General features: G+C 38.7%; 4 protein-coding genes, 1 non-coding gene and 3 pseudogenes across 5 annotated transcripts in view; 2 read left to right on the plus strand and 6 right to left on the minus strand.

Moving 5' to 3' along the window:
• LOC110718001 overlaps positions 1–2,070 on the minus strand; it is a 2,196-nt gene extending 126 nt beyond the window's left edge. The window contains exons 1-4 of the mRNA XM_021896802.1: positions 1,752–2,070; positions 687–1,237; positions 122–641; positions 1–26 (exon numbers count right to left, since the gene is read on the minus strand). The exon at positions 1–26 is cut by the window's left edge and continues 126 nt beyond it. Coding sequence (XP_021752494.1) covers positions 1–26; positions 122–641; positions 687–1,237; positions 1,752–2,070 — 1,416 coding nt within the window. The remainder of the gene's footprint in view (positions 27–121; positions 642–686; positions 1,238–1,751) is intronic.
• A 12,733-nt stretch (positions 2,071–14,803) lies between these two features.
• Positions 14,804–15,782, plus strand: LOC110718002 (serine/threonine-protein phosphatase 7 long form homolog). The gene is made up of 3 exons (XM_021896803.1): positions 14,804–15,130; positions 15,215–15,461; positions 15,736–15,782. The coding sequence occupies exons 1-3, from the start codon at positions 14,804–14,806 to the stop codon at positions 15,780–15,782; spliced, it is 621 nt and encodes a 206-aa protein (XP_021752495.1).
• Positions 15,783–18,064: 2,282 nt separating this feature from the next.
• Positions 18,065–22,486, plus strand: LOC110717425 (formin-like protein 2). Its single transcript, XM_021896120.1, has 4 exons — positions 18,065–19,441; positions 20,129–20,328; positions 21,098–21,345; positions 21,433–22,486. The coding sequence occupies exons 1-4, from the start codon at positions 18,249–18,251 to the stop codon at positions 22,258–22,260; spliced, it is 2,469 nt and encodes an 822-aa protein (XP_021751812.1). The 5' UTR covers positions 18,065–18,248; the 3' UTR covers positions 22,261–22,486.
• Positions 22,487–25,901: 3,415 nt separating this feature from the next.
• LOC110717782 lies at positions 25,902–29,990 on the minus strand (annotated as a pseudogene).
• LOC110717781 lies at positions 29,960–31,562 on the minus strand (annotated as a pseudogene).
• TRNAY-GUA lies at positions 31,283–31,367 on the minus strand. Its single transcript is given in 2 exon segments — positions 31,283–31,318; positions 31,331–31,367. It is a non-coding gene; the product is annotated as a tRNA-Tyr (tRNA).
• Positions 31,563–33,580: 2,018 nt separating the features above from the next.
• On the minus strand, positions 33,581–38,301 carry LOC110717746 (acyl-coenzyme A thioesterase 9, mitochondrial-like). Its single transcript, XM_021896509.1, has 6 exons — positions 37,665–38,301; positions 36,014–36,191; positions 35,004–35,470; positions 34,219–34,347; positions 33,927–34,077; positions 33,581–33,842 (listed from the first exon to the last, which is right to left on the minus strand). The coding sequence occupies exons 1-5, from the start codon at positions 38,157–38,159 to the stop codon at positions 33,931–33,933; spliced, it is 1,416 nt and encodes a 471-aa protein (XP_021752201.1). The 5' UTR covers positions 38,160–38,301; the 3' UTR covers positions 33,581–33,842; positions 33,927–33,930.
• Positions 38,302–38,892: 591 nt separating this feature from the next.
• On the minus strand, positions 38,893–42,565 carry LOC110717791 (annotated as a pseudogene).
• Between the last annotated feature and the right edge of the window lie 29,524 nt (positions 42,566–72,089).

Here is a 72,089-nt window from a genome sequence, read left to right on the forward strand (position 1 = left end):
ACCACTCTTCCCATCTATAATTACCCCTACAATATGAAGGAATGGTCTACCCAAAATAATCTGAATTTGCAAATCTTCCTCCATATCAAGGACAACAAAATCAACAGTATATAAAATTTACCTACTCTAACAGGAACATCTTCTAAAACACCTATAGGATATTTAAGAGAACGATCAGCCATTTGTAGAGTAATATTGGTAGCTTTTAAATTACTCATATTCAATTTAGTCACAAATAATGGCATAACACTTACACTAGCACCCAAATCACATAAAGCTTTATCAATCATCAGATTGCCAATGTGACAAGGAATAGAAAAAATACCCGGATCTTTTAGTTTAGGTGGAGATTTATTCTGTAATATAGCACTACATTCTTCAGTAAAAGCAATTGTCTCTACCTCACTAATAGATCTCTTTATGGTCAAGATTTCTTTCATAAATTTAGAATATGCAGGAACTTGAGTAATTGATTCTGTGAAAGGAATCGTTACCTGCAAATTCTTGACAACCTCCAGAAACTTACCGAACTGCTTATCTAGCTTACTCTTAAGATGTCTATTAGGAAATAGTAGTTTGATAACTGGTTTCTGTACATCTCCACTCTTGTCTTGATTTTTATCCTTCTTTGGAGTTATATCCTGCAATGTATCTTCAAAAAGGTTAGTTTTACCCTAGAGCCCTACAGGGCTAGTAACAACAATATTTGGTATAACAGAATCAGGATTAGGAATATTTGTAATGATAGGTTCATTATCTTTGGGCATAGAAGGCCCATCGAATTTTGAACAACTTCTCAGGGTAATTGCATTCACGTGATCTATAGGTTGTACTGGCTGCGATGGTAGGGCTCCCTGCTGGCGAGTTTGTAGAGCAGAGGAAAGTTGCGCAATTTGATTGTCCATGATTTTATTATGAGTTAGAATCGAATCAATTTGCGCATCCCTACTCTGCATCTGTTTCTGCATATCAATTAACATCGTTCTGATTTCTGATAAGCCAGAATCAGAAGGAGGAGCAATAGTCTGTTGTGGTATTTGATGTGGAGGTTGATAGTACCTCTGCTGTGGTTGTTGTGCCTGTGGTGGGGGGTTAGGCGCATTCATACTATTGTACGACATATTTTGGTTATTTCTGAACCCTGCATTGTAGATGTTAGAGTATGGACTAGTTTGTTTATAGGCTTGAAAAACATTAATCTTCTCAAGCGAACTAGTGCATTCTTGAGCCCAATGACCTACAAGACCACAATTTTCACAATATATTGCAGACTTAGTACCAATAGCAGAAACATTAGCAACGGAAGATGAATTAGAATTATTAATATTGTCTAGTTTCTGGCTAATAGCAGCCAATTGTGCTTGCAAAAAGGATAGAATCGACTTGGTGTTTTCCTTTATTTTCAAATCCTCTGGGATTCCCATATTGGGAATTATGAATAGCCATCTCTTCAACAACATTGCTCGCTATATTAACATCCAAATTCATAAATCTTCCGTTAGCTGCAGAGTCCAAAATTATTCTTGAATTATATCCAACCCCGTTTTAGAAGGCTTGGATTATCTGCCATTGTGCTAGCCCACGATAAGGGCACTCTCTCTGCAAATCCTTAAATCGTTCCCAAGCTTCATATAAAGATTCATCTACTTCTTGGGAAAAATTTAGGATCTTACTCCTTAACAAAGTTGTTCTCTCTGCAGGGTAATATTTGTTATAGAAATTCAAAACAAGAGTTTCCCAGTCAGTAATACCAAGTGCAGTTCTATTCAGTCCATTGTACCATAATTTATCTTTACCACATAAATAAAAGGGAAAAAGAATCTCCCTGATTTGGTCCTGCGTGACCCCAGCTCGTCTAATGGTGTTGTAATATTGGCAAAAGTCCAAGATGTGAAGATTTGGATCTTCACCCTTAGCTCCGCTAAATTGCTTCCTTTCGATCATAGTGATAAACTGGGGTTTAATCTCGAATTGTACTCCCTCGAGAGTTGGTGCAAGGGCAAGGTGTGGAAAATCTTCCGGGGACGGCTGCGAATAATTGCTGAGCTTACGAGGTGGTTGAGCCGTCATCTCTGATTCTAGTTCTAAAGAAACTTCTGTATCACTAGAATCAGATGGGGGTTCCAAAGGTGTAATACCCTCGGAAGTAGCTCGTACCTGTCTAAAAAGATTCTTCTGCTTATGAAAAGAATGTTCGAATTCAGGATCGAATGGGATGTAACCTGATCTAGAACTCTTGAGCATAAACAAAGAACTAAACAAACAAGTATGAGAAACTGTCCCAAAGAACTTGCGTTCTCTGAGACTAAAGAAAATAATCTAGACTACAAAAATAATCAGAAATAAAAATAAAGTCGTTTCCCCGGCAACGACGCCAAATTTTGACAGGCTAAAGTCGTATCACCTAATCAAAAGTAATTCCTAAAACCACTAACTAATATAGATAGGGAAGTAGGGTCGAATCCACAGAGAAACAGGTCTTTCTATTCCTAATTAATTAACATAATCTAAATTATCAAGTAACCAAATTGTTTTTGTGAGAATTAAACTAATAACTAAACTGAAGCAAATTAAATAAGGGAGGAAAACAATAATAAAAGGCCTAGGGTATAGGTTAACCAATAAATAATATTACAAGGTAAAACATAATAATCAATCATCAATGCATAGATTAATCAGATCATAAAGGGCTTTCACTACGTATTACGATCACAGAATTAATCTACTGGTATTAAATCGCATCTCTCGAATCTTGACTTAACCATTTATAAATTAATCTGCCTATTGAAACTAAGCCTAAACATTAATTCTCATCTCTCGAATCTCGAATCAATATTGCATAACTCATACAATTTAACCTGCGCAAATCTAATTACATTGCATTAAATCAATCAATAGGAAATCAACCAAAACATTGACAATCAACAATAATAAAGAAACCCCGTCATATTAATTATGGATCCCCACAACCCTAGAAATAAAACTGCTCGCACATATTTAAATCTAAACTAAGCAAGGCAATTAAAGAAAGCATAATTAAATCAAAGCAATTAAATTACTGAAAGTAAAGAGGGAAGAAATCGTTACCAAAGTAGACAGAAGTAAAGAATTGCATAAACTAAAAGTGTCGAGAGGGATCAAGAGTATTAACTAAAAGCTTAAAACTAAAAACTAAGATATTAAACTAATGAGAAAAGTAGAGAGAGAGGGAGAGAAAAGAAGGTCCCTAACTCGCTTAACAAAAGCGTATTTATATTAAACTAAGAAAACCTAAGCTAAAAGAAGATTAAAAGTGCTAAACGAACTCAGAAACACGCGCTCGGTTAGGCGCCATCTCGCCCTGCTGGGCGCGCCTTCGGGCGAGCAACTACTCTCTTCCTTCTTCCTCGCCCTGCCGGGCGCGCCTTCGGGCGAGGGCTTGCCTTGCCGGGCGAGCTCCCGAGCAAACTTGGACTTCTTCAATTGGGTCGTTTCTTAGCCCAATTCGCATTTCCTCTTTGGGTTTTGAATATATAGTCCATTGCCCCAGACTCTTCTTCTTCGCCGAGCCCTTAATCACCGATTTTTGTGTTACGGGCACATTTTACAGATACTCTTATTAAGACTATTCGTCTTGATAATGCTGGTGAATTTACTCCTCAAGTTTTTAATGATTATTGCATATCCATTGGGATAAATGTTGAATATCCTGTAGCACATGTTCATACACAAAACGGTCTGGCGGCAGAGTAATTAATTAATTGTCTTCAATTAATTGCCAGACCATTACTTATGAAATCTAACCTCCCAATTTATGCTTGTGGACATCCTATATTACTTGCAGCAGCACTAATTCGCATTAGGCCAACAAGTTATCACAAGTTATCCCCATTACAATTGATTCATGGTCAAGAACCAAATATTTCCCATCTTAGAATTTTTGGATGTGATATTTATGTCCTAATAGCTCCACCACAACGCTCTAAGATGGGTCCTCAAAGGAGCTTGGGAATATATGTTGGATTTGAATCCCCATCAATAATTAAATATCTTGAGCCTACAACAGGGGATTTATTTACGGCTCGTTTTGCAGATTGTCATTTTAACGAGTCACTTTTCCCAACATTAGGGGGAGAAAAAAGAGAGCTGGAAAATAAAATTAAATGGAATGAATTATCACTATCTTATCTTGATCCTCGAACTAAACAATGTGAACTGAAATTTTAAAAGATAATTCATTTACAAAGTTTAGCAAATCAATTGTCGGACTCGTTTGCTGACCCAAAAAGAGTGACTAAGTCACATATTCCAGCTGTAAATGCTCCATTTAAAATAGATGTCCCGGAAGGACAAAATAAATTTGTTAATGAGTCTAAACCACTTCTTAAATGTGGAAGACCAATAGGTTCCAAAGATAAGAATCCTCGGAAAAGAAAAGGAGCAATGCTTGATGGATGATGGTCAAATTGAAAAAGCAATTTCCGAAGGATCTCCAAAAGAGACTTTAGACATGATACAAGAAGAAATTCAGGTACCTGGATAATGAAGAAATTTCAACAAATTATATCATGTCTGGAATTACATGGAACCGAAATCTAATCGACGTCAATGATGTTTTTGCATGCAATATGGCATTAGATGTTATGGATAATAATAAGGATCATGAACCAAAATCCATTGAAGAATGTAGACAAATAAATGATTGGCCAAAATGGAAAGAAGCAATTGAATTAGAATTAAAATCTCTTGGAAAAAGAGAAGTATTCGGACCTGTAGTCCGTACACCTGAAGGTGTAAAGCCAGTGGGATATAAATGGGTCTTTGTGCGAAAGAGAAATGAAAATGGTGAAGTTGTAAGATATAAGGCACGATTAGTTGCACAAGGATTCTCACAAAGACCTGGTATTGAATATGAGGAGACATACTCTCCTGTGGTGGCTGCAACTACTTTTAGATTTTTGATTAGTTTGGCAATAAGAGAAGGACTTAACTTACATTTGATGGATGTAGTCACAACTTATTTATATGGCCCACTGGATAATGACATTTACATGAAACTCCTAGAAGGATTTAAGCTGCCAGATGCCCGAAAGCAGCAAAATCTATCTAGTTCTCGAGAACATTTTCAGTATTAAATTGAACAAATCTCTTTATGGATTGAAACAATCTGGACGCATGTGGTATGACCGTCTAAGTGAGTATTTGTTAAAAGAAGGTTATAAGAATGATCCTATTGCCCCATGTATTTTTATAAAGAAATTTGGATCAGGATTTGTTATAATTGCAGTGTATGTTGTTGATTTGAATATCATTGGAACCCCTGAAGAGATTTCGATGACTGTCGATTGCTTAAAGAAAGAGTTTGAAATGAAAGATCTTGGAAAGACAAAAATTTTCTTGGGGTTACAGATAGAGGATCACCTAGAGAATGGAATCCTTGTGCATCAATCAACATACACAGAAAAAGTCCTTAAAAGATTTTCTATGGATACATTACATCCATTGAGCAGCCCTATGGTTGTAAGATCACTTGATGTAGAGAAGGATCCTTTCCGATCCCGAAAAATGATAGGATGAAGACATTCTCGGTCTTGAAGTGTCATACCTAAGTGCAATTGGAGCACAAATATACCTTGCAAGTCATACACGACCCAACATATCATTTTTCAGTTAATTTATTAGCAAGGTTTAGTTCATGTCCAACCCGAAGGCATTGGAATGAGATTAAACATATACTTCGTTGACTTCAAGGTACGAAGGATATGGGTTTATTCTTTCCTAAATTGTCCAAAGAAAGTTTGATTGGTTTTGCAAATGCAGGTTATTTATCTGATCCACATAATGCTCGATCACAAACTGGTTAAGTGTTCACATATGGTGGTACTGCCATTTCTTGACGATCCAAGAAACAAACCATTGTAGCTACTTCTTCCAATCATTCTAAAATTTTAGCAATTCACGAGGTTGGTCGTGAATGTGTATGGTTAAGGTCGTTGATTCAACATATATAAGAAGTTTGTGGTTAATCATCCGGGAAAGAAGCGTCGACGACTCTATATGAGGATAATTCAGCTTGTATTGCTCGACTTAAGGAAGGATACATCAAAGGTGATAGAACAAAGCACATCTCACGCAAATTTTTCTTTACTCGTGATCTTCTGAAGAATGGAGGTATAAAAGTTATGCAGATTTGTTCAAGCGAGAACTTAGTTAACTTATATACTAAGGCTCTTCCAACTGCAACATTTAAAAAGCTAGTTCGTCGTATTGGATTGTGTCATCTTAAAGATCTTCAGTGATATAATTATGAGGGGGAGAAACTTCGCGCTGCACTCTTTTTCCCTTATCCATGGTTTTTTTCCCACGGGGTTTTCCTGAAAAGATTTTTAATGAGGCAGCATATATGCGCATTAAATCTATCTTTGATAATGGGCATCCAAGGGGGAGTGTTACAAAAATAATAATTGTGTATGCCCATTATGACTTGTAACTCCCTCAATATTATGACTCTTTTATAACCTCCTTGTAACCCCCATATACCTTTATTACTCCACATTGTAACCCCCACATGAATGGACTCTTTATTGTCCATATAGGTTATATAATATTCATCATGTATATATATGACATGGACTAATGAAATGGAAGAACAACACATTACAATCTATATCTTTCTCCAATATTCTCTCTTCCTTTATTCCTTATTTTATAACATTGTTGTGTTTATGAGACTTGTAACATCTTTTTTAAGGTAACAAGTAGTCTATATAAAACCAATTTTCATGGTTGGTATGGAGATACATTACATCATGTTGTGTTCTTCTTCTTGATTATTGAGCAAAACCTTGTGTGACTCCAATCCCTCACCCTTAAGTACATGAGTGTGTGGGAGTGATTTTAACCTTGGGGAACGAGCCGCCGGCCATAACGTTTTGTACCTTGGACGGGCCAAATCTCGTTTTCAAGGCAGTGGTTTTTCCACGACATCACATACCCAAAATCTTCAAATCATACTTATAGTTTATCCCCCCCTACTTTATTCATCTCCACTCTCTTCATTTGTAGTCTTGATATAGCCTTTATTTTCTACAGACTGTGTAAGATATGCTGGGACAGAGGGTGTAGTAAAGAATAAGTACTACTACCTCTACTCCTAAATTTTTGTCCCATTTCAAATATTTAGGTCAAATTTTAAAATCGTTGACTGTACAATACTCTTAAAATATAAGAGATAATATCATTATATATATGGAATCTTGTTGGATTTGTCTCATTATATATTTTATTAATATCTAGTTTTTAGAATTTTTACACGTATGAAAATGGAAATAAAACCATAATAAGATGCGTCTTGGAGACCACGAAAAGTCAAATGGGACAATAAATCCGTAGTAAACTAATTTCCTCAAAAAAAATAAAAAAAAATAAAAAAATAAAAAAAAGAGTAAACTACTCCATCTGAACGGTATCATGCATATTGACTTTACACTACATATTTGATTTGATATTTTTACTAATATACTTATATATAAAAAAAAAAAAAAATTTGTTACTTCGTATTATGTAAATTTTTATTAGATTATTTACAATTGTATGCTAATAAGTGAAACTATTACAAAATTAAAGATATGAGTAGTCAAAGTTGTGTATTGACACATACATCGATTAAAGTGATGCACTTAATTAGATACGGAGAGAGTATAATACATTCTTTACTTCTTATTGTTTGCACTATTTGACTTTTTGCAGTTCTCAAGATATGTTTTGAAACATGTAAAATTTATAAAATTTTGATATATTTTTTTTGACAACTAAATGAGACGAATCCAACAAATTGCACGTACATAACTACATTACTGTATCTCTTATGGGGAATTTATGGTCAAAGTTTTAAAATTTTGACACAAATATTTACAATGGGGTAAATAATTAGGGATGAAATCATAAAGGGAGTACGCATTTCATATTACACAAAAATGAATCTAAGTTGATTTCCTTGCACTTTTGACAAATTAAATTGATTTAACACCAGTATTATATTTTAAGCACATGAAATCATTAACTATATACTAAAAGCAAAACCAAAAATGACACATGTCATCTTTTGGTTAAAAATTTTCCCGCTATTTTTACTTTTCTTTCCCTTTTTTTTTTTTTTTTTGCTAAATCTTCATGAAAATAAATTTATGTCCTATAATATTTTACTTTTAATTTGGCAATTATATATATATATATATATATATATATATATATATATATATATATATATATATATATATATATATCACACGAAGTACGGTGTATATTTTATACGCATTCAACAAAAATATTTTAACATAAACTTTTCATATATTTTATACTAGGTATTTTTCTACAAAAATAACAAACATATATAAAGTACGTTACGTATAAGGTAATATATTAGAATAACATACCATCATTCTACTTCGTATTTATTTTTTTGAAAGTTTTTTTTTGCTCCAACAAGGATTGACACTTAGCTTTTAGTAAATATTTATTTTGATTTATTTATAATATTTACACTACTATTTAATAACTATAGAATATAAAAAAAATTGATTATAAACTATCACAAAAAAAAGTCATTTAAATTTGTATAAAACATTGTACCGGTTGAAGTATGCCGATAAAATAAAGACGGATAGGGTATTTTAGTACATTGCACACCATAATTAACATAAATTTTTATTTTAAATAAAACACCTATTGTCATTAAATTTCTTTTATTTTTAAAAATTTGTTTAATGATTAATAACTTTTGACATCAATATACATATAAAATTCAAGTTATTTTTTTGAAAAGAATTTTAAGTTATTTTGCATTGTTTCAATTAAATATATAGATAATTTTTTCAAATTATTGTTATTAATATTGTAATTCATAATAAGGTTAAGTAAAACTGTGCATTGCACGGGACTTAAGCTAACATATTCATTATGAATAAAACATAGTTATTTCATTTGGTGGGGTATTTTAATGGGATTTGTTAAACATCGCCCACAAATCTCTACATAAAGCCCGCAATTATTTTTACTTTGACGCTTTTGCCCTTTTTCTAATTTTTACCCAAAACGTAATTCTCTCTCACGAAAAATGTGGAGCAGGACTGGATCGTCGAGGGACACCGGAGAGTTGTCATCGTCGCCGGAAAGCGAGGTATTTTGCGATAAAAAATTACGAATTTTGGCCGGCGTATGGCCTGACCGCCGCCACCTTGGTGGTGGCGCCTAGGCGGGACACCGCCACCATGGTAGTGGCGTCTGGCTCGAGCGTCACAGCCACGGTGGCGGCGTCCTGACTAGGCGCCACGAATTTTTTTTTTAGAGAGAGGTGATGAGAGTAGAGAGTAAAGAGAAGATGAGAGTGTGTGAGAGTTTTTTTTTTTTTTAGCATATAAGGGAAAAAGTGTCAATTCACCTAAAATTTGTGGGCTTTTATGTAGAGATTTGCGGGCGATGTTTAGCAATCTATATTTTAATAGATATATATTTCCAAAGACGGATCTAGGATTATTTCATAAGATGGGCCGTAACCTATAAGTTTTTTATTAAATAAAAGAAGACCAAATAAAAATGTTGCCAGCAAGAATCGAACTTGACACCCACTAGTTTTAGTAGAGTGTTTAGCAAAATAGTAAAAATCAACTTAGTCAACACAAGTATGTATGATAGTTATATGCAGCAATAAAGATTTTATATTAAAAAAAAAATTGTTTTTGGGGCGGGCCATGGCCCGGGTAGGCCCGCCTCTACATCCGTGACATAAGCTTAAGATTCCCAAATATGGTGCAATTTATTATGACACAATCACACAAGCACACTGTCGTCCACCTCTTGTGCTATTTTTACTGTATACTTTGATTGTTGTATGTACACCTCCTTTCATACCCATTATTGACTTTATGTGTTACTCTTACTCATGGACGTTTTTCCAAAGTGAGCCAATTTTGGCAAATATTAACCAAAATGGTTGCGTGGCAAAAGTATTTACCAAACTAAGCTTCCAGGCTAAAACGCTGTCTCGGTCAGCGTTTTATGCCTGGGTGATTTTTAAAAAAAAAATCAAACTAAAAACGCTGTCTGGGACAGCGTCTTTGTTGTTGACCTTTTTTTAAAAAATTTTTGTAATTGCCTTTTATTTATAAAAATGTTTTTTTAAAAAAAAAACAGTTATACCAAAGATGCTGTCCCAGACAGCGTTTAACTCTGGAACTATAAACGCTGTCTCAGACAGCGTTTAAGGTTATTAATGAAATGCTGTCTGAGACAGCGTTTCTGTCGTTTTTTTTTCCCTCCAACAGCGTATTTCATTTCATTTCCTCCTCCTTCATTCTCAAACCCCTTCTTTCCCAAACTCTAACTTAATCCCCCTCTCTCTCATACTTGTGCTCCTCCGTGTAGATCGCCGCCGGCGCCGCCACCTCCACCGTCGCCCTCCGTGTAGCCCACTATACACTCCCCTCACCATGAAATAGGTATTCATTCAACTTTCTTTGTGTTTTAAATTCTAGGGTTTATGTTGGTGATTTCTAATTTTTTTGGAATTGGGTTAAAATGTTGATGAGGTTGAGTTGTTAGTGTTAAAAATGTTGAATTGTTAGTGTTGGTATTGTTGAATTATTAGTGTTGGTAATTGTTGAATTGTTAGTGTTGATAATGGTAGTGTTGATATTGTTAGTGTTGATAATAGTTTGGATAATGTTGAATTGTTGTTGTTGGTTTTGTTGAAAATTGTTGACAATGGTTGATAATTATTAGGTTTTAAACAATTGTAATTACCTACATTGTTGTGTAATAATGGTGATTTAGGGGTTCTTAGTAGTTAATTTGTAGAGTATGTAAAATTTTTTTGTTTGATTGTGGTGATTTAGGGATGATTTAACGGCTTTACGTAAAATGTGTTTTGGTTATTATGTAGAATATGGCTGGACAAAATGTAGCGTTGTTATGTCGATGGGAAGGTGAAATTTTGTGTAATGGATCAAATGTGGAGTACAGTGGAGGGAATATGGACCTTATAACACTTGAACCGAACATGACTGTGACTGATCTGATGAATGAGGTTCACAGTTGTATTGGTTCAAACCCTATGACTATTGAACTGAACCTTAAAATGAGGTGTGATACTGGTCATGGGGTGCAAGTGTTACCTGTCTCTACGAACAGGCATTTGAAAGGTTTGAGGAGCATGGTAGGAATGAAGGGTTTTCCCAATGAGATATATGTAGAAACAGTTCCTATATGTACCCAACAAAGTACTCGGGCATAACAACAAGCTACATATGTCTCTGATTACAACACCGCGTCCTTCCAAGAGCCCGCAAACCACATTCCATCGAATGCATATGGGATGGGTTCTTTCACTCGAATGATGCAGGACGACCAATTTCAATTGCCTTTTAGTTCTCATATAGCTTCACCAGTACATGCGGGGGGACGCGTGACAGTGTTCGGCCAGCCTGCTCCGTCGTCATCGAACACCGTGGCATCTTCGCCGATGCAATTGCATAGCTACTCTCCTATGCAAGGTGATGATGGTTCACCGTTTCGAGAAGAGCCAAATCATTTTGATGATGTTGTGAATAATGAATTGTCGGTGTATGATGTGTATGCGGAAATGGATGATGAGGACGAGAACGGAGAGGGGGATGATGAACCTACACAGGTGGAAGATGGTCAGCCGTTGGTTAGAACTCCCATACCTTGGTTCAGTGAGGTACCCGAGAACTATGAAGTTGATCAGTATTGGGCCGAATCGGGTAGCCACACCTCTTTTGTTCCCGGGGGAGAATTTGAGAAGGGAATGTATTTTGAGAGCAAGAAACTGCTTCAAGAAATGGTGAAGATGTATTCTATTCAGAGGAATCAATTCTACACCACAGTGACCTCGAATGATGGTGTCCTACATCTGCGATGCAAGAAGAAATGTGGTTGGATGCTACAGGGTACCAAATCGAGTGAGCACTCACGTGGTTTTACCATAGTCACGTACAAAGGCCCGCATCGGGAGACATGTATCACTGAATTACTATCTAATGATCACCCACACTTGGATTCGTCCGTAATAGCCGAGTATGTGAAGTCCTTTGTGCGGAAAGATCCTTCGTTGAAAGTGGAATTCATACAGGAACTGATCTCGAAGCAATTTTATTTCGATGTCCCGTATCGACGAGCGTGGTACGCCAAAGAGAAAGCTATAGCTGAGATATTTGGGGATTGGGAGAGTTCATATGGCAGACTTCCCCACTTCATGCAAGCACTCCTACGGTCGAACCCGGGAACATGTGTCGTATGGAAACACAAAGCTTTAGTGGATGGTGTATACTACAGCAACATGGAAGTGTTTGAACGAGTGTTTTGGACCTTTGGTCCTTGTATCGATGGCTTTAAACATTGTATGCCTGTTATCTGTATCGATGGGACGCACTTGTACGGGAAGTATAAAGGAACACTGTTGGTTGCTACGAGTGTTGATGCAAGCTTCCAAGTATTTCCTATTGCATTTGCGGTGGTTGAAGGGGAAAACACTTCCAGCTGGTCTTGGTTCCTAGGTTGTATTCGAGATCGTGTCACGCAACGGGATGGCCTTTGTGTTATTTCTGATCGGCATCCTGGGATCATTGCAGCAATGAATGATCCTAATGTTGGATTCACCCAGCCCCGAGCGTATCACAGGTTTTGTGTCCGCCACATAGCCTCTAACTTGAAGACTCACGTGCGAAGTAACGACATGAGAGACATGTTCAAGGCCGCTGCGTACCAAAGGCAAGAAAGAAAACTTCAAGCTGATCTGTGTTTCATTGGTGAGGCCTGTCCCAAGGCCATTGAGTACATTGCTCAAGTCCCGTTCCCTATGTGGTCTCTGTTTCACGACAGTGGTCCCAGGTATGGTATATGTACTACTAACTTCTCGGATACATTCAACAATGTGCTGAAAGGAGCTCGGTTTCTACCGATTATGTCCCTTGTCGAGTTAACCTTCCACAGAGTTAACAAGTATTTCACTTTGAGAAGGGAGTCTTCTGAGGCTAGGTCTGATAAGGGACTTCCATACCCCCCAAAGGTCACTGCCATCCTCGAGAAGAACACCGCTAAAGCCAGATATCATAGAGTGGATGCCTATAACCGGCGATTGCATATTTACCAAGTGACAACAGAGAGGGGAGAGGGAGTTGGTAATATAGGAGGCCACAAGCATACGGTGAACTGGCAGTTGAGAACGTGTACGTGCAACAAACCGAAGATATTCCACCTCCCATGTTCTCATGTGCTAGCAGTCTGTGCTACATACTCACTATCAGAACGGCCTTGGGTGGACCCTCTGTTGCAGTCGGCCGCCTACATGAACACCTATGCACCACAGTTCTGGCCGATCCCCTGCGAGCCTGGGCACAGTGGGCACAGTACGTAGGCCCTAAACTCATTCCGGACGGCACAATGATACGTGGAAAAGGTCGTCCAAAGTCGAAGCGCATACGCAATGAGATGGATGACAGCAACCGGCCCCCAACCAAATGCAGCCGTTGTCACCAGCAAGGTCACAACCGCACTACTTGTCCATCTAGACCAACATAGGACCTAAGTGTATATGTGTTATTTGATATAGTAGTATGTAGTGGTGTTATTTTGATGAAACAATTATAATTTTCTACATTATGTGTTATTGTGTTCAATTCGATGAATTTTATTTTGTACGTTGGATGTTCGAGATTTCCTGTTTATGCCTTTCAATCGAAATTAGTATTCAATATATTGTGTTAGTGTTTGGTGTGTAACGTTTTCAATGAACAAATATCATGGACGTACGGGATAGGACACCCGGACCTGTTGACCCTTCTGTCCTGACACTACAGGACACCCATCGGAGCGTCGACGTATGGAACCTGACAGTAATGATTCATCTTTAACGTTTTTGGATTCTTTGATGTACTATCTTTTGTTACTTATAAATGCTCCTGTGTTTTCAGGGTGACGTAGCAAAGCCACTACAGTGCAGGCACTACAGGACCCCCTGGGTTGTCCATGATCGCTGCCTTGAGTACGTGACGTACGCTGGCTTTGGCGGTGTACATTGCTTGGGATTCAGGGAGATCGACCGACACCTTGTCACGGCGTTAGTGGAGAGATGGAGGCAGGAGACGCACTCCTTCCACCTACCAGTTGGGGAGGCGACTGTGACATTGCGGGACGTGGCAATACTGACGCGCCTTCCAGTACAGGGGACTGCGGTGACAGGATCATTTCTAGTCGATCCCGTTGGATTAGTTGTGCGGGTTCTCGGGGTGCAGCCGGGTCCCAACGATGTTAGGGGCTCCGCCTTGAGGACGGTCTGGTTACGAGATACTTTCCAGGGCTGTACATCGTCCGGGGCAGCAGGACCAGGATGACCAGTATGAGCCGTACATCGCTCCGCCTCGCCCTGCAGCTGATGAGGCTTACGGTTGCAGGTTTGTAACAATTGTCATTTTTTTTCCCATATACGATTTCATTTTGTAAACATACTTACCAAATTTGTTGCCCTAGGTGGATGGTCCCCAAACTCACACAGGCACATGCGGCGACGGGTCTCCCATACTACCGAGACGCCCTTGATCGACTCACTGAGGATCAGGTACAAACTCTGAAGACATTTGTAATCATTTAGGTACTGTGTATACTGATTGTGGACTAACTTATTTAGGATGTGTTATTGCAGATCACATGGGATCCGTATGTACCGGAGTTGGTAGATGTCATGCCTGCACATCTACTGGAGCATCAGGGAGAGTGGCGTGCCCGGGTCCCCCTGATCTGTTTCAAGGTTATGGAGAGTCACCTACCTGACCTCGTCATGCGACAGTTCGGACTGCAGCAGCCTATTCCCCAGAACTGTGACACTGTTGTGCGCCTTCACGACATTGACCGTCGGGGAAAGACGGAGACAAACTGGGCACTGGAGCATTGGCAGTATCTTCAGCTATGGGAGCAGCGGTTGGGTCATGTCGTTCAGGGTTATCCCATGCAGGGCGTTATGGATCATGACGATCCGTACATGGTGTGGTACAGGCTTATCACACGCCGTTTCATCAACCCCAGCTACACACCACCGTCCACCCATTACCACCCGGCACATGACGTCATTAGCGGATATGTGAGTTTCTTTTACTATACTTATCATCCTCATTTTTTAACTTTTTTAAATATCATGTACTTGACTGATCGATGATTACTACAGGCGGCGGATATGGTGGCGATGTATGATGCACTGTCCCTCGCCCTTACAGACGGACCCACCAGAGCCCAGGTCCAGCGGATGCGAGATATGTCCGCGACTTCCTTACGCAGACATGGTCACGGTCATCTCATCCAACAGCGGGACGGTGATGATGGTCACTCCATCCATTCGCGGTTCGACCCCGGCCACAGTAGCAGTGGAGGTGATCCTACGTCGCACACAGAGGCAGAGGAGTACATCTTCCACAGTTATGCACCCTTTAGAACCCAGGAGGACGCATCGTCCAGCCAGCTCACTCCCCCCCCCCCCCGCGCCGGAACCCATTCACCACCATTCACCATTACACTCGGCGTCGTCTAAGACGAAGGGACGACAGTGAGGCTAGGGAAGGGTTACACCAAATTGATGAGTAGTGAACGTATTGTATCATTGTTTTGTCCTTTTTCCTGGAATGCTATATATAACGATTGCATTATCAATATAAGACATGCTGGTTGAATGAATCTGTTTGTGTTTTGAAGTTTTGTTTGCTTATTTATCCAAATCGGATTTATGTCAGTCAAAATAGATCCTTCAGGGCTAATGTACATTAAACAACGGACATTTGGAATCCATAGTCGAAAATGGGGAAGAAAGGATGGCCCGTGGTGGTTAATGTGGTTGTTCATGGTGGTTTTAGTGTTGTTGGTTGTGGTGGGTGGTTATCGACAGTTGTTGAATGGTTGGGGTTGGTGGTGGAGCTGGTTGAAGTGTTGTTGGAGGTCAAAAGTGGTGGCAGATGGTGGTCGATGGTGGGGGTTGTTGGTGGATTGTGGTGGCAAGAATCATGGCAGGGGGTGGTGGGTGGGGGCAGAAGAAAGTGGCAGATCAGTGGCAAAAGGCTGATTCTGCTGCTGTTTTGCACACCAGCAGAGAAACGCTGTCCCAGACAGCGTTTTAGGTTGAAAATAAGACGCTGTCTGAGACAGCGTCTTTGGTATAACTGTTTTTGTTTTTTAAAAATATTTTTATAAATAAAAGGCAATTACAAAAATTTTTTAAAAAAAAGGTCAACAATAAAGACGCTGTCCCAGACAGCGTTTTTAGGTTGATTTTTTTTAAAAAAAAACCCAGGCATAAAACGCTGACCGAGACAACGTTTTAGCCTGAAAGCTTAGTTTGGTAAATACTTTTACCACGCAACCATTTTGGTTAATATTTACCAAAATTGACTCACTTTAGAAAAAGGTCTCTTACTCATCATCCAAATAATACAAACAACTTACCATTAAAATTTAAACGAACCCCAATAACATAGAAAGAGACAATATGTTTGTCTTTCTTTTTGTCAGTCCTTTCCCCCCTTATTTTCTGCTTCCTTTATTTGTTTACTTTACTTTACTTTACTTGAACCCTTTCTTACACATTACCCCTTTTTCTTCATAATTTGGGTTTGGGTTTTTACCATTGGGCTTCTTTAACGTAATTGAATGGCTTTTTAACCATCTTACTTCCTACGACTCTACAGTATATTCTTAACACTTTCAACTTCCAAGGTAAGGTGTTTACGTACTTCCTCTGTTTTTTTAATATTGCACCACTTATTTTTTAAGGAACTTTCACAATTACTGCACATTTGTACCATATCCATTTAAGAAAAAGAAATATATATGTTCACACTATAAATACCTAATATGCCCTTATTTTTCAACACTTAACCTTTTATTTTATGTCTACAATCACAAGGGCAATTTTGTATATCTACCTTTCTCTCTCATCCTTTTTCCACTACTAAAATAATTTGTGTTCAACTCTTATGGTGCAATAAAAAAAGAACGGAGGTATTGTTTTGGGTGAAAACTTATGGTTATGGAGTAAGTGTGTACTCGTACTTTTATAAAGGACATCGTAAACTATGGAGTTGGGTGTATATGAAACTTTTTATAGACACCCTATTATACCGTGCACCCAATTAATTTAAGATTAGGTTTTGCTTTTCATTTGATGATCAAATTTTTTAAAAAAAAATAATCATCAAAATAAGGACAAATACTCATGGATGCACCCAAGTATATGTAACAATCTCTCAAATGTATATACGAATATCATAATATTAAGCTGATATTTTGCATAATTTTAACACCTAATTAAAAAATAAGTTAAGATAATTTTATGGAAAACATTTTTAATATTCCGTAAGGGTTAATTAATTTTAAATTACAATTAAAATAATTCTATTAAAGTCTAATAAAATAAGATAAGTTTAGAAACCATAATTCAAGTAAAACCTTTCTAATTCGTATACCCTTAAGATTATGCTATGCTATACACACTTTCTATAGCTAGTGGCATCGAGGCAAATATTGGCCATAAAGGGTTTAATGATTTGCTCTGTGGATTTCATCAGTGTTTGTACCAAAAGATATTCTCCCTTCTTCCCTTTGCTCTTAAAAGATTGTTACATTCTTTTATTAGTAAATTGTTCCACTTGTAACCTCACTTGCTCTCTCTATCTTACTCAATTACTATTCACACGCATATACACAAATTTACACTTGTTTCTTAAAAAAAAACTAAGGTTTAAGACAATCTTTTAGAACAAATGAAGTAATAAATTAGTAGTGAAACCTTAATAAAATATCAAAGTTTTCAAACTATTTTAGGACCAATGAAATGTTCAAATTATTCTAAAACAAGTGAAGTAATATTATTAAAATCTACTCTATGTTCTTTAAAACTATTCTTAGAAAATCAAAATACCACAAGTGTATTAAAAATCTGATAATTGAAAAACATATGGCAAAAAAAATCCTTTTTTACAAAGGGAGAGAAGGCTATAGCTTTATAAGCTTATAGAGTTATAGGATTATAGTCAATAGGTAAGAGGACTATGAGCCTATGATAATTTGATTAAATAAAGTCCACTAAAACACTAAAGCTTTGCACTTGCCTTTAATCTCATTAGTCATTACTACTCTCTCTCCTACCTCCTCCCTCCCACACTCTCTCTCCGTATCATAATTCCCTAATCACCACTTTCACTCTCACACTAAAAATGCTACTACCTTCATACCTCCTCCTCCTCCTCCTACACCACTCCTCCGCCTTCTCCACCACCCACCACCGGCGACTGCTCCACCACCCTTTCATCCCTTCCACCGCCACTCCCTCTCTCCCCCCTTCTCCTTCCCCTTCCCCTTCTACTCACCTCACTCACCCTTTCTCCACCTCCCTCCCTTCCCCTTCTGAAAACAACAACAATAACCCCTTCTTCCCTTCCTACACCACCCCACCACCGCCCTCACAACCACCACCTTCCACCACCACAGCACTCCCAACCTTCCCCGCCAACATCTCCTCCCTCGCTCTCCCTTCCTCTTCCTCCTCCCCCCATCACTCCCACTTCTCCCCTAAACTCACCCTCTTCATCCTCCTCCTCTCTCTCCTCACTCTCTCCCTCTTCATCTCCCTCTCTCTCCTCCTCCTCCGCCGCCGCCGCCGCCGCCATCACCACCCCTCCAAACCCCACTCTCCTCTCTCTCCTCCTCCTCCTCTCCCGCCCTTGAAAATCCCCGCTACCAACCGACATACACACACTCCATCCCACACTAGCACCGACTTTCTCTACGTCGGTAACGCCTTAACCAACTCCCGCGACTTCCAAACCTCCTCCTCTTCCGCCCCCATTCAAGTACTCCCTTCCTCAACCTCCGAAATCTACCTTAAGCTTTGCGGGGATTCCCCTGAACTCCGCCCTCTTCCCCCTCTTCCCAAACAAAACTCCCAACAACAACATTATGAACCCAACATTCGAGGAGGTGGAGCTGAGGATGAAGAATTCTACTCCTCGAGAACTGACGAAGAGGATAATAACTATTACAATAACTACGGCTTGAATTCCTCTCCTGCAAGAACTTACTCTGACTCGCTAGCGTCGGACTCTGATGTTTCTGTTGAGATACAGACTTTAGCGGCGAGAACTTCGCATTTTCCGGCAACTGGGAGGATGGGCCCACCTGCTGCGCCGCCGCCACCTCCGCCTCCTGGGGTGGGACCGGGACCGCCGCCGCTAGTGCCGCCTTCTGGGCCGGTGGTGTTTAAGAGTAGCGGGAATTTAGGAGAGAGAAAGAGTGGAGAGAGAAAGGAGGAAAATGGGAAGCCTAAATTGAAGGCATTACATTGGGATAAAGTTAGGGCTACTTCTGATCGTGTTATGGTGTGGGATCAGCTTAAACCTGGCTCTTTTCAGTAAGATTTTTCATTAATTTCTTAAGATTTATGCTACTTTAATTAATTATATTAATTAGTCTGATGACATTATGCTAAATTATTCTTTCTTCATTTTTGTAGTTTGCTATTGTTGGTTAGCTTGGTTTCGATTCAGGTTTAATTTCCAGTTTCCATTAATAAAATATTCGGACCAAATCCCGTCTTTATCATTGCCTGTACACCCAACAGATAAAGTTTGGAAGTAATTTGTTTGGTTTCGGGTCGGTTCTCGGGCTAAGTAAACTATTTGGTTGCATAGAGATAATCTGGGTGTTCGAGGTTGGATATTATTTGGTTTTTAGGCATGAATTTGTGTTCAAATACCAAGTTATTCGGATTGGTTTGGAATTATGTAGGGAATAAGTCAATTTGTCAGTCACTGTCTTGCTTTAATTTAAGCTATACTAATACTAATACTAATATTGTGAGTATTTTATATGAGTGATACTCTTTGAGCATTGAATTGCCAAAAATTTCATATTCCAAGATATTGGACAAAGATTTTCATGAGGATGTATGTGTTCAGTTCATATTTAAACCCGTTTGTGAAATTAAGCTTAAAGGTTTACAGAGCGATTAAACCGTAACCAATTACCAGCAAGGTTAATTTCGACTTGTGCATATCTCGATTGAACGAAGAAATGAACTAGTTTTTGTGTGTTATAGATTGAACGAAGAAATGATAGAGACATTGTTTAAAGCAAATGGTCCTGGTATAGCTGCAAAAGATGGCCCACGTAGATCAATACCGCCTTTGATGGATGAAGAGTATCGAGTACTTGATCCTAAGAAATCTCAAAACATAGCCATTCTATTGAAGGCTCTCAATGTGACAGAAGGGGAGGTTTGTGAAGCACTTTTGGAAGGTATAGTAATTAGCTTTCCCATTAGATATTAATAAAACACAGTGTTTCGGATTAGTCTTAAAATATAATTGTATATGCATGTTGGCTTATCTATTTTTCTTAGTGCAATATTATTATAGCATGTTGTTTTGATTTCTGTAATCTAAGTGCGTTGCTTTTTGACTTGCCAATAAAACATTTATCCCCACAATCCGCTTGAGCAACTTTGTCTCTCTAATAGCATTTAAATTATTAGCAACTTGTGTCCGCGAGGTGGCTGATTTTTCTATTGCTTGTCTAGGGTTTGTACTGTCCTGTTATTTTGTAGTGCATTCTGTTCATAAATGACAATGAAAAACAATTTGTAGTAGGCTGTTAACGTACTATCTTGATGAAATGATTTTAAATTGTTGTTAACGTACCCATGTGAATTAAAGAAACAAATACGGAGTATGTTCTGTACAATATTTAATCCCTTCAGGTGAGCTTACTTTTGGATGACTCGGTTTTGTTACAACCGTATTGTCATATATGCTTAGCTACACGATATGTTTGTCTCTTTTGCTTTATGCCCTCTCTCTGTATAACTTTGGGATATATGGGCAGTATAATTTCCTAGTAAATGTAAGGTATAGGTACTTGTGATGAATAATAAAAATTCTGATAGTCAATGTATGTTATGAAGCACCCTTTTACAGTTTCCCTTTGATTGATATACTACCAAGCAGCGAAATTCGATTTTCTGAGTGTATTTTATCTAATCTCTGTATTTTTCTTTTCCTCTGTTCAGGTAATGCAGATGGCCTTGGGTCAGAGCTTCTTGAAAGTTTACTTAAAATGGCTCCTACCCACGAAGAAGAACGGAAACTCAGGGAGTACAATGATAGATCTCCTTTGAAGCTTGGTCCGGCAGAGAAGTTTCTCAAGGCAGTACTTGATCATGTACCTTCTGCATTTAAGAGAGTCGATGCTATGCTTTACATAGCTACTTTTGATTCTGAAATTGAATATCTTAGGAAGTCATTTGAAACATTGGAGGTAACCTAATAATATGTTTGTTTTATGCCTCTGAGGTTTTGAATGCATATCTGAAAATCATTAACAAGGAAATTTATCTTATTATAGGCAGCATGTGCTGAACTTAGAAACAGCCGAATGTTCTTGAAACTTCTAGAAGCAGTCCTCAAGACAGGAAACCGAATGAATGTTGGAACCAATCGTGGTGATGCGCAAGCAATTAAGCTCGACACACTCCTCAAGCTCATTGATGTCAAGGGAACTGATGGGAAAACCACCCTTTTGCACTTTGTTGTGCAGGAGATCACAAGATCTGAAGGTTCTCGTCTTTCCAGTACCAAAAACAATCCAATGACTGAGAAACCAAGTGACCAACCATTTTTGCACAATGACATTGAGTTGAGAAAGAGAGGGTTAGAAGTCATTTCTGGCTTAGGAGGGGAGTTGACAAATGTCAAGAAGGCAGCTGCCATGGATTTCAATTCCCTTAGCATGGATGTGGCAAAGTTAACTCAGGGAATCATAAAAGTAAACGAAGTTCTTCAGCTAAATGAAAACTTCGTAATTGTTGGGACTCACAATAGGTTTTCAGAGTCTATGAATGGCTTCTTAAAGAAGGCTGAGGTAGAAATCGTAAGGATTCAAGCTCAGGAGAGCTGTGCTCTATCTAGGGTTAAGGAGCTAACTGAGTATTTCCACGGTAATTTGGCTCACGAAGAGGCTCATCCATTGAGAATATTTATGGTGGTGAGGGATTTCCTTGGTGTGCTTGATCAAGTATGCAAGGAAGTTGGAAAAATAAATGAGCGGACGGTTATAAGCTCAGCTCGTGCTATTTCTGTACCAGTAAATCCATCAACGCCACCACCTTTCCCGGAGTTCAGTGTGACGCATGGAGATAGTTCCTCAGACGGTGATAGTATCACTGAGAAGTAGCACTTTCAATGACAGATTGTGTTGATTCTTTTTGCTCTATCTTCATGACTCGTGAAGATACCCACAATCTGTATGCAATTACATATAATTATATTATATACTATATAGTATTTAATGTACAAATATCCTTGCAGAAGGCTCATTAGTATTAGATCATTTGTATGATTGCTGAAACTTCTGAATATGATTTTGCACATTATGTAAAAAGTATTTCTAGTATAGCTCATATATTGCATGGAGCACCAATAGTCCGTTAAAGTAAAATACACTATCAATGTGACAATTAATTTTCAACAAGATAATAGCAAAAAGAAATATCAATTTCTAATTTGTTTTTGCAAATTTATGAAAGTAGGGCCACCTAAGGTGAATAGTTGGACCATAATAGCCAAAATAAGGAGTACATTGAGACTTTGAGAGATTTAAAAATGGAATTAAAAAAAAAAAATAAAAAAAACAATGGGGGGTTACCAAAGCATATGATATGAATATATGGTTATATACTTATATATGGAGATGAGTCATAAGGCAGGCCATGCATATGGGTGGGGTATTAGGGCTGAAAACCCGTGATAAGAGTACAGTATACTATACATGTACTACAGTATTTAATGTCAACTCAATATTACAGGTATTTACTTCATCAAAAGAAAGGAAAAAAAAAAAAAAAAAAAAACTAAAAACTGAATTTTGATACTTCATTTGTTTTAGTGAAATCGCAACACTGGCTAATTTGGGTTACATGTTACTCTGTAGAACTTTTTTTTTTGTTTAAATTTTATTTTATTTAGTCTTGGATACCAGTTATCCAATTTGAATTCAAGTGTTTGACATCTCCATTCCAACCTTTTTGTTTAATCTACACTAATTTAAAGTAGTATAAATACAATTAGATTTGTGAGTGCTTTAATTGTAGGAAAACCTAACAATAGAAACGTGGCTTGTTATTTTGGTATTAACTAAATTCAATTGTAGCTTAGGTTTGTTTATGGTGGTTTGATAACAAGCTAACAAACAAGCCAGAATGTAATTTTGAATTTGATGTATAAGAGCATGTCTTACATAAGTGCAATATTTCAACTCCAGATCATATGAAAGAGGCCTTTTCCATTTCTACTTTCAAACCATTTCATTTTAAAAATAATACCCTACTTTTAAAACCTATTGGTCCAATCATAAATTGTATTATGATCATACAAATGATCGACGAATAAATAACAATTTTAATAATTTATTTATTTTATTTTATTACTTGCAACAAAATAGGAAAAGAAAAAACGTCTTTTTTGTGCGGTTGACTACATTGTGTGGCCACCTGCAAAAAAGGAGTAATCATATTATATTGATAGAGTCCCCCCTACAATACTACGTACTCCCCTTTTTTTTTTTTTTTTTTTTTTTTTTTTTTTTTAAGGTAGAGTTGGATTTGCACATTTGCACATTTGCAAATACACAATTATGACCAACAATAACTTTATTTAAAGGTTAGTAAAAATTATGAAAAAAAAATTAATTTATAAAAGTAGACATTATGACAAATCCAACAATATATTATATGATCATATTTATATATATATTGGTAAAAAAATTAAGTCAATGATGACATATAAATAGTGGAAAATCCCAACTCTACCTAAAAAAAAAAAGACTAATAAAATAACTCCTATTATACTGACAAAGTAAACTTTACAACACAGAAAGAGTAACCCCAATATTATTAACTAAGTAACCCCTATAATACTAAATAAGCTTTATAACAAAGAGTAATCATGAAAGCTGGCCACACAATATAACCAGCCACATATAATAATTTGTGAAAAAAAACCAATTTATCTTTCGTGACCGAACAAAACATCAATGACGGACTTCCACAACAAGGGCTTTATAAGAGTACAACACCACCATTCCACCAGCGTGACATGTAATAGACTAACACTAAATCAATAATAGCCTTTGTTTTAAAATAGTACTTAGGTTCAATTGTATAGAGATAATGATTGATGAGGTATAGCTGATTTATCATTATATTTATTATATACTCACTTTGTTCTTGTTTTAAATATTCAATTTTATTTCAAAATCATCTTTTGTATAATTAAGTGGCTTAATAATAAGGTTAATGCACTTGAAAAGCCGAAGCTATATATATTTTGCATGGTGGGTAGTTGGATACTCTTCAAATCATATAAACGATGTGACCAAAAATGATTAGACTTTATTATGCCAAGATATTCAAACCAATGAAAGTGATACCTAAATAGTTAATGATTGGAGTATATAATAATAGGTGACTCATAATATTGGCGGGAAAAAAGGTTTACTTCTTCAACTTTTTTGGTGTTTTATTTTTGGAAAAGCACTAGTAAGTAGATTAATGGGGACGAAGTGTTGCAAAAAGCCAATAAAATAGGGAGGAATCCAAATTACTAATTGCTTATCTTACGTGCATGAAAAGTGGGAAATTTTTGTGTGGTGCTACCAATAAAGGAGCACAAAACCTTTGATAAATACAATTTTGGTGATGATGATGGTCAAATTGTATTTTTTTCATGAAATGGGGTTCACTGTCTTAGTCATAGCCTTCATTTTTGTCAAAAAGGTAAAGGAGCCTTGTTGTGTCCAATATTAGGTGCTGGCTAGCTGGGCCGTATACAATAGTCCTTAGTTCGACTTCTTTTTCATATTAACTTATTGTTGCTTTTGTGTTTTGAAATCGAGTTTTAACTGTAAAAGTTTCTGGTATTTAGATAGGAGTACATGTATGTTTTAAAATACAAATCCATTTTTAATGTTTATATGGATTTTATCAAAATTTAACGAGTGACACAATTTGTTCTTTTTCAAATTGAAAAATTGACCATTAATATGAACCGAAAGAATTACTAATTACTTTTATTTTATTTTATTTATATTTTTTGGAAAAGTCACCATAATACCATAACTTTATTAAGTATAAATCAGATTTTTTTTTTTAAACAAGTATAAATCAGTTTTAATTCGGTAAAATTAAGTTAAATAGTATAATTAGCTTTATTCAATTATCAAAAAAAAAAAAAAAGTTTAATTAGTCAAAATCATTAAATTCATAACAAAAATTTTTGAGTAAAAAAATAATCCATTTTAACTCATATACATAAGTTTTAATGTGGATGTCATATCAGCTAGTTTAAATAGTTAAAGTTTTGGGGGTGGGTACTTAAGACTTAAGATAAAATCACATCTATATCATTTATCCTTCATTTCTTTGCAGGGGAAAAATGAAGTAATTAGTCCAATGTCCCGTGTGAAATTCTTCTAGAGATGGTGTAAACATGAATTTCGACGTTCATTGATACAGATGGTAGGATTAATTCTTTACGCGTTCATCTTGTATAGATGACTACACTTCTACTGGTGACAAAGCTTTTTCTGTTCATTCGTAATCTGCATGAAGAGGCTTCTCTTCTGCTGATGACTAGTTGACTACAACAAACATCAAGTAGACGATAGGAAATGGGAATTCTGTGTAACTGTAACAAAGTAAGTAGTTTCAATCTTGGTAACTTTATATTTTCCTAATTACTGTATTTGCGTTATATTTTGATAAATTATAAATTGAATTTGGACTTGTGTTAGTCTTATACTCTTATTACACAGGTTGCTTTCATAATTTTAATCATTGCCCTCTCTGCCATCAGAAGCCGGGACAGAGAAGAGAAAGAATCTACTGAGCATTACAGACAATGTATACTACAAATACTGTACAATCTTATCAAAACAGATGACCTTACTTGCACTAATCTCTCCAGTCAGAGCTCATTACCACTTATATATTCAGCAACAGCAGAAGTATTAAGCTTTCCATCTAGGTATTTCACTTAAGTCACTAACATCGCTAATTGTCGTGTTGGTGTTCTGCATCCATACGCTCAATCACCCTCCTTGCTTCCTCATCTGTCTAAGAAAAAACTTCTTATCTTCAGTCCATTTGTTCTGGCCTCTGGACGGACAGTGAAGGTAAAGTAGAATTTATTTGAAACCTGTTGGAAATAGGGGGAATAAAAAGTATCAAAAAACTACTTCCCTGAGTTTTGACTGACAATAATTAAACTAATGTGTTGCAAATGAATCTAGTTGACATATGATTTTAGGGAGTTTTGTGTCAACAAATAAATAAATACTGACCTCACTGATTCTAAGCTCAGGACATGTAACATGAGCAACAACTTCCACATTGATAAGTGGCCGAGCTGGGTTCAGAAGTTCGGTATAGAGAATACAGGAGTACAGGACTTCATACGAAGAAAGTTACCAACATCCACCTGCAAAGAGAAAGCCACAATCTAATATGATGACTATAACGTTTTAGATGCAAAAATACAGTCTTGGTAGTCATGTGATGCTGATCTCACACGCAAGATTTGGACACTTGAGAGACTGATGGGATGTATTTACCAAGCGGAGGGCAATGCAACGACTGATGTATATTTGATGGAAGTTTCGGAAAGTTGTCATAAAAAAATGCTAATCTTTCTTAACACAAACCCCTCAGCTCACTCAGAGTTCTAGCAAAGCAGCAAAAAATGTATTAAACCTTCCTAAGGTTTCTTCATATCATACCTGATAAATTTATTAATTATGACCAAATTGTTCGATGAATCAACTTATAATTTGTATTAGAACCTAGTATCAATCTTCCAATTTCTAAAATCAACTCCAAACTAACCTCTCTATACTTCACTTCAGCCACAGATAGTAGAACAAAACTTCCAGACGGAACCAATAACCAAACTGAATATTTGTCTATTCATTTCATCTCTAAACGATGAGAGCAACAAGCAACCCTTACTCCAAATTAGCCATGATAGGATATCAAGGAAATAGAAATAATGTGTAATGGACTAATAGTCATCACTTACCGGTTTCACAAAGTAAACATGATCAACTTCTACAAAACGAGGTGAGGCTCCATCAAAGGTATATGCTGTTGAAAAGGCAAGCTCAGATGCTTTGCGCATTAGATAACCACCAAAGATACGACCATGAACGTTTTGTTGCTGTGGCTGACAAATCATGGAGCTCTGTTGGCAAGTATCTCTTATGAGGATGCTGTCCATATCAGCTAGAGCTGGCAAATCAACAAATTCTTGTCCTTCAGCCAACAGCTTATCAATCCTGCTCACAACCTTCTTGTTTTTTTCTTTATTCTGTTCAGCTCTCTTCAATCTGCGCATCTTGTTCCTTGCTTCTGCTTGCTCCCACAGCAATTTTTCTTGTGTTGTTTCTGGTGAGATGTGATTAATTGGAGATGATTTTCCAGTCTCACCATCCCTCGCAACAAATGTGAAATTAGCTACAAGAGCCACTGAATTTGACATTTGGGAACCATCTACAAAAGAGGAAATTAATGTTGGGAGAGAGCGGAGAGAGATCGAAACGATTCTTCATACTTCATAGCCCGGTTATTCAGTCAAAAAGGTGGTTAGTTTACGATAAATACAACAATTAACAATTTCTTGTTTCTATTACTAAGATTGATGACTACATCTGACTATTTTCTTTAATGGTATATCAGAAACCGCCTTCTTGGTTTAATATAGATCTTTAATGGTGCATCAACAGTTTTGTTTGCCTTGATTTACATGTACTCTCACCAATTTTCTTCTCATCAAATCCATCCACCCATAAATAGATACATAGCATATAAAATAACACAGTCTATAAAAGGCAAACAAAAGGGACAGAGGAAGAACATCACTGGAGAAATATTTCTGATGATCAACTTTACTAGCTGTTGTGTAATACTTTAGTTATACCAGCCTCTAATATGAAGATAATTTATTCATAATCACACAAGATGTCAAGCCTACTGAAATCATAGCTAACAAATTACCTTGTGGTGGTTGCAACACTTCAAGCTGCATCTCCAAGGATGACCTCCCAACCCATGTACAGCACCAACTAGACTCAGATCTGCATCAATGCGAATTGGCTTTTTGAGAAGAATCTTATCTACAGAAGCAGTCACCAAAAGTATTGGCCTTGTCATTCCATCAGGGTTGGAGCAGTGCTGGAAAACATCAAACAGAAACTATGATACTGTTACTCAGCCAGCAATGAAAATATATAATCCTCAGAACAGGTTAGTCTAAAATAATGTTTGAAGAGTAATGCTTTATACTGAGTATAAGTTAGTCTATCGACAAATAACATAAAACAATATGAAGTGTGGTATTACTCCATATAATATGATCTAGTATGTTCTCCAGAAAGAAGAATACACACAACAGATGCTCATAAACATCAGTTCTTAATTTAAATGCTGGAAATAAAATAGGTGTACAGCACTGATGCACTAGAGACATAGTTATTACTTAACGTGACCAGTTTGTCCATCATAGGCCTGGCTCAGGCAATACTTGTTAACTACAACGATATAGAGTTTTATAGCCAAAATTAGACAAGTATTTTTCCTACAAAATCAACCAGTAATACAGTTGACGGTATCTTTAGCTAACTAATGAATAAGGGGCAGTACTGCTCGTTCAACCAGCTTCCTTCTAGACATTTGGAAAGGAACAAAAGACTTTGTATGAGTTTGCATTAACTTAACAAGTTTCTCAATAATGAAACATATCTTATAACTTATACATCATTTGAAACACTGCATGCTTTTATAGATCTTTGTAATATATAAGATCTGCATCTGCTGCACACAAAGAGCCAAGGTGAGCAAGTTAACAATCTAGGCCACAAGACACCACTATTACCCTAGCAACTCCAATTTGGCTGCTGCTTAAGGCTGGAAAAGGGGGTGACATGCACAAATGTACAAATTATTACCCCCTATGATTGCCGAACCACTTTTTATATGCACAAATGTACAAATTATTACCCCCTATGATTGCTTGTTCAGTATCACAATCAGCTTTCAATATTAAGATTTAGAAATTTATATGATGTTAATTGTGTATACATCATCTAGCTTTAATCAGTCATACTTATATAGTTATATTCATGTTTATTATGAAAACTGACAACAGAAAATTGGAAACTATGTTATTTTTAAGTTTCAAAAAACCGAAAGCAATAACAAATAGACCTTCATGGGATTAAAGCTCTTTGAAATTTTATCTATAATTTCTTTCCCAAAACCCCACTTATGGGATTAAGGCTTTGATTGATTGATTGAATTTTTTTTCCCAAAACAAGCATGCTCCTGCTGTGACCTTAAATGCTAAATAAGGCCACAAACTTTCTGCAGGTTAGAGATACACCATCGTATATAGCCTTACTATACAAAAGATACAATGTCGTTAACTGTATTTTCTCCCTTTCACTTTATATACAAAGATAGCATCAGGGTGAAACAGCCTAGGCAAATATAGCTCTATCCCAAATTCCTAGACAATAGCAAGAAAATCAAACTTTTCCAATACTCTCATTGTAATAGACAACTTTCAGGCAACAATCTACTAAATTTACAAACAAGCTAAAGAATTAAGATTTCGACAAATGAGCATGACCATGATCAATCAATTAATATTTCAAAAATAATCAATTACAGAGTATATTCCTTCAAACAAAACCAATTATACCCCAGAAACATAAATCACCAAACAGAAAAACCCCAATCCACAAAAATCATCAAAAAAATCACCTTGTAAGAAATCGTACCAGCAAGAGCATCAAGATCCTCCAACATTTTACCCCATCTTTCTTGCTTGATCAAGTACATTTTCGTCACTATCATTCACTGATACTGTCGGGACACAATTCATCAAGATGCTGTATTTGAGCAAACCTATAAAACCTCTCATTAAAAAGAACCTGAGGATCTTTCTGAATCAAATTCCCATTCTCATCATACCCATCTTTTAAGAAAACAACCCAATTCATCTCAGTACCAGCTAAATAAAACGTCCTAGGCTGCTTCTTAAGCATCTGATAAGTATGCTTAGTAAGACTAAACTCCTCCTTAAACTCCACTATATGATGAATTGAAGCCTTCTTCTCCAAAGTCAAGCTCAAAAACTCATGTATAACCCCAACCCTATACTTCTCAGCCTCCAAACTCGAAAGCTCGTGCTTCCACCCATCAGAATACGGCGAAACCAAAGGCAAAGTATTCAACAAGTTCAACCTCCTCACATCATCATCCTCCAAGTCCAATTCCTTCCCATGTTTCACAGGAAATTTAAATGCCTTCTTCACCTTCTCCTCATCAACCATAAACTCCCTCTCTAACGCGGTCACAGCCAATGCCGGATCCCACCTCACTAACTCGAGCATTTTACTACCATCCTCCCCAATTAAGACACGGAAATCATCGGAAAATTTCAAAACCCAATCCCTAAAATCCTCAGGAACACCAAATCTTACTCAACGCCATTTTCTTATCTTTCGACATCATTAGAATCTTCTTAACAACTTTTAACCTCTCTAACTCCATACTCTCCATAATTTCAACCTCCTCCTGCAATAAATTCTCCATAAACCCAGTAAAACCTAACCACATTCTACTATTTTCGTGACGGTAAATTTTGAAAATAAGTGGGTGATTAGCGACAAACTTGTTAACCTTTCTTCCCCGGGGAAAACCCAGTTCCCGGTAAATTTTTCTGGCGTCATCTAATCGGAGAACATGCTCGGGTTGTTTCGCGAGAAATTGTCTCGATCGGGTAAGAAATCGGAAGAAATTATCGCGATTGACGAGATTTTCGAAGTGGGTGATTAAGGAAGAAGAGTGTTGAACAAGGGTATTTCTCGAACTGGGTTTTTGGCGTTTTTTCTTGAATTTTTTTGGGGTTTTTGTGATTAAAAAGGAGGTAGAAAATAGGGATGTTTGGGGGAGAGAGAAAATGGGGTTTTTGGAGAGATAGTAGGGTTTAAGGGAGTGTTTGGTTATGGTGGTGAAGAGGTAGTGTAAAGCCATTAATGGGGTTTTGGAGAAGATGATCAGGAATTTGGGGTTTAAGAGGGGAAGTAGAGAGAGGGAAGGGGAGAAAGGGAAAAAAATGAATTGAAAAAAAAAAAAAAAAAATCCGACCTGCCGGAATCGAACCAGCGACCTAAAGATTATCTGCAACTACTACAGTCTTCCGCTCTGCCAACTGAGCTAAGGTCGGATGTTGATCAAGTGGTAATTCAAAATTCTGATGATTCTAGAGCTGCTTTCAAGTAATAAACCCAATTTGTTGTCGTACATGTTTAATTAAAACTAGGCAATGATGCTAATGTAGGATTTAAGCTTAGACACTAAGGGGTTGTTTAGTATAAACACCATAAATGGAATGGAAAGGATTTAAATAGATAGGGAAAAGGGTAATAATAAACGATCCGACCGTAAGGAAATGATATGTGTTTGGTATTTTAAATGGAAACAATTTGAGTAGATTGTGATTGAGTAAGTAAACATATTTTGTTTGCACTACTTTGTCAAGGGAAACGTCCTCAATTTTTCGCCCCATTGCAAAAATGCGTTTCCATGAAAACTAGTTTGTCAAGGGAAACCTATGGTGCGGTGTGGTATTACTAGGGAAACGTATGGTGTGGTATGGTGTGATTGAGTAAGGAAATGGCCTCAATTTTTCACCCCATTATGGGCCAAACTTTAAAATCTTTGACCATAAAATACCATTAATTCATATACAAGATATGATATAGTCATGTAGAATTTTTTCACATATGAAATTGGAGATAAAATCGTTTTAACACACGTCTTAAAGACCGTGAAAAGTCTAATGGACCAAAATATTAGGGATAGAGGTAAAGATGGCTCTGGACCGTACCGGGTCGTGCCTCGTGCCAGACCCACGTGCTTTGGGGTTAGTTAGGCCCATGAGTTTGTACCGTGCAGTGTCGGGCCAAAGTTTTCAAAAGGTTGGCCTGTGCACGGCCTAGGCCCACGTGCCATCGTGCCGGGCTTGTGTGCCTAAGCAAAATTGCACTGATTTTAGCATGTTTTGTCGTGCCGGGCCCGGCCGTGCCGTGCCTTATCGTGCTTCTCCCAAATAAAGGAAGCCCAGACCCGACCCACATGTACAATACCGTGCCGTGCTTTTTTCGTGCTGGGCCGTGCCGGGCTTCGGGCCAGGCCAACTTGGCTAGTGCCATCTTTAGATAGAGGGAGTAGCAACTACAGATATTGATTTTCAAAGGTTTACCAATTAGGACCAAAATGTTTATATGGGTCGTATTTATACTTTGAGCTTCAACTTTGTTGTTCATTTAGAGTACAGAGTACTAAATAAGAATGTACTTAATACCTAAGATTATTTATAAGATCATTACTAATAGAAAGCATTGACTCTTTGAGGACAGTAGGTCAAGGAAAACCTTTAGGTACATTTCATATCACCAATTAATCCTTGACAACGTTTACACTTTAATTCAAACTCTAAAGAGATACTAACGTATTGCTTGGATTAGAGGAAATGGAGAGAAGGGAAAGGGAGCGGAGCAAGCTCCCTTGTGTGTGTAAGAGGATGAATGGATAAAGTGGAGGGAGACTGAAGGATCCATTTTCCATTCGTCTTTAATAAACATATTCATATTGAATAAACATCATCCCTTTAATATCAAAAAGATTTAGAAGAGTAAAAGAGCTTTGCCTTTTCCTATTCCTTGCCTTTCTTTCCCCACCCCTTCCTCCTCTTTCATTACTACTTCGTAATTTGTTATCCAATTAAGGCCATGCTTGGATTGGGGGTAATATATTAGGGGGGTAATAAAAGTCAAACTTGAAAAAACATAAGTAATTAGAGGGGTTGTTGTAGGAGACAAGGTGTTTACAAATGAAATAAAGTAATTGTGCCACAAGGAAAAGAGAGAGATGGAGGAATTATTATCCTCATAATGAGGGTAATAGTTCCTCTTTTTTCACCTCATACCACACCATCACTATATAATTTTCCTTACGACCACACCATCACTATCTCCTCCTTCCCTATATTCACTTTTATTTTGCTTAGTTTGACTTTTATTATCCTAATAATACATCTCCCTCAATCCAAGCATGCCATATATATGCTTCGAGATAGTGCAATACATACATTATCAATTTCAATGGTAGGATTAATTCGTTACGCATTCATATTGCATAGATGACTACACTTCTAGTGGTGCCAAAGCCTTTTCTGTTCATTTGTAATCTGCATGAAGAGGTCTCTCTTCTGCTGATGACTACAACAAACACAAATTTTGTTGGCAGTCAACAATGTAAGGATGTCATACAAAGTAGACGAAGGGAAATAAGAATGCCGTGTAACTGAAAGCCTGTAACAAAATTAGTAGTTTCAATCTTGGCAACTTAATCTTTTCCTAATTACTAGCCAAAATGTAAAAAAAATTGCGTTGTATTTCGATTCAAATATTTATACAAACTTCAATTTGAATTTGGACTTGTGTTAATATTATTACAAAGGTTGCTTTCATAATTTCAATCATTGTCCTCTCTGCCATCAGAAGCCGCGACAGAGAGGGGAAAGAATCTACTGAGCATTACAGAACGAATAAAACAATTACTGTACTATTTTTGTTTTTGCCCTCGTACAATGATTGTATGTTCTTCCCATTTATCAAGACAGATGACCTTACATTACCTGCACTAATCTCTCCAGTCAGCAACAGCAGAAGGGGTCAGAAGAATTAAGCTATCAAGCCAGGTGATTCACTAAGTCACTAACATTGCTAATTGTCGTGTTGGTGTTCTGCGTCCATACGCTCAACCACCCTCCTTGCCTCCTCCTCTGTCTCAGGGAAAACACTTCTTATCTTCAGCCCATTTGTTCTGGCCTCTGGACGGACAGTGAAGGTAAAGTAGAACTTATTTGAAACCTGTTGGAAATAGGAAAAGAAAAGTATCAAAAAACTTCCTCCCTGAATTTTGACTGAATAATTAAAATAATGTGTTGCAAATGAATCTAGTTGAAATATGATTTTAGGGAGTTTTGTGTCAAGAAATAATTGAATACTGACCTCACTGATTCTAAGCTCAGGACATGTAACATGAGCAACAACTTCCACATTGATAAGTGGCCGAGCTGGGTTCTGAAGTTCGGTATAGAGCACACAGGACTTCATACGAAGAAAATTACCAACATCCACCTGCGCAGAGAAATGCCACAATCTAATATGATGACTATAACGTTTTAGATGCAAAAATATAGACTGTCTTGGTAGTCATGTGATGCTGATCTCAAACGTAAGATTTGGACACTTGAGAGACTGATGGGATGTCCAAGTTTCAACCTTGGGATTTAAAAGTGTTCCAAAGAGGTATTTACCAAGCAGAGGGCAATGCAACGACTGATGTATACTTGATGGAAGTTTCGGAAAGTTATAAAAAAATACTAATCTTAACACAAACCCCTCAGCTCACTCAGAGTTCTAGCACAGCAGCAAAGAATGTATCAAACCTTCCTAAGGTTTCTTCATATCATACCTGATAAATTTATTCATTATGACAAAATTGTTCAATGAATACGACTTATAAACTGTAATAGAACCTAATATCAATCTTCCAATTTCTGAAATCATCTCCATACTAACCTTTCTATACTTCACTTCAGCCACAGATAGTAGAACAAAATCCCTTCCAGACAGAACCAATAACCAAAATGAATACTTGTCGATTCATTTAATCTCTAAATGATAAGAGTAACAAGCAACCCTTACTCAATTTTTTTATATCAAGCTATTAGCCATGATAGGATATCAAAGAAATAGAAATAATGTGTAATGGACTAATGGTCATCACTTACCGGTTTCACAAAGTCAACATGATCAACTTCTACAAAACGAGGTGAGGCTCCAGCAAAGGTATATGCTGTTGAAAAGGCAAGCTCAGATGCTTTGCGCATTAGATAACCACCAAAGATACGACCATGAACATTTCGCTGCTGTGGCTGACAAATCATGGAGCTCTGTTGGCAAGTATCTCTTATAAGAATGCTGTCCCTATCAGCTAGAGCTGGCAAATCAACAAATACTCGTCCTTCAGCCAACAGCTTATCAATCCTGCTCACATCCTTGTCTTTTTCTTTATTCTGTTCAGCCCTCTTCATTTTTCGCATCTTGTTCCTTGCTTCTGCTTGCTCCCACAGCAATTTTTCTTGTGTTGTTTCTGGTGAGATGTGATTAATTGGAGATGATTTTCCAGTCTCACTATCCCGTGCAACAAATGTGAAATTAGCTACAAGAGCCACTGAATTTGACATCTGGGAACCATCTACAAAAGAAGAAATTATTGTTGGGAAAGAGTGAAGATAAAATACTACAGATTATTCATACTTCATAGCCCAATTAATCAGTCAAAAAGGTGGTTAGTTTTCAATAAATACCACAATCAACAATTCTCCTTTCTATTACTAAGATTGATGACTACATCTGACTATTTTCTTTAATGGTTTATCAGAAACCGTCTTCTTGGTTTGTCCAGACAAGATTACATGCATCAGTGCATCGAAGCTTACTATACGCTACTCCTCTCACCCCCCCCCCCTCCCCTGGTCCCGTTTTGTTTGCCTTGATTTACAGGTGATCTCACCAATTTTCTATCTCATCAAATCCATCCACCCATAAATAAAATAACAAAGCCTTTAAAAGGCAAACAAAAAGGGACAGAAGAAGAACATCACTGGAGAGATATTTCTGATAATTAACTTTACTAGCTGTTGTGAGATACTTTAGTTATACCAACCTCTAATACGAAGATAGTTTATTCATAATCACTCAAGATGTCAGCCTACTGAAATCATAGCAAACAAATTACCTTGTGGTGGTTGCAACACTTCAAGCTGCATCTCCATGGATGACCTCCCAACCCATGTAACAGCACCAACTAGACTCAGGTCCGCATCAACGCGAATCGGCTTCTTGAGAAGAATCTTATCTACAGAAGCAGTCACCAAAAGTATCGGCCTTGTCATTCCACCAGGGTTGGAGCAGTGCTGGAAAACATCAAACAGAAAACTATGATACTGTTACTCAGCCAGCAATGAAAATATATAATCCTCAGAACAGGTTATTCTAAAATAATGTTTGAAGAGTAATAGTTCAAATGCTGGAAATAAAATAGGTACAGCACTGATGCACTACAAATATAGTTATTTTTAAACAGTGACCAGATTTTCCATCATAGACCTGGCGCAAGACTTATTTCTACAATGACATAGAGTTTTTGACGTAGGGAGAATAGCCGCTCGGTTCGATGAAGAAGTTTAGCGTCGGAAGGCTTGATTTCAGTTTGTAGTGGTCATGATTTCTACTAGTTGGGCTCCCGGAGTCAGATTGCTTAATAAAATATATTTTCGGAAACGGAAACGGGCCAATGAGTCCAATTAACGGCTATGCCGTGTGCGACAGGCTTTTTAAGCCATCCGAATTTGGTAATAGCGTTTAATCATTTTCCGGATTTTAATTTTTGCTTAAGTTTCGTATTAGGGCTTTGTTTAGACTATTTAAACGTTTTAGCCGTCATTAGTATGCAGTTTTGACATATTAATAATATTCTTGAGAGTTTTACTCTTTTCTGGTGGATTCTGGAGCTTTTACAGATTTATCGCTTGTAAATCTGTTTGTTCGTATTAGGAATTGCGATTGCTTTTCCTCCATTAATTCCGACTGCGTCAGTTTTATAGCTAAAATTAGATGAGTATTTTCCCTACAAACTCAACCAGTAATACAGTTGACAGTATCTTTAGCTAAGTAATGAACAAGGGGCAGTACAGATTGTTCAACCAGCTTCCTTCTAGACATTTGGAGAGGACAGAAGACTTTCTATGAGTTCGCATTAACTTAACGAATTTCTCAATTACGAAACATATCTTATAACTTGTACACCTTTTGAAACACTGCATACTTCTAATATTGTCTCGTATAATTTTTTAATGCTAAAAAAGCCCCCCAAACATTCTGCAGGGTAGAGATACATCATCGTACACAGCCTTACTATACCATATAATATTACCTTGGACATTGTAAGAGACTATAAGAGAGCATAATGTTTACTGTATTTCCTCCCATTCACTTCAAATGCAAAGATATCATCAAGGTGAAATAGCCTAGAAATAGTTATCAATTTAAGTAAATATAGCTCTATCCCAAAATTCCTAGACAAAGAGCAAAAAAAAAAATCACACTTTTGCAATACTCAACTCTAATAGACAAATTTCAAGCAACAATTTACTAAATAAACGTAGTAGATACACAAACAAGGTACAGAATTAAGATTTTAACAAATGAGCATGATCAATCAATTAATGTTTCAAATATAATCAATTATAATCCTTCAAACAAAACCAATTGTACCCAAAAACATAAATCACCAAACAAAAAAACCCCAATTCACAAAAATCATAAAAAAAATAAAATAAAATAAAAAAATAAAATCAAATAAAATCAAATACATCAAAAAAATTCACCTTGTAAGAAATCGTACCAGCAAGAGCATCAAGATCCTCCAACAATTTACCCATCCTAATTTCATTCCATGGATTTCTATACTGTTCTCTCAGCACATAATCCGATGAAAATTTATACTCAACACAAGTTCTACTTTGAGATGGGGTTTTAGACACCAATTCATCTTGTAATTTTCTCTCTCCTGCAACCTCAAATACACCATTTTCCAGAAATTTTGATCTTGCTTCCCACAATGCGTTTGTGACTGGGGAATGGTAAACCCCAGGCCACAAACTTACCGGTTTACGAATCGAAGAACCTGCATCAATTGGTTCGTCTTTGGGATTATTTGTGTTAATTGGGTTTGATTTTGTGGTTGAAAATGGTGTGATTTGAGTGAGTTTATGTGTGATTTGATGATCATTTGATGTGGGTTTTGATTGGATTGATGGAAATTTTAGGTGGAATTTGGATATTCTGGGAAGTTTGGAGGAGGATTTGATGAGATGATTCATGGTGTAAAAATAGAGTTTGGTATGGAGGACAACACGAAGATCATCCAATTCTTTGAGACGAGATTTTTTTGAATGTACTGTCTATATAAAGCGTATTCCGCTAGTCCCACATAGCTTAGCTCCAACTACATTCAGATTCGACTCGGGTTGCACATCTTGGCTTATGATGGGTGAGTTTTCCAACAAGAGTTTTATGCATTCGGTGAAACTCGAACTCGAGACCTCCTTAAGGATTATCAAGCTGCTTATCACTCGAGACAACTCTTGTTGGTTATAAAGCATATTCCATAAGAAGTACTCCTTCAAATTCTTAGATAATGTGAATTGCTAAATCATGCCCATTTTTACCTGATAACACTCGTATTTTAGTTTGAATGGATGAACCTATTCTCACATGTATCCATGCATTTCACCTCTTTAACTCACTCATGTACATTCTCGATCTTCTCCCAATAAACTATCACCGGCAAGGCAGGGCAATTGCTGACAATATAATAAAGTCGTGTTTTTTTTGGATCGACTCGAGAAATGCCCGGAATAGGCGTTTTCACCTTGTAATTTACGAAAATCCACGTCTGGGATTTAACCTTCAAAACTGACTCTTTAGACATCATATTGTAGGTTTCTCTTCAATTTCTTTCGTAAAATTTTGAAAAATTGTCACTGTAATATACAATTATTTGTTTTCTAATTGATGTGTTGTTATTTTTCCCTAAACTTGCATATACTCCAAAAAAATAATTGAACTGTTGTACAGGCTGAACTCGTGACATATATATTAGGATCGATAAATGCGTAATACAGAGACAATTTAATTAATCTTCACGATAACATAACATCTATTTCTTACATGATTACATTGAATTCCACTCAAACTTATAAACGAAAGAAATTTGATATTTATGAATGACTCCAAGTGGCATCCACAAGAATCATAATCACCTACCACTTCCCAAAGAAGTGAGCAAGCGTGAGTCGTATGAATTAGAATCAACACCACTGCTACAACCACCATGGTCGTCTGACCTAGGAATTCCCACGAGCGAAAATTCACAATCTTCTTGAATTGAACCATCATTATTCCAAGGATGGGATCCCTTTCTTTTTATAGTCTCCAATTCCATTGCAACTTCTTTCATGGTAGGCCTCTCCTCTCCTTTTAACATCAAGCACCATTTAGCTAGATTAGCCATTTGTTGTATTTCTTCAATAGTTTTCTCGCTCACTATGTTTATGTCAAGAATGTCCAACAAACGGCCTTCTTTTATCTTGAGGAGGAAGTGCATAGTGAGAAATTTCTCAGCTTCGGGCCTAGCATTAGAAATTGCCTTTTCCCTTGTCAATAGCTCCAGCAAAACAACACCAAAACTATAAACATCACTCTTTTCAGTTAGCTCACCCGTCTGCATATATTCGGGATCCAAATACCCTCGAGTTCCAAGCACCATCGTAGCAAATTGGCTTTCATCGGGTGGAATCAATCTTGAAGCTCCAAAGTCGGTTACCTTAGCAGTGTAGCTTTCATCCAAGAGTATGTTCATCGATTTCATATCTCTATGAATTATTGGTGTTGAGATGGTGGTGTGTAGATATGATAGCACATTGGCAACTTCGGATGCTATATTTAAGCGCACATGCCATTTCATTACGGAAGCTCTAGCTTCATCATGTAAGTGGTCATATAACGTCCCATTGTTGATGAACTCGTACACCAATAGTGGTACTTCACTCTCAAGACAACAACCTAGTAACTTGACAACATTTCTGTTGTTGATTTGTGATAGAACTAGAACTTCATTGATGAATTGTTCTATTTGGTTTGGATCCACCTTGAGAGATTTTTTTATTGCCACAACTTGGTTATTTGGCAAAATGCCCTTGTAAACAACTCCAAAACCTCCTCTTCCAATTATGTTTTCGTCACTATAATTGTTGCAGGCAGCTTCAAGATCTTGTATAGTAAAGATTTTTAATGTATCAACGTGCCGCCCGAAAAGTTTTTCATGTAAAAGCAAACCACCATTTTGTCGAAAAAAAACTTTCTCGTGTTTTTCTAATTTGTGTTTCCTCTCTTTTAAAGTGCAGGAGAAACACAAAAAGGAGCAAAGCTATGATGCCAACACCAACACCTACAATATACAAAAATGCCACTAATTATATTAGAAGTATGCAACTAACTTTGAGATACAATGCATGGACTTTTTGTCTATTTTAATTGTTGTGTATACTCTATATATATAGTGGGTTCAATCCAATATAATGCACCCTTCTTTGTACAGTTACTCAGTTAGCAAAATCCCGAATTCAAAAGACCTCCAACATCATATATATGTACAAGACTACCACCAGTACAATGATGCAATTCAAGGCTGTCTCAAATAATAATGAGAGCCCCAGTACAATTTATAAAAATTAGGCCCTTGTCAAATTTCAATAACAATTATCTAAAAAATATACATAAAAACACCCTACTTTTATTTTTGTCATAATTCAAAAGTTAGAAATTTGACTCACAATTTTTAAAATAATAAATAAAGAATTAATAATTAGTCGCCACAAATTCAAAGTGAATTAAAAAAAAACAAGAAAAACTAAAATCCTTCCAATTTGAACGATCTACATAAAAATAAAAACTACAGTACAAAATAGTGTCTATATCATTCCTAGGGACAATTTATAATACTCCTAAAACAGATTAACATAACAAATTTATAAGTTTGAATAGTAAAGTAGTCAAGTAACGCATCCCAAAATAACATAGTTGCCTGACTTGCCTCATACTGAAGGCCATGTTACATCCTCAAAGTTTCAAACTAGCCAGGGCGCTAAATTGACATGTGATAATCGTTCGAAGGAGGCTAATTTAATAGACTCGAGGCAAAGAAAGAAAACTATCGTAAGAGTATCACTTAGCTTATGTGCTTAACAAAGATAGTATTAAAAGTCGTAGTTAAAAAAATAAAAGAAAGACAACAAATTTAAGATAGAAATCTGTATGAGCAGTTATAATTTGATCCTTACCGCCAGTAGCCAAAACCGGTATGAGCCAAGGCTTTGTATTAGAAATGCAACGATCGTCTTTCGTTCCATTTCCGTGGTATCCCCTTGGACATTTGCAATAGTAGCTTCCATTTGTGTTGATACAATACTCTGCTTTCTCACAATTGTTCGCTCCCTTGCACTCGTCAATATCTAATCAAGATCAATAACATCGACCATAAAATCTTAAGCAACATTTGCTAAGTAGATAAAGTAAATAATTAAATAAAAAAAAATGGTGAATCGACAATTATATACCTGTGCATCCACGAGGATGGTAAGGGTTGCCAGAATAACCATCTGTGCAGTTGCAACGATACCCAATTTCATGAACCGGATCATAACAAACTGTGTTTTCTTTACACAAGCAACTCCCTTCTTTTTTCGCCACAGAACAACTGTTTTGTCCAATAGTCCAATTGAATACTACGGGAAGCTGCAAGGATTCCCAGTACTCCATAGGTAGACTTAAATTTTGTTGGTAAAATGTAAAAGCATCTTTTGCCACCGGAAATGCAGCATTGCACGGGTTAAAAGTATTTACAGACCTATGGTTGTCAAAGCTGTCTAATGACACTTGAACGTTGTTTATTCCACCGGGTATGGAGGCCTGACAGCACCCGACACCGGAACATTCACCATCGATCACGTCTTCTAGCTCCACGCAAGCAGTCATGCATCCCGTCTTGTATTTCTTGTCACCTCGATAACCCTTAAACCAGGCATAGGTGTCACACCCTATAGCAACTAATATGTTTTTTGTGCTTGACAGGGTAAATGTTATCAAGTTGAACGAGCTCCCCCAGTATGCAGTATTGTTACCCTTGTTGTAACAATCGTAAGAAACACCAACTTCTGTGCGGAGTTCTCCCTCTATCAATGAAATGTTTAAAACCTCGTAATCTGTACCAAAGATTGGTGTAGGAGGGCTCGTACTATAATTACATGTGATTTTGAAGGATGATGATTTTTCATTATGTGGTGGTTTATAATAACAACCTTCTTCAATACCAAAGGGGTAAGGAATGCTCAAATTTCCACACTTATCTGAACAGTGTGGGGCGATTACGAGGGGTGACACTACTTTGTCGCCGGTGATTAGTGGTGTCAACACCCAACACAGGCAAATTGTTAGTAGAAGAGCATAACTTGAATAAGTAGTCATGCCTATAAGAGTAGTCCTGAAGCTGGTTTAAAATTCTAAGGGCTAGAAAGGAGATAATTTGGTGTAAAAGTTTTTCAATAATTTGGCCAAGAATTTCATTGAACAAAAAACTGAGAGAGATATCCTTTATAAAGGAAAAGTCTACTAATGGGCTTAACAATCAAGGAAAAGTCTTCTCGTGAAAATCAATGTGCAAAAAAAAAAAAAAAAAAAAAAAAAAAAAAAAAAAAACTCGCTTTGGACAAAAACGTACACATTAAGATTGAGATATTTAAATTATTTAAGATTTTTTTTTTTTTTTTTACTCCTTCCATTTGTTGTGTTGCAATTACATATGGTGTAACAAAATTAAAGTTTTATAATAAAATTTATTCATTAGTCTCAATGCAATGTATTACTCCTTATCTAAATATTCTATTTCTGTAATTTTTTTTAAACACGTACTAGTATCATACATACTATCATGTATTTTATACCTATTAAAATTTGCATTGAAAATTGCAAAAATTATACTGTACAAAAATGAAAAAATTACTGCCGGATATCTAGCTCTTATAAAGGATGAATTTGCTAAGGAACAAATAACTCGGGTTTTTAAGTTATTGCAAATAAAGAAAACTTTTCAAATATAATTATTGAAAAATTTCATTACTAAAAGTACAAATTATTTATTAAAAATATTAAATCTTTAATTAACTATGACATGAACAAAAAAACTGATAGACGACTAGTTTATTTATTTGGGATACAAATAATTTGTTTATTTTATTTGCTACATTACCTTTTGCATTCATAATTTAAATTTTCAATGTTAAGTCCAAATTAATTTCAAAAATTATTCCTTCATATTTAATAAAAATGAATATCAAATTTATATATATTGGTTTGAAAATGGAGCATCGTTTGGGGATTAACTAGTTAGTAAATAAGATAAGATTAAAAAAAAAAAAGTCCATTATTATGATTAGAACATACAAATAATATGTCTAACATTATAACATTATATTTACGTAATGAGGTTGTGAGATACTTCATAAGCACTTTCAACACTAGCTCAAATACTATTAATTGAATATTGCTAAAAGGTATATGAGTAGTAGTTAATTAATAATTATTGCATAGTCCCTTTATCCATCAGTACCCCTTGAAATGTTGTGGTCCTACGTCCTAGTGGACAATATAATCTGAGGAAATGATCAACTTTCAATCAATATAAACTAACGGGAGCTAAAAATTTGCTCATGGGCATTTTGGGTGGGCATAAAATTTGCTCATGCATTACAATTGTGGGCAAATGAGAAAAAGTCAAAAAATGCTCATGAGCATTTCTGAAAATGCCCAAGACTTGAGCATTTTTGAAGATGAATAGTGCTCTGGTGGGCCCCACAATTTGCAGTTGTTATATTTTTTGTAATGCAAATTCTGAAATAAATATTTATTTAAAAAAAAAATTAAAATTACCAACGGTCATAAAATTTAATTCTCTATAAATAGACATGCATTTTGGTATATTTTGGTATAATTTCAGAAATACCATAAATCCTCCATATTCTTTATTTTAACGATAAAAACGACACAAATAAAAAAAAATAAGTTACACAAATTAAGACTAGTTTTTATTTATTTGGAGTAATATTGTTAAAATATAAATGAAATTAATAAATAAAGAAGTGTTGTGTAGGAGAGAGAAAGTAATGGTGGGGTATTGAAAAAGTAAGAGAGAGAGAGTAGTGGGCAAGCATTTTTTTTGCTCACCATTGGGAGAGAAATTGTGAAAAAAATTTGCCCATGGGCGAAACAGATTTGTTGAGAGAGAAAGTGGGTAGAGAGATACTGGGTGGACATTTTTTTTGCTCACCATTGAGAGTGGTCTATCAAGATGCAACTCATACAAGAATCGCTTGACAGGAGAAGACCTAGGCGCAGTTGACCCATGTTATAAGCTCATTTTTGTCCTACTTGACTTGGTCCCTAGCTTTGTCGCTCATGCCAAGTTTAGAGGTTGTGTAAACAGTGACCAATGTTATAAGCTCGATTTACCCTACTTGAATTAGTCCTTAGCTTTGACAGCAGGCTCATGCCAAATTAAGAGGTAGTGAAAACAGTGACATATCAACTAAAAAATTGAATACATTATTAATGCCCCGTCAATCAAGTTATAGTCATTTTCCCCTTTATTTCTTCAACGTGGTATAATTTGCCGAAACCTACAGATATCGTACAGTATCTATCTAGAGATAAATGTGTGTATAATGGTGAGAGTGTTATTTAAGTTAGAAATTTCAAAAGGGTGAAACTAGCCCACCCCATAATTTATACTCCTTCCAGTAAGCTAAGGTGGTATTCATAGTTGACTAGTTGGAGTCGACCTTGCATTGATCCATCAATCCATCATTCATTATCTTTAGAATTTTAAGTTTTGCAACAGACGAATAGTACAATGGAAGTTAAGACGAAATGCACCATTCAATTTTGTACATTTGTACTTCATTTATTTTGGAAAATTCTAAGTTGGCGTTGGAGGTGGCAAGAATCAACATAATTTCACAGTGGCCTATGGTATATATATATATATATATATATATATATATATATATATATATATATATATATATATATATTGTATTAGTTCATTGAGTCTAATAACACATTGATGCATACTAGAGGTGGCCAGTGGGCCGGGTTGGACCCAGCCCACCCTAACTCGCACGGCTGGTGGGTCACGTGGGTCCGACCCGGTTTCAATCCGGCACAGCCCGGCACAGCTCGGATTTAATCCGGGTTGTGTCGTGGGTCCAAAATTTTCGACACAACCCATTTCAACCCAGCTCAGTTTAACCCGTTTGATTCGACCCAAATCGCACAACCCGTTTTGACTCATTTAATTCGACACACCTAGCCCGTGAACCCACCTAACCCGACCCACCTGGCACAACCCAGCCCGCACGGCCCACCCGCACGAATGACCCACCCAACCCGCACGAGCCAACCCACCTAACCCGCACGCATGACCCACCCAACCCGCACGCATGACCCACCCAACCCGCACGGCCGGCACAACCCGCACGGCCCGCACAACCCGCACGGCCCGCACAGCCCGCACAATTCGCACGACCCGCACGGCCCGCACGGCCTAACATCCATTTTAAAAAAAAAACGGCTAGTTTTTTGTATCTAACGGCTAGTTTTTTGTATCTAACGGCTAGTTTTTTAAGTGTATGATCATCCATTCTATTTTTCCTATAAATACCAATTCCATTTCACTCAAATTTCCACACAAATTCAAGCTTTCTTTCTCTCTTACTTAAAAATTCTTATTGTTCTCAAATTCTCAAGTGTTATATAGAGTTATATTTTTGTTAAAAAAAAATCTCCTTAATATTATTATTAGTATTCTTAAGATTCTAAAAAAAAAAAGTTCTTCTCCATATTATAATTAGTAATCATACAAAAAAAAAAAATGAGCTCAAGAGGAGGAATGGGAAGGAGTCAAAGTGGTGGTCGAAGTGGTAGCCAAAGGAGTGGTGGTGCAAATTTTTCGTATGAAATTAATACGGAAAATTTAAACCAATTTGTCAATGAATATGGAGATTATGGTTTAGGAGATAGGCAAAATATTCAAACGTCTCCACCACAACATTTCTCCCACGAGTCCCACCAATCATCAAGTTCAACTATGCCACCTCCATCGCAACCAACATCTCAACCTTCATCTCAAGGTAATTTCTAATTAAATTTTTATTGTTATGAATATTTAAAAAAACTATTATTAATGATTATAAAGTTAGTTTAGTTTCCAATTTTCTATGATTTACAATTAGTTAATTACCATGAAAAATGCGTTTAAATAAGTATAATTAAAATATTTAAAATTTAAAAGCTTATTTTCATGAATAGCATTTAAAAATTAATTTTAATAATTTGATTTATGAAAGGTGGTGGCGGTGAAAGTAGAGGTCGAGCACATTTTTCTTGGGTGTGGAAACATTTTGAACGAGTTGAGGTCACACCCCCGGGATGGCAACCTGGTCAACCAAAGAGGTTCACGTGTACATGCCTAGTTTGCAAGGCGCTAGGTGCAAATGTCAAGTCATATAATTGGAAAACGGGAGATGGAACCGGAACCTTGAGTCGGCATTTGCAAAATAAACACGACTTGTTCGAAAATGGCCCCCGTCCTTCGGGGGGTGGCGTCCAAACACAATTGGGTGGATACATGAACCAACCCGGCGGAGGTACACCTTTCATTTATAATAAAGATAGAATGATTGATGAAATGAGTACTTTAGTTATTGCTAATGAATACCCTTTTAGTTACGGTGAAAATGCAAACGTTGAGCATTTTAATAAAGTTGCATTACAACCTGCATTTACTCGTGTCCCCCGAAATACCCTAAGACGTTATACACAAACTTCTTATTATAAGTATAGGAGTGGTTTGATTGAATTATTTCGTACTTTTGATGGTCGTGTTAGTTTTACAAGTGATACATGGACTTCTAGTTTTGGCGAACCTTTTCTTTGCATTACTGCTCATTGGGTGGATGATGATTGGTTTATTCAAAAACGTATACTATGTTTTCAAGCTATGGAAGAAAGGCATACCGGTTTTAACATCAAAGTTCGTATTTTGGATTGTTTAAAAGAATTTCACTTGAATAATAAAGTTTTTTCTTTGTCTCTTGATAATGCAACTGCAAACACAAAGTGTATTGACTATTTGAAAAATGACTCCGAGTTGAATTTGTTGTTGGGTGGTAGTCTCTTGCATGTTAGATGTTGTGCTCATATTTTGAATTTGTCTGTTCAAGAGGGTCTCGCTGAGTTGCAACCATTGCTAAACCCAATTAGAACAGTTATAAAATGGATTAGGATTACTCAGTCAGTTAGAAGAAAGTACATAGCTATGTGTAAAGAGAGAGGTCTTAAGAAAAGACAATGGTCTATTGATACCCCTACCCGTTGGAATTCTACTTTCAAGTTGTTGAGTGATGCTATAAAGTATCGTGATATTTTGACCCAACTTTACAATGAGACTCGTGTTGATCCTACTGAGTTAATAACCGAAAGTCATTGGACTAATGCTTCTTTTGTTCGTGATGTTTTAAATGCTTTTGATAGTGCAACTCATATTTTCTCTTATATTTATGAGCCTAACGTTCATTTAGTCATAATTGAGTGTGTTAAAGTTGTTCACACCATCGAAGAGCATATGAAGATTGATGGACTTCGTCCCGTTCTTGATAGCATGAAACGTAAGTGGCATACTTATTTTAGTGAATTTCCAATCATTTATGGAATTGCTGCTATTCTTGACCCCGGTGTCAAAGCTGAAGGTTTGGAAAATCTTTTAGAATTTTATTATACAAGTTTAAGTATCGATTATGATGTTAGTGAATATATTAACAAATGCAAATCTGTTTTGGGAGACCTTTATGATCATTATGCATCTATTTATGGTTTTGATTTGGCAACACCAACTACTACTAGCACTTCCGATTCTAGATTTGGTTTTCTTGATAAAGTTATGAAAAAAAAACACAAAGCATCTACATCATTCTCATCATCATCTTCTTCAACACTTGCTATTAATGATTATTTGTCATATCAACATGAGACCAACAACAACTTTCAAATTATAAAATGGTGGCAAGAACATAAAAAAAGTTTTCCTATATTGGCGAGAATTGCAAAAGATATACTGCAGTTCCCGCTTCATCTGTTGCTTCCGAGTCTGCTTTTAGTGCAGGTAGAAGAGTGTTAGATGAAAAAAGATCTCGCTTAACTCCGGAAAGCATTCAAATTTGTGTTTGTAAGAAAGATTGGGATCAAGCTGAAAGAAGAACTCAAGGTTTAAAGGAAGACGAAGACGATGAAGATGATCCTGTGATGATATTGGAGTCGTCAACGGATGATGCAGCTTCCGGGGATGATGATGCAACAAACATGGGTGGCTAGAAAAGTCTAAATCAGGTACGCTAAGAACTACGTGGGCTTTGATTCTTTCGGGATACGTAGGCAACTTATTTTTCGAAAATTACAATTTAATTGCAAAATTAAATTTTAGTTTTCTAAAGATAGGTCCAAGCCCCCCCCCCCCAAATTTCAAAAGAAGTACAATATAAGAACTACGCTGGCTTTGATTCCTTATTTTATAATATAAGGATACGTAGGCATCTTAATTAAGAGCAAGCCATCAAATTGTTAATTTTGTAAAAATTAAAACACCACACAACCCACCCGACCCTAACCCACGAACCCACCCGACCCTAACCCACAAACCCACCCGACCCTAACCCACCTAACCCACAAACCCACCCGACCCTAACCCACTAACCCACCCGACCCTAACCCACCTAACCCACAAACCCACCCGACCCTAACCCACTAACCCACCCTTCGACCCACCCTAACTCACTAACCCACCTTGACCCGTCTAACCCACGAACCTAGCTCGACCCACCCATGACCCGTCTAACCCACAAACCCAGCTCGACCCACCCACGATCCGTCTAACCCACAAACCCAGCTCGACCCACCCACGACTCGTCTAACCCACGAACCTAACCCTGGTGTGTCCAACTTCTCCGACCCAACCCACGACCCGGCCCACCCTACCCTACGTGTGTCGTGCCGTGTGTCATGAAACCCCAACCCGCGACCCACCTAACCCTAACCCAGCTCGCACGACTCGCACGGTGGACACCTCTAATGCATACATTGATGTACAATAATTTAGCAACTAAAATTATTAAATCTTTTCTTCCATGCATGATTTAGGATGAAGGACTATAGTTTGGGAGAGATGTATGTGTTTGAAAAATATTTCAATCCTACATCCTTCGTTTTATTTAATTGACATATAGATCTTTTACCTTAGGTAGGTTTGTCAATGTATAGTGCATAATTTTAAATATAAATATCTAAAATTATGTATAAACAAAATTATAAGTATTTGATATTTGAAAAATAGTCATTGAGATGAATTTAATAATACTCCACATACGTGACAATTTTTTCTTAATATTTCGTACTTAATCATATAATTATATCGTTGAATAGTTTTTTTAAAGTAAAAAATATCTCAACTTACGAAATGCAATACAAAGTGTTTCGGGGTTTTTTGATGTGTCCTGCGGGAGAGTTACAATTCCGAGAATGCCCTTCACCGCCTGTACCTGCAAAAACACGAAGTCTCTGGTTGGTTGGAACTCCGCCTCCGATGATCAAGTCAGTTACGTACCGGAGGAAAAGAGTGCGTAAATAGTGAAATTACTTCTCACGTAATGGGAGAATTCCGCAATTAATATTGCTCGGGTTTTGTGTAAGTATTTATGAATGTATTGAATCTCTTCAATTGAATTCAATGGAATTCAATGAATGCCCATTAATGAGGATCTCCCCACTATTTATAGTGGGGAGCCTTGGTTCCCCATTTAGGGTTCATGGGACACGTGTGAGCAGGGGATTGGAGCCCTGCTGACCAATGGCTGGGTGCCACGTGTCGCTTAGCCATAGGGACACGTGGCTAGGGTATTTTTTACCCCAAACATTTGCCCCTCTCAGGTGCTGACATGGCAGGGTGCCACGTGGCGCCTGAGAAGAACGCTGACGCAAATATATATACATATATATATATATATATATATATATATATATATATATATATATATATATATATATATATATATATATATATATATATATATATATATATATATATATATTTTGAACCTCTTCAGATTCTAACTGACAGAAGAGGGAAAAGCAGAAGGGGAAAGGTCGCCACCCTTCGCCTTCTGAGGCAACCCCTATAAATAGCAGGAGACGCCCTCGAGAGCTCATTTACAAACTTCGCGAATTTTCTTGAATTTTGAGAGCATCCGGTATTTGAGAGTTGAGTGTAGACGGAAATCTGGTAGTTGAGAGCAGACGGTTTTCAGACCGCCTGTGAGGTAGCGAGCAAGCAAAGGTTTTTTGTGAGGGTACCCAAGAGAACCCAGCCGGTTTTCAGACCGTCTGTGTCTTTGCAAGCATCCCCAAGAAATTTCTTGAGGTTTCAGCAAATTCTCCGTTCCTCTAGGTACCGTCTCTATTCCTTCTCGCTTTTCCATGTATTTCCGTTTGCGTCTTTTGCTTGTGCTTTCATTTATTAGTCCCATAGGTAGATGGACCCTTTATACCCATACCCGGAACATAGTTGTGAACTCAGCCGGTCAATTAGTACGGCTTAGTCTAGAATTGGAATTTCCCGCCTCTGATCTTTGGAATTTCCCCTTTTCAACGCCTGTATCGACTGACTCCGTGTCTGTGCAGGACACGATGGCCAGAATTAGGGGAACAGCTATGGACCCCAATTACAGAGGCGGGGACTCAAATGAGTTGTCGCCTGAGAGACAAGCCCCGGACGAGGCGGCTAGAGAACCATCCGGTGGCATTCCCGCCACCCCAAGCGGTAGCGTCCTAGGCTCCTACAACGAGGAGTCTTCCCCTGCTCAGGAGGCTGAGCTTCCAGGATCCGTCAACGAGGATCCCAACTCCCCATCCGGCTCTGATGCCGGTCGCATCGAAAGCAGTAGCTCTAGCTACTTGACCGAGTCAGAAGATAGCGAGGAGGCGGACATGCCTTCGTGGCAAAGTAGAAACGACCCTCTCATGATTGTCGTGACTCTTTAAGACAGGGCCCTCATGCGGTCTTCTCTAACAGACTTCATCACCAAGCGACCGCTTGGAGAGGGTTACAAGCTGTCCGTACCGGGGGAGTTTGGAACGGTTGTATGGGAGGATGACCAACCCAACGCGGACAGTTGGTTTGGGTGCTTTCCTAGCCGGGGTCCGCTTGCCCCTTCACAACACGATAAAGGCCATACTTAGGGGATATGGCCTAGGCGTTTGGCAACTCACCCCTAATTCTTGGGTGAACATTCTAGGGTATATCGCCGCCTGCGAGATGTAGGATCTCAACCCCGGCTGGGAGGCGTTTGCTCCAAATGCATTATTTAAGTAGAAGTCCAGGCGGCTGGAGAGCCTGGTACACCTTGACGACTTATCCCCAATACATGATGACGCTGGATAAGCCGTCTAAATGGTCGGACTGGAAGAACCGGTTTTATCTAGTCAAAGCTCCTACTGAAGAGGAGAATAGGGAGTTCCGGACCTACAACCGGAAGTCAGAGCTTTTGGGGCAGAAGTGTCGGCTGCCCCCAGTGCCGGATAATGATAGGGAGGCCATCTTGGACTCCGGATTTTTTGAACTAACCTCTTCCACTCTCTCAACCGGAGAGATAATAAGGGTGCCCAAAAACTGGGTGCCCAAACACGAATTCTTTAAGGACGAGTGCTTCTTGTCCGCCTGCGGGCTGAGCAGCATGTTTGAAAGACGTAGGTTACGAGTCTCAGCCGGTTAATTTTATGCCGGCTAACACTTTTCTTTTGATTGCAATGTGCGATATTACTTTGATCTTGACCAGATGTATTTGCATTTTGCAGAAGAAGAAAAAAACATGTTGCCCACCACCAAGACACCCGCCAAGAAAGCTTCAGATATCCGAAACGAGAATCTGGAGAAGAAGCTTGCCGCTCAGGAGGCTAAAAAGGTTAGACCGCCTGACCCTTTTCTATTTGTTTGTCTTGGTGCTATTTTGGCCATTTCCTCACCTGACCGTTTGTGACTTCGTTTCAGGATAGGAGCATTATCCCCCATTCTCTGCAAAAACAGATTCGGCAACGACCGTCTGTTGAGGAACCTGCACATAAGGTGCAGAAAACCGCTTCCACCGCCCGGGCTACTACCGGCGGTAAATCAATAAAGACCCCAGGCGGGTCTAACGCTGAAACGGCCTCGAAAGAGGTCACCCCAATAAGGACCACAACCGGTCTATCTTCTTCCGGGGGCCAGAGGGCTTCCCAACAAGGTACAAACCCCTTCAACCTCACGCTGCTTGACCTACCCATGCGGGTTAAGTCATATTCTCAGTCTCAGCCGGGAGATTCTCCAATCAGTCGGCTGTCCGTAGGCGGAGCATATGCAGCTTTCTCACCATCTGTTTCTGGTGCAGATAATTCTCCACGCTAGCCGGATGCTGCTCAGTACGCCCGGGCCATGCTGAAAGCCGTCCCCCGGGACGAGAAGGAGGCGATTCCTAGAATCAATACCTTCAATGCCGACCGTGTAATGGTCGACCTGGCCGATGTAAGTTGATGAGGACCCATTCGGTATTTTATTTGTAGTACACTCATCCGGCTTTCCTACTAATACCGGCTGTGTTATTGCAGGCACTGCTCCGCGTGGAGGGGCTCAAGAAGGCCTACATCCGCAAGCAAGAGGAGGTAAGAAGAGCCAAACGTTCTGCGGATGACGCACATAGCGTTGCCCACTATTTAATGATTGTGCATGACTTAGAAACTAAATCTATAATCATGCGACAGGCGGATCAGGTCAAGACCCTCCAACAGGCCCTCAAAGAGTCCAAGCTCAAAGTGGACAATCTCCAGGCGGCCCTGGACAATGCTGAGGAGGAGCTCAAGAAGCATGAGGAGCCCCTCAAGCGGCTTGACCAGGCGGAGAAGAACAATGTACGCCTGCAAAAGGAAAATGACCGCCTGGTCAAAGAGGCGGCTTCTGCACAGAGCAACTTCCAGGCTACTCTTGAAGCTGATCAGAGCCGGCTCATTGAGGAGAATGAGCAGGACTGCGAAAACCGGATGAAGAGGGCGTACTCCATTATCCACCCGGGTACAGACTACAACGTCTGGGAGCTTGCCTACAAATACGCAGATCTTGCCATTCTGGCTGAGGAGGAGGGCAAGCCGGGGCCTGGACCCTATGAGCAATGGGTTGATGCCAAGTTCCAGCGAATGCAGGCGGAGGCGGCTGGCAATGAGGAGGTAGTCGAGGATGAGGTTGCTCCCGACTCCGTTCCCACCACCGACCCAGCTCATCCGGAAGGGAACCAGGCTCAGGCTGACCGGGTGACAGTGCAGCTAGAGTAGCAACGACCTCCTAGCCTGCGCGCCGTGCATTATTTTGTAATAGCGTCGGAAGGGTCACCTTATTCAGCTGTTATTTTTTATTTTGAGCATTGATATACATTTTCGCCGGCTGTGCCGGTTTCTTCTGTAAACATTTCATATTTCACCGGCTGCGCCGGTTTATTCTGTTTAACATTTCCACCGGCTGAGCCGGCTTTGAATGAATTTTGAATTTTCTTTGCTGCTTACTTTTTGCAAGTGTGTTTCCGCATGACTGCTTAGGGTTAGGGTAATTGCCCCTGGATAGGAGGCTGGCAGAAGTGAGATGGTGCCAGGCGGCTATCCATATGCCATAGTACGAATGTTAACAATTTAACCAAGTGCTAATCGTTAGGACGAAAGCCAGCCGATTTTTACTGATTTGCCGGCTGGTGTTTGTAAAGGCCTTTTCGTAGGTTTAGGGTGTCCATTTGCCGGTTGGGCTTTTGCAAGGAAACCCTAGCATAGGTCATGGCCTAAACCAAATATTTGGGGCCTGCCTTCTCTTAGTAGATCAGGCGGCGACATTGGGTACCGGCTGTCTGTTTTGAGACCAGCCCTTAGTGGTACTTAACCCAGAGAGTGAGCCAGCTGCATGTTTGGGAATGGTAGCCTGCGTTTCTTTGGTGCAATGGATCATTCAGGCGGGTAGGGCCGCCTGACGTTTGATCACTTAGAACAATTTTCCACCCAAATGGGAGATGTTCTCTTCGATGAATTCACCCGTATGGGTGTCACCGGATGATTCGTTAGTTCTCAGGGCCGCTTGTGTTTGAGCACAAGACATGGCGCATGGAAATTCTGTAAGAAGGGCCGCTTGTGATAAGCACAAGACATGGCTCATGTAAGCATAATATGTAGTAAATCTCTCATTAATTATGCGGAAGTCTACAAAGGCTATACAATTTCTAGAAGTAGTACTTTTTAAGATTGTCTACATTCCAGGTTCTAGGCAGCTTTCTACCGTCTGGGGTTCCCAGGCGGTATGTGCTGTCTCGTACTTCTTCAAAGATCCGGAGGGTCCCTCCCAATTTGGGGTTAATTTGCCTTATTCATCGGCCCTACCGGTTGCTTCCATTTTGCGAAGCACAAAATCTCCTACTTTCAAGGGCCGTTTGAGAACCTGCTTATTGTAGGCTCTTGTCATTCTCAGACGGTAGATCTCATGACGCAAGGCTGCGTTGCCCCTTCGCTCTGGGAAAGCATCCAGTGCAAGCCGCATGGCTTCCCAATTAGCCTCCTCATCATATAGCATGATGCGAAGGGTTGGCTCATAATGTTCTATGGGGAATACCGCCTCAGTGCCGTACGTCATAAGAAATGGGGTTTCACCGGTTGCCCCTTTTTTAGTTGTCCTGATGGCCCATAGGACATGAGGTAACTCCTCTGCCCATAGTCCACCGGCTCTTTCCACCTTCTTCTTTATACCGTCTGAGATCAGCTTGTTGAAAGCCTCAACTTGCCCGTTTGCTTGAGGATGGCCAACGGATGCAAAATAATGGGAGATTCCTTGGTCCCCCAACCAGATTTTGAGGACAGGCGTTTCAAATTATGGTCCGTTGTCAAAAACCATAGACACTGGAACCCCAAACCGGGTGATGACTTTTCTCCAGATGAAGGAGATCACGTCCTTTGTTTTTATACCTTTGACCGCCTCTGCTTCAACCCATTTGGTGAAGTAGTCAACTGCCACCAAAATATAGCGGCGACCGCCTGAGGCAAGCGCATAAGGACCCAGAATGTCCATGCCCCATTTTGCGAACGGAACCGGACTATGGATGGTTGTCAAGTCAGTTGCCGGTCGATGTATCAACCGGGCAAACTTTTGGCATTTGTCACACCGTTTCACCAAATCCATGGCATCTGCCTCAAGAGTGGGCCAGAAGTACCCTTGCAATCTGGTTCTTCTAGCTAGGGACCTGCCGCCTATGTGTGTGGCACAAAAACCCGCGTGCAGATCCTCTAGGACTTCTCTTCCCCTTTCAGGGGTTACACACTTCAGAAACGGTTGTAGGTACCTCTTGCGGAGGAGCTCCCCATGATGCATAACAAAACTCAGAGCACGCTTCTTGAGTGCTACTGCTTCAGAAGAGACATCCGGTAGAGTACCGTCTGTCAGGTAAGCCCGGATGGAATCCATCCAGGTGGCACTTCGGTCTAGGATTCCAATGGGGTCATGATCAATGCTTCTTTTCTCAATGACTTCCCAAAAGACTGTCCTAGGAGTATCACAGGAGACGGATGACGCCAATTTGGAAAGGGCATCCGCCTAATTAATTTCGGACTGGGGCACCTGACTTAGATGAAATTCGTCAAGTGACACGACCTCCTATCTGACCGCCTGCAGATATTTGATCATAGCCGGATGGGTGGCCTCGTAGTCACCTTTGTACTGGCTAACGATCAACTGAGAGTCTGAGCAAGCGCTAACTTTTCTTGCCCCTGCTGCCTTACACATGCGTATACCGGCTAGCAGGGCTTCATACTCTGCCTCATTATTTGAGGCTTGGAACTGAAACCGTAGTGCATATTCAAACTTATCCCCTTCCGGAGAATGGCATATATCGCCTGCACCACAGCCGTTCGCTGTAGAACTACCGTCTACAAATAACTTCCAAACCTGGTCAGGATTTTCCGGTTGCACCGGTCTAGTCATCTCGACAATGAAGTCAGCAAACGCCTGACCTTTTACTGCCCGCCTGGGTTCAAAAGTTATCTCAAGGCTTTGTATTTCAACAGCCCACTTGATCATTCTGCCGGATGACTCGATGGTGGTCATTGGGCGTTTGAGGGGTTGGTCTGTATATACAATCACCGGGTGAGCTAAAAAGTAGGGCTTCAACCGTTTGACTGCTACGAACAGGGCCAACCCAAATTTTTCGATCATAGGGTACCGGAGCTCAGCATTTTTAAGAACGTGGCTGATGAAATACAGCGGGAGCTGGTTACCGTCTCTTTCAGCAAGGAGAACGGCACTAAGGGCATGATCAGAGACGACTAGATACATATAGAGGACCTCTCGGGGCAGGGGACTCACTAGCCTTGGCAAGGAGTGTAAGTGTTGCTTTAGCTTTTGGAATGCCATTTTCGCCTCTTTACCCCACTCAAATCTGGACCTCTTCCGGATGGCCTCGAAGAAATAGAGGCACTTGTCGCCTAACAGGCTGAGGAATCTTCCCAACGCCGCCAGGCAACCGGTGAGCTTCTGAACTTCTTTTACAGTGCGGGGAGACCGCATGTCTATAACCGCCTGTACTTTTTCCGGATTAGCCTCTATGCCCCTTTGGTCGATCAAAAATCCGAGGAACTTTCCAGACTCAACACCAAATACACACTTCTTTGGGTTAAGCATGACCTGGTCTCGCCTGAGTGTGGAGAATATTTCTCGGAGGTCCAGTAGGTGATCCGTCTGTAGCTTGGATTTAACTATCATGTCATCAATGTACGCCTCTACATTCCTACCAATCTGGTTGATGAAAACTGTGTTTATCATGCGTTGAAATGTAGTCGGTGCATTCTTTAACCCAAACGGCATCACCTTGTAACAAAATAACCCCTGATCAGTGACGAAGGCCGTCTTTTCTTGATCTTTTTTCCATAGGGGTATTTGATGAAAACCTGAATAGGCATCCATGAAACTCATCAGAGCATGACTGGCTGTGGAGTGGACCAGACTGTCGATCTTTGGAAGCGGGTAACTGTCCTTGTGACATGCTCTATTAAGATCTGTGTAGTCTACACACATCCGCCAGGTACCATTCGGCTTTTTCACGAGGAAAACGTTTGCTACCCAATCCGGGTAGTAGCATTGCCGGATGAACCCAGCATCTAACAGTTTTTTGACCTCAGCCGCTGCCGCCTGAGATCTTTCTTCACCGTGATCCCTCTTTTTCTGCCTGACCGGCTTCTTTTTAGGGTCCACGGCGAGCTTGTGGACAGCTAGATCCAGGCTGACACCTGGCATCTCTTCCACTTCAAAGGCAAAGATGTCTTTGAATTCCTTCAGAAGCTGGAGCAGGTCTGCTCCCAACCGTTCAAAAGCAACCGTCCCAACCTTGACGGTTCTGTCAGGACGGTTGTCGTCTAAGACGACATCAAGGCAGTCACCAGCCAGCTGAGGTCGTTGGTCATCTGACCTTTCCCCGGCTAGTGATTGCTATTTTTCTTGTTTTACGGGTTCCGTCTGGTCCGCCTTTCTTTTCTTACCGGCTGCCCTTGGAGCCGGGACTGCTGTATGCAGTTATCAATGTCTATGGGCTTGTCGTCACCGGCTGCCCCCATAGTTGGTTTGACGTCAGAGAGATAGCACTCCCTAGCCGTCCTCTGGGGACTGCACCATCATCCTTTTCAAACCTTAACGAGCATAAGCAAGGGGACAATGATAGTCTTGGATTCGCTGAGGGTCGGACGGCCAAAGATCATGTTGTAGGCGGCAAGTTCTTCTACAACTAGAAATTTTACAACCATATGACGTCCTTCCCCCTTTTCACCAAGCCGGATGGGAAGATCTATGCTTCCTACTGGATGCACTACTCCTCCCCCAAAACCAACTAGTGGGTGAGGCTCCTGGTGCATGTTACTGGGCTTCTACTTGAGCTTGGTCAAGCACTGATAACTGATCAGATCAGACTAGCTCCCGGTATCTATTAGGATCCGGCCAACTCTCTGATTGGCGACCTTACACTCAATGACTATGGGATCGTCATGAGGCCGCCTGACCTTGCCTCGGTCCCTTTAAGAAATAAGGACCTCAGGAAAGGTGTCTTTCGACGCCTGGCTCTCCTCAACTGAGTTGACCAGTTTCCTGATGTTATCTTTGGTGCCCCTAATGGTGGGACCCCCTCCGGCAAAGCCGCCTGCTATGGTACTGGCAGTATTTGCTCTTGTCCCGGTTGCTTACGGGACTTTTCATCACAGCCGGTATGTCGAGAGACATCCGGTCCTTGATCTCCATGAGGAGCAATCCTTTGTGAACTCGTACTTGGGAACGTACGGTTCTAATTTCCGTCTGAGCTTCTGAGCCGGCTGACTGGGTCGGTCTGCCGCCCAGACCTCTTTTTTCTTCTTTTCTTCCTTTTTAGCTGGCTGTTGCTGTTGCCGGCTGTCTCTTCTGTCGGATTTTTTGGAGTCCGACGGCTGCTTTACAGCACAAAGCTCCGTCGCCTGTATATAGGCTTCAGCTTCCATTAACGCCTCTTGGAGGGTGGCTACCCTTTTCCGGACGAGGTCGAACTTAAAGGTCGACCCATTCTTCAGACCCTTAAAGAAGTCTGTGTAAGCAACTTCGTCAGACATTCCTTGAATCTGAATTCTCATAACATTGAACCGTCTAACATAAGACCGGAGCCCTTCTCTGTCACCCTGCTGTATTGCCCCTAGATCGAGGCTAGTCTTTTTGGCAGGGATATTCATTGAAAAATTTGACGTAAATAAGTACGCCAAAGTCTTGAAGTTGTTGATGCAGCCGGCTGGTAGATTACCAAACCACCGTTGGGCAATGCCCTTCAGGGTAGTCGGGAAGCATCGGCACCAGACGGCATCATCCAACCCCTGTAGGTACATGAGGTTAGAGTAGGCCATTAGATGGTCTTCTGGGTTGGAGGTACCATCATAGGCCCTTACCAACACGTTTTTAACCTTAGCCGGCTGTGCCGCCTAGGTTATCTCAGGGGAGAACGCTGTGGGCTGTTCTCCCAAATTTAGCAGGCGTTGCTGCCAGTCCATGAGCTGGTACGGCTGCTGCACATGCCTGCCAAAGGGACCCGTTTGGGTAAAAAGGGATCCACCCAGCCCATTTGGCGAACCAAATAGACCAGGTTGGATCACTTGGGGTCCAGACCGGGCAGAAGGTTCGCCCGTCTGACTCCCTAGGTTTGTTCCCGTACGCCTGTTAGAGGTGTCATGGACACTGTCTGGGAAGGTCGACGTTGAAGCCGACGCAGACGCTTGACTTCTCTTTTCCTGGAGGAAGGTCCGGGCATCAGAGAAAGTCTTCTTGGTGCCATCCGGCTGTAAGTGCCGGATGGGTTTTCTGAGTTCCGCTTGAGGGAAGCGGAGCCTGTTTTGATCGAACCTAAGGCCCTCCCCCTCCTTCGGCTTTGGGTGAGGGGTAGGGACCCGGTCTTTGATCGTCTTATTCCCGGAGGAAGGCTTCTTGGTCGGCTGACTCTTCTTGGGCGTAACTGACCGAATGAGGTTCAGGATCTCGTCCTTGAAACTATTCATGAAGGTCATGAGTTCGTTCCTGGTGACGGGAGCAGAGCCTTCTGCCGCCTGAGCAGCTCCAACCGGGTTGCCGGCTGGGTTGCTTGGAGCAACTTGATTGTTATCTCGTTCCTTTTTATCCCTGGAACGGGTGGGCTTTGTTCGAAAGGACCCGTCTGGGGCCACATAGGTGTTGACTTCATAGTCATCACCACTTTCATGGTCGGTTTGGACCTCAGGCTCGGCCGACGACCGCTTGTCCTGATCCGGTGGTACAGGATTAGAAGTCATCTCAGAAGTACTCTCCCCACAGACGGCGCCGGATGTTTCGGGGTTTTTTGATGTGTCCTGCGGGAGAGTTACAATTCCGAGAATGCCCTTCACCGCCTGTACCTGCAAAAACACAAAGTTTCCGGTTGGTTAGAGCTCCGCCTCCGACGATCAAGTAAGTAACGTACCGGAGGAAAAGAGTGCGTAAATAGTGAAGTTACTTCTCACGTAATGGGAGAATTCCGCAATTAATATTGCTCGGGTTTTGTGTAAGTATTTATGAATGTATTGAATCTCTTCAATTGAATATAATGGAATTCAATGAATGCCCATTAATGAGGATCTCCCCACTATTTATAGTGGGGAGCCTTGGTTCCCCATTTAGGGTTCATGGGACACGTGTCAGTAGGGGATTGGAGCCCTGCTGACCAATGGCTGGGTGCCACGTGTTGCTTAGCCATAGGGCCACGTGGCTGGGGTATTTTTTACCCCAAACACAAAGTATAATATAATTATAATTGGGATAATATAGGATATCATTCCGATTATAATAGAAAAAGTACGTAGATGAAAATTTTGTGTAAAACTACCCTAAAGATAGGTTGTTTTGTGAACACTAACCCGTTTTTTAAAATTTTGTTTAGAACTACCGTAAGATCGCAAATGTTTTTCTAGCACTACCCATGAACGGTTTCAGTCCCATTAAGCCATTTGTGGGGCCCACTCCTACCGTTTTCCACCCAATTAACTTCCTTCCTAACTACCTCTATCTTCCTTCATTTACGTTCCCTCCATTTTCACTCCTCTTCTTTGACCTTCCACCTTTTACCATCTTAATCTGACCTAAGCAAAACTCCTATTCATCCCCTTTTTAGAAATTTGACAAGGCCTATAACCTTTATCTTTGTTGTCTCTCTTTTTCCAATTCATCTTCTTGCTATTTTGGTTAATTCCATGTCAGAGGGTGAAACTACGTCAGTGGTTAAAGGGAAGGGTAAAGTAAATGCTGAAAATATTGAACGAAAACAAGGATGAACGAGGTACAATGTAGTAATTACTATGAAATTTCTGACCTTTAATTATAAATTAGAACCCTAAATTTTTAATTGAAAAAATAAACAAAATCACTAATTTAATTAAAGCCTTAAACCCTAGAAATTAAAATCCCCAAACTGAATTAAAGTCCTAAACCCTAAATTGAATCCCTAATTATGTTAATTGAAGTAAATTTAAAACCCTAAACCAATTACACAAACCAAGAATTATGACAGTAGCTTTAAACATTACCAAATTTTGTGAGAAATTGTGTGAATTGCTCAAATTTTTTTTTTCTCTTAGATTTTTGGATGAGTTTGGAGGGAAAGTAAATGAAGGAGGAGAGAACTGAGTGGGAAACCGTAGGAGTAGGCCTCACAAACGGCTTAATTAGACATAAACTATTTATGGGTAATTCTAGACAAACATTTGCTATCTTATGGGTAGTTTTGAACAAAATTTGAAAAAAACGGGTAGTTGTTCACAAAACAGCTTATCTTTAGAAGATACTCGTAGTTCTACACATAATTTCCCAAGTAGATATCTCATTTACGATATCATTTTTTCTATTCCAATGTTTCTTGGTAGAAAATATAATTTATTGAAACTCCATTGTTACTTGTTCATTTAATTTCGATACCTTTTATTTTGGATTATCATCTTTATCTTTATCTTCATCCACATTTGGTCTTTCTTAGCTTGACCTTTGGTTTGGGGAACATTATTAATCTCATTTTCTACTACAGAGTCTTTTTAGTTTTCTTGGTCAATTAAAAATCTTTGGAACCAAGTGGCTTCCCATCTTCTAGCGTGCCAGAGTCATATATATTCAATGGTCTTAACACCAGGTTGAATTTCAATACATACAGGGGGTATCCCTACAAGAAAATTACCTTTTCGCAGCGTATCTAATCTTTCGTATCGATTGTATTTTCTACAAAAAAAATTCCCAACAAATGGTTATTGGATACAACATCCACCGTTATCATAGCCTTTAATAGTGTTTTTCGATTTTGCTAGGGTTGTCCTCAATAATCAATATGAAAAACTATATCTAATTGTGGTGCTTAGTGTAGTGATTATAACGTTATATTGTTGAACTCATTTCCTACACAAAAAAAGTCTCTAAATCTACCAAACCCCCAAGTGGCAACCCTAAAACCACACACACTTCCTTTCTCTTTACCGCCAATTCCATAACTCTAGCGGCTACGATCGTGGGTCCAATGGCTCCAGCCTCTAGTCCAGTGGATCCCTTTTATTTGGGTTAGAAGTAAAGATGTACTCCTTATAAATGAGTGCTAGTTGGGTATAAATTAAGAGTGGGATAAGGAATTATATATACTAAGCCTACGGAGTAAAAAGTCACTAAAAAAAAGGCTAGGAAGAATTATAGGGTTATAGAACCGGTTTCGGGTACTCAGTTGGAACCAGGTCCATATTTTCAAGAAATAAAATCGGACCGGTTAAAATCAGTTCCTAAATTTTGGACCTAAAAGTGGAACCAATTCTGGTTCTTAACCTGGCTAGTCAAACTGGTTTTGGGTATGAGACTAGGTACCCTATATTTTTGCTCACTCCTAATTAAAACTAATTTTAATTTTCTTAAATCTTATTTAAAGGTGAAGGAGGGTGGAGGATTTCGGTTGCCGACGGGTCGTAACATCGTGATCGAGGAAAGGGGGGAAGAAGGAAAAATTTTGCGTGGTTTTAAATTCAGATAAAATAAATTAAAATGTTTCGCTAGTATTAATTTTATTTACTTTATGTATATTAATTACACATATCAACGAGAAATTCCTAATATTTAACCTAAACGTATCAAGTGACATTTTTGAAAATAAAATGAACTTTTATAATAATGAAATATGAAAAAGAAGTGTTAATTGTTGTTTATGCATTTAATGCCTGTCAACTGATAGAGTTATGTTTTTTATGTAGAAAATGAAAGTATGGTTCATGCAAAACTTCATTCTCTCCCCCCCCCCAAAAAAAAAAAATTAAATAAAATTATGATAGCAAACCTAGCCTGATCCAGCTTGAAAATAGGGCGAGTTTGGGAAGGCCAAAAAACACATTTATAGTTAAAAAATTAAGCTAATCCGAAAAAACCCGAAAGCTCGCTTTGGCCCAACAAGCCCGCTACTTTTTTGCAGGTTTGGGAATGAGATATGATATTAAAGCCTTGCTCGACCTGATTTTTTATCACCTCTAGTTAATATGCAATTACCAATTTGCCCCGATAAGTTTATAAAAATTATCAAGGTATTGGGAAGCCCTCCAAATCATTGTTGTACAAAAAAAAAAAAAAAAAAAAAAAAAAGGTTATTCCTGTTTATCTCCCCTCACAATTTAGTACATTTGTTTTCGTACTACTTTATTAATTTTTTTTATTATTATTTAAAAAAAAAAGAATTATATTGTAAGAGGAGATGTACTTACAAAATGTGTTAGTTCTCCATCGCAAAAAGGGTATTTTCTCTCTACTAGGTAGGGTTTGGCTGCCGATTTTGTCAGCGGTTTTTTGCGGTGACTTTGGTGGCGCTTTCCCTGTGACGATGGCAGATAAACTTACGTCTCGTTATGCTAATATGAAACTAGACGATGAGGATGGTGGAGTGGTGAACCTAATCATAGCCAATTAATGTCTAATAAGTTTCACCTAATGCTTATTAGGCAACTTGTGACTGATAGACCTTATAATGTAGAAGCTTTCAAAGAAACTATGACCAAAGAATGGGATCTTTCTGATAAACTTGTAATTAGGGTTATTGAACCCAATCTCTACTCTTTCCAATTCTTCCATTAGAGGGATAAGGAGAAGGTTTTGCGGGGGAGGCCGTGGTGTTTCGACAATATGCTGATCGTTTTGAAGGAGGTAGAAGGGGACGAGCAACCAGAATATGTGTCCTTGTTTCATTCTCCTTTTTGGGTTCAAATTAAACACTTCCCTTTCAATTGTAGGTTTGATGAAGATGTTAAAGAACTAGTTTCGAATTGGGGAGAAGTACTTAAAATTGAAGAAGACCTTCTGGGTTTGGATCGATTTCGACGGGTGCGATTGATGATAAATGTGACTAAACCTTTATGTTGTTTTCAGAGGATTTTGGACAAAAGTGGGAAGGAGGTTATTATTGAATTTGTTTATGAATGTCTTCTGTTCTTTTGTTTTTGCTTGAGGTGTGATAGGGCATTCTGAGGGGATTGTTGCATGATCTCGGAAGAAAGTAAAAGATCGAAGCTTGGGTGGTGGAGGTGGCTTAGGGCTTCGCCTAGAATAGGGAGGGGGAAGGAAGTTGAGGAGCTTGAGGCGGTGGTATCAGTGAGAAAGTAGCTATTTGTATTGAAGGACGATGATGTGTGTGAGGATGAGAAGGAAAAAGAGGAGGAGCGGGTGGTGGAATTGCTCCGACCTTGGGAGCAGGGGAGGGTGCAGGGGAAAGGGTGTGGTGGAGAACTAGTTGTGGGTGCTAAGAGTGTAAGTGACGAAGGGGAATGTAGAGAGGAGGGAGAGGTGCGAGAGGCTGAGGATTTCTATGCAGAAGTAGCAGTATGAAAAGAGGTGGATGTGGGGAATTTAATTACTGAGCCTATAGGGGGTATGGGGAGGAAATATAGGAAGAAGGGGAGAGAGAAAGATCCGATTGCTCACCCAATGGAGATAGAAGAGCAGCTGGTTCTTGGGAAGAGGGGAAGACAAGGTGGGAATGAGGAAGGGGAGGGGGAGATTGTGAAGAAGCAGGTTTGTGACTTGAATGATTCATATTGATGACGATTAGCGGAGACCGTTAATGGGCGATCCTGCCAAGATCAATGAGTATTTTAAGTATCAACTACAAGGGATTGGGCAATACCGCTGCAGTTGATAATCTTCGGAATCTTGTCCGAAGAGAAGCCCGTCTCTCATCTTTCTCATGCAGATCAAACTTAGTAGTTCGAAGATGCTTAAAATTCGTTCGAAATGGTTGGCTATGAGGGTCTTGTTGTTGATAGTTGTGGTAGAGCTGGAGGTGTTGCTTTGTTATGGTTGAAAGAGGTGGAGGTTAAACTTAGGACCATATCAGTCCAGCATATTGATGTGCTTGTTAAGAAGGGGTTAAGGGATGTTGAGTGGCGTTTGACTAGGCTCTATGGGTGGCATGAAGTTCAAAATCGGCATTTATCTTGAGAGTTGCTTGCTTCCTTGGCTAGTGCGGGGAATGAACCGTGGTTATGTATTGGTGACTATAATGAGATCTTATTTGAAACTAAGAAGAAAGGGGGCCGTGATTGCGCTTTATGGCAAGTTGAAAATTTTAGGGAGGTGGTGGATAGATGTAGCCTACAAGATGTGTCATTTTCAGGGTATGAATTTACCTACGATAATGAGCAGTGTGTGAGAAGAATGTGCAATGTTGACTTCATCTTGCACTTGCTATTCATAGTTGGATGGAGACTTTTCCTAATGCAAAATTGTTACATTTAGAGAGGGAATAGTCAGATCATTCACCACTCAAATTATGTCTTGAGGAAAGGGGGATTATGAAGAAGGGGAATGAGAAAATTTTTCGGTTTGAACAAGGCTGGACTGAGAGTGAGAAGTGTGAAGGAGTGATTGCTCATGCGTGGAAGACTAGGGGTGCTACAATTGAAGGGAAGCTTGTGTTGTGTGTTGCAGACCTGACTTCTTGGAGTGACAAGGAGTTTGGTCATATTTTTAGGGAGATTAGGAAGAGGAGAAAAAGGCTCAGGGTTCTTAATAAAGGAGGGAGATCTGAAGCACATGTGACTGAGAGACGTAGGGTGGTGCAAGAGATTTCCAACTTGCTCCATCAAGAAGAGTTATACTGGCGCCAGCGTTCTCGCACTCTGTGGTTAAAAGCAGGAGGTAAAAATTCAAGCTTTTTCCACCATAAGGCCTCGTCTCGCAAGCAGAAAAATCGCATCTCCAAGCTAGTCACGGATGATAGGATTGTTCACGAGGATGAAAAGAGAGTTAGCAAGGTTGCCATTGATTACTTTCTTGAGCTATTTACCTCTGCTCAACCTTCTTTTTTTGATGATGCGTTGGTCGGGATAAGTCGAAGAGTGAATGATGAAATGAATAAGGGGTTGTGCGCGAACTATACCGGAGAAGAAGTTTTTATCGCCTTGAAACAAATGCACCCTTTGAAGGCTCCAGGATCGGATGGTATGTGCCTTCTTCTTTTATCAAACATATTGGCATATTGTTGGCCCTGCGGTGACTAGATTGGTTCTTAGTGTCCTTAACGTGATGTAATCCCTAAGTCGATAAATAAAACTTTTATTGCTCTTATTCCTAAAAAGAAAGCCCCAGATGAAATGATTGACTTTAGGCTTATTAGCTTGTGTAATGTTACTTATAAGCTGATCACAAAAGTGCTTGCTAATCGGCTTAAAACTTTCCTCAATGATATTACTTCGATTAATCAAAGTGCATTTACCCCGGGGAGGTTAATCACAAATAATATTTTGATAGCTTTTGAATTATTTCACTGTATGAAGAACTCTACCAGTGAGTGTGGTTTTTTGGCTTTGAAACTTGATATGGCTAAAGCATATGATAGAGTTGAATGGGGTTTTTTAAGGGCCGTCATGTTGGAATTGGGGTTTGCTGCTCAGTGGGTTAACCGTGTGATGAATTGTGTCTCATCGGTTTCTTTCTTGGTTCTTATACATGGTGCACCTTCTGGGGATTTTAAACCTTTTAGGGGTTTACAACAAGGTGATTCATTATCCCCGTATCTCTTTATTTTGTGTGCTAAGGCGTTGTCGGGTTTGTTGTCTAAAGCAGTGGATGGTGGCCGTCTTCATGGGATTCGAGTGGCTCCGACAGCTCCCCCAATTTCACATTTATTATTTTCGGGCGATAGTATTATTTTTACAAGGGCTAATGTTGATGAAGTGATATTCGTGAGGTTCTTCATACTTATGAGGCGACTTTGGATCAAATGGTAAATTTGGGGAAAACGACGGTGTCATTTAGCAAGGGTGTGGAAGATGACTAGAGGATTTCTTTAGCAAATGGTTTGGGGGTTAATGTGGTGGACATACATGATAAATACTTAGGCTTACCTACGGTCATAGGGAGGTCTAAGAGAGTGCTTACGAAAGGTATTTGTGACAAGTTGTGGAATCGGCTACAAGGGTGGAAAGGGAGATTTTTATTTAAGGCGGGTCGAAAGGTGTGATTAAGGCAGTGGCCCAATCTATCCAACCCTACGCGATGAGTGTGTTTAAATTTCCTTCCTCGTTTTGTGATGAGTTACATTCTTTGGTATCGAATTTTTGGTGGGGCAAAAGAAAGGTGAGCGAAAGATACATTGGTTGGCTTGGAAGAATCTATGTGAACCTAAGGCAAAAGGAGGCCTAGGTTTTAAAGAGTTCAAACTCTTTAATGTTGCCCTTCTCGACAAGCAAGCGTGGCGAATTATGCATTCCTGGCAGTTTAATGGTAACGATCCTCAAAGCTCGATACTTTCCTGATAGTGCTTACTTAGATGCGGAGCTGGGAAGCAATCCAAGTTATGTTTGGCGGGATTTGTGGGTGTGAAGTGGGTGGTACAACATGGCATTAGGTGGAGAATTGGTGATGATCTGAGCATGCCAATTTGGGGTAGTCCTTGGATTCCAGGTACGCAATCGTGCCAAGTCTTATCTCCGAAAGGTAGTAGCTCGGATGATTTAAGAGTTTGTGATTTAATTCATTTAACTTTGGCTTCTTGGAATTTTCATTTGATTAATGAGCTCTTTTTGTCGTTTGAAAGAGAATATATTTTGGGTTTTCCATTTAGCTCTCATCTTCCGGAGGATAATTTGTGTTAGGACTTGGAGAAGGATGGTGAATACTCGGTGAGATCGGCCTACCGAGCTATTTTGAGTGATGTTGATGCGGATTTGCGCACTGGTTCTTCAAGTTCTCACAACGTGTGGAGTAAGGTGTGGCATGCGAACACACTACCTAGAGTTAAAGTATATTTCTGGAGAGCTTGTTGTGGTTCTTTGCCTACAAGGGTGGGGTTGAGCAAGCGTTTATAGAATTATGATTCGATGTGTGGCTTGTGTGGGGCAGAAGATGAAACCGAGCTTCATTGCCTAAGAGATTGCATTATTACGAGGCTTATTTGGAGTGAGTGGGCTGGAGAATGTTCTTGGTGATGGACATGGAAGTTTCGGGGATGTGGCCTTAGATTATTTGGAGAAATCGCCAAAATCGGGGCATGGGATCTTTATGACTATTTGTTGGGTAATCTGGAATGCGAGGAACAAGTGGATTTTTGAGGGAGAGCATCGTGACCCGCAAGGCTCGATGGCTTATGTGAATAAGCTAATGGTGGAGTTAGGTGGGGATGAGGAGAAGGGGGGATGCAAACTAGGAGTTGCTCGTCAGGAAGCCACTGAGAAGAAATGTATGGAAGCTTAATGTGGATGGGGGTGTGATTGAAGGGCTTGGGTCATGTGCTGGAGCGGTGATCCGTGGAAGTGATGGGGCTGCTACCTTTGGGATGTCTTGGATTGGGGAGGAGAGGTGGACGCCAGCCATTGCTAAAGTAAAAGCTCTCCTTATGGGCCTTCAAACTGCGGTGAAATATGGGTATATATCGACGGTTAGTTGTTGAGAGTGATTGTCTTGGCCTAATTAACGCTTTGAACTCACGAGTAGCTGTTTTCACCTTGTTCTTGATGATATTTATAATGTGTGTAGTTCTTTTGCTTTTGTTTCTTGGAACTTTGTTCGTATGGAGGGGAATAAAGTGGCCCATGAGCTTGCTCATTGTTTGCCTTGGGCAGTAGGTAGGTGTTTTTGGTTTGATAATATTCCTTCTTGTATTGTTAATCTTTTGTCTTCGGATCTCCCCATGAATGAAAGTTAGTTGGCCCTTGGGCTATTTTCTTAAAAAAAAATAAATAAATAAATAAATAAATATGAACCCAATACTTGATCATGGGCCATGACTCAAATTTATAGTAAACCCGACCCAACCCTACTTCACCGAACTCGACGACCGCAAATTATAAGGTCACCCTGGTGCACATAGAAATAGGTGCACCACGCCTATACTTTTGAACATTTAGTATAAAAATATGAACAATTGCAAATTTTGAACATTCAACATAAAATATCTGAGCGTTGCCAATTTTAAACATTTAGTAAGAAAATTTGAACAATCGCAATGCACCACACCTATACTTTTGAACATCTAGTAAAAAAAATCTGAACAATCAAAAATTTTGAACATTTAGTAAAAAAATTTGAACAATCGCAAATTTTTAACATTTAGGTATATTAAATACAACACTATATAATAAAATTAATTTTTTTGAAAGAAGTTTGTCTTACTTGTAATAATTCAATGGTTTTATAATATAAAGTGAACCTTTACTACATATAAAATGAACATTTCTTTATTAAATATGAACATATAAAATTGGATGTTTATGTCCAATTTTTTGATGTGTTCATATTTTTTTTACTAAATATTTATTTTTTGTAAAATGTTCAAATTTTTTTTTACTAAATGTTCAAAAGTATAGATGTGGTGCACCTAAATAGGTGCACCATGGTGCACATAATAACTATTTCTCGACGACATCTAAATTGACAATTTGACACCTTTATTTACAAAAAAAAAACTTGGATTTTCTTAAAAATAACTAGGTTAAAATCCTGTGCAATGTACATTTATTAACCATGGTGCACATAATAACTATTGCTCGACGACATCTAAATTGACAATTTGACACCTTTATTTACAAAAAAAAAAAAAAACTTGGATTTTCTTAAAATAACTAGGTTAAAATCCTGTGCAATGCACATTTATTAAATATTTTTGACAATAATATTACAACATATAAAGTATATAAAAGATATACAGAAATATTTTATTTGGCTATATATGGAATATAATAGTCAAAGTGGAAAGAAAATATCATAAGGTATAAATAGTTTACTTAAATATTTTGGAAAAAAAAAGGTAATGACAAGTGTCATTGGTTATTTGCTTTTAGTATAAGTTAATAGATATTCATTGCTCCTTGAAAAAAGAAAAAAAAAACAAAACATATATATATATGAGGAGGTTCCGCTAAAAACAGAGCTTATGGTGAAAACTAAAAACAAGCAATCTTAGCCATTCATTACTAGCACAAAAGATCAGACGGTTCTAAAGCCCTAAGATCATTCCAACCTTACATATAATCAATTCAACCGTTTAAAAGGTCACTACATGCTAAAATAAGGTAACTTCATCTAAATTGACGATATTTACATAGAGTCACTATATATAAAAATAACGTAACTATATACAAAAATAGGGTAGCTATATCAATTTTTACAATATTTACATTAAGGTCACTATATACAAAAATAGGGTAACTATTTCAATTTTGACCATATTTACATAGAGGTCACTATATACAAAAATAGGATAACTATAACAATTTTTACAGCATTTACATAAAGGTCACTATATACAAAAATAAAGTAACTATATCGACTGAGTTTTTGACACCATTTACATAAAGGTCACTATATACAAAAATAAAGATCACTATATATAAAAATAAGGGGACTGAAACAAAATTTAAAGCATTTCCATAATTCTAAGGTCATTATATCGAAAATAAGGTAACTATATATGAACTTCGGGTAATTATATCAATTTGACACCATTTACCCAGAGGTCAATAAATATAAAAATAAGTATTAAAAAAGTCCATGTAGGATTCGAACCTACATCCCGTGATTACACGGTGCTCGACCAATTGAGCTAATAGGCTTTCAACATGCCAAAACGGCCAATAAAAGCATACCAACATCACAGACCAACATCATACAGACTTCATACAGACTGAAGCAAAACAAGCTTGACAAGATCAACGTTTTAAGGACAGAAGCAGAGGCAAATGAAAGCATACCAGGAAATCATGATACGAGCAAGCCACCTGTATATGAGGAATCCCGACAAAATGTAGATATTGAACAGTCAGGCACCAAAAATCATACAATCAGAGATAAATCTTCACAAAGGTTGAAGAAGGTTACTACACTAACTCCAGCTGACAAGGTAAGATCAGGAATGATAGAGCTCACAATAACGCAAAATAGCATACTCGAGTTCTAGAAATAAATTTCTAAAGACACACTTCTACTATTTAACTAACATGTCCTTTACCCTGCATGTTTCAGGATGATAATAAATTATCAACAGTTATTGAAGATCAAAGGGAAAAATTGATACCTGGTGAAGTACAAATCATGCATCAGATAACAGAAAAAGGTAAGCAATTACATGCCTAAAATTTTCAAGAGCAATTCTTAAAAAAAGACTCCAATTCCCCAATAAAAGAATATACCATCAGAGACTAGAGGATATGTATCCTCTACGAGTTTCTGATCCAAACAAATCTATTCATTTCCTGTCCATATTCTTTTTTCCATTTGATTCTTACACATATATATTACCATGTTCAAACACCATTTAAACCACAATTGCAAGAACAACCATCAATGCTCTTGGTTAAAGAAAGAAACAAACAAGCTTATCAAACATCCTATAGTTCATCAAATATTATCTTCCTAATATCTGATCAAGAAAAACAGATTTTCAAAACTAATTTATATGTTTTAACGAAAAAGAAATAGATACTAATCCTTCACATTTTACACTGCAGATGTCCAAGAGGAATGCGATAATAACTCCTGTAATCAACAACAGAAGCACCGGGAGCCTATAAAGATGGTAAAACAAGAGCCACTCACAGAAGATGAGTTGTTCTTGAAGTAGAAACTCATAAAGAGCTTATCAAATTCTTGAATATTCCTCAATGATTCCAGCAAAATGCAAATATCATAGCAAATCAACGCAAAAATCACAAACAAAAACCAAATCCAAACCCTAATTAACAGATCTACCAAACAAAAAAAAGGAAAAAATTAATTAAACCTGAGCAGCCTTGTAGGCTGTGAGAATACTCTCAGCGGCTTCTTTCCTCTCAGCACCAGTCTTAAACTCAGCCGCAAATACCTATGATAATCTCCCATCATCTTCAAATAAAAGACCTTAGAATCACCACTACTAGCAGGAGGAATAAGCTTAGTGTCCAGAAGCTTCAAAATACCGTCACAAATATCAGAAAGCTAATTCTCAATGCGAGTGAAAAATCGTGAAAGCTGTAGATCTTCTTCTACTTAGATCTCCGTCTCA

The sequence above is a fragment of the Chenopodium quinoa genome, unplaced genomic scaffold (assembly GCF_001683475.1).
Source record: "Chenopodium quinoa cultivar QQ74 unplaced genomic scaffold, ASM168347v1, whole genome shotgun sequence".
In the NCBI taxonomy this organism is placed as follows: domain Eukaryota; kingdom Viridiplantae; phylum Streptophyta; class Magnoliopsida; order Caryophyllales; family Amaranthaceae; genus Chenopodium; species Chenopodium quinoa.

Excerpts from the sequence above, each read along its gene's own strand:
- LOC110718002 (XM_021896803.1), top strand. The coding sequence starts at position 14,804 with ATGGAGAGTCACCTACCTGACCTCGTCATGCGACAGTTCGGACTGCAG. Across the intron at positions 15,131-15,214 it reads ATGACGTCATTAGCGGATAT|GCGGCGGATATGGTGGCGAT; the intron begins GTGAGTTTCTTT and ends TGATTACTACAG. Across the intron at positions 15,462-15,735 it reads AGAGGAGTACATCTTCCACA|TTTTGTTTGCTTATTTATCC; the intron begins GTTATGCACCCT and ends TGTGTTTTGAAG.
- LOC110717425 (XM_021896120.1), top strand. The coding sequence starts at position 18,249 with ATGCTACTACCTTCATACCTCCTCCTCCTCCTCCTACACCACTCCTCC. Across the intron at positions 19,442-20,128 it reads CTTAAACCTGGCTCTTTTCA|ATTGAACGAAGAAATGATAG; the intron begins GTAAGATTTTTC and ends TGTGTGTTATAG. Across the intron at positions 21,346-21,432 it reads AGTCATTTGAAACATTGGAG|GCAGCATGTGCTGAACTTAG; the intron begins GTAACCTAATAA and ends ATCTTATTATAG.
- LOC110717746 (XM_021896509.1), bottom strand. The coding sequence starts at position 38,159 with ATGAATCATCTCATCAAATCCTCCTCCAAACTTCCCAGAATATCCAAA. Across the intron at positions 34,348-35,003 it reads ATGTTGACTTTGTGAAACCG|GTGGATGTTGGTAATTTTCT; the intron begins GTAAGTGATGAC and ends TTCTCTGCGCAG. Across the intron at positions 34,078-34,218 it reads CTGAGCTTAGAATCAGTGAG|GTTTCAAATAAGTTCTACTT; the intron begins GTCAGTATTCAA and ends TATTTCCAACAG.